At 33.5% G+C, this 72,089-nt stretch overlaps 5 protein-coding genes and 2 pseudogenes across 5 annotated transcripts in view; all 7 read right to left on the bottom strand.

Moving 5' to 3' along the window:
• Positions 1 to 2,064, bottom strand: part of LOC120136907 (putative disease resistance protein At3g14460) — a 2,178-nt gene extending 114 nt beyond the window's left edge. Inside the window, exons 1-2 of the mRNA XM_039152837.1 lie at positions 304 to 2,064; positions 1 to 222 (exon numbers count right to left, since the gene is read on the bottom strand). The exon at positions 1 to 222 is cut by the window's left edge and continues 114 nt beyond it. Coding sequence (XP_039008768.1) covers positions 1 to 222; positions 304 to 1,897 — 1,816 coding nt within the window. The 5' untranslated portion in view covers positions 1,898 to 2,064. The remainder of the gene's footprint in view (positions 223 to 303) is intronic.
• Positions 2,046 to 3,500, bottom strand: LOC120136908 (putative disease resistance RPP13-like protein 1). Its single transcript, XM_039152838.1, has one exon. The coding sequence runs from the start codon at positions 3,277 to 3,279 to the stop codon at positions 2,062 to 2,064; it is 1,218 nt and encodes a 405-aa protein (XP_039008769.1). The 5' UTR covers positions 3,280 to 3,500; the 3' UTR covers positions 2,046 to 2,061.
• Positions 3,501 to 23,081: 19,581 nt separating this feature from the next.
• On the bottom strand, positions 23,082 to 24,397 carry LOC120136784 (annotated as a pseudogene).
• Positions 24,398 to 38,624: 14,227 nt separating this feature from the next.
• On the bottom strand, positions 38,625 to 43,716 carry LOC120136785 (cycloartenol-C-24-methyltransferase-like). The gene is made up of 13 exons (XM_039152744.1): positions 43,602 to 43,716; positions 41,496 to 41,562; positions 41,088 to 41,161; positions 40,910 to 40,994; positions 40,769 to 40,824; positions 40,281 to 40,335; positions 39,945 to 39,992; positions 39,696 to 39,779; positions 39,480 to 39,596; positions 39,313 to 39,396; positions 39,110 to 39,232; positions 38,909 to 39,006; positions 38,625 to 38,808 (listed from the first exon to the last, which is right to left on the bottom strand). Exons 1-13 carry the CDS (start codon positions 43,682 to 43,684, stop codon positions 38,745 to 38,747), a joined length of 1,038 nt encoding a protein of 345 aa, XP_039008675.1. The 5' UTR covers positions 43,685 to 43,716; the 3' UTR covers positions 38,625 to 38,744.
• A 3,092-nt stretch (positions 43,717 to 46,808) lies between these two features.
• Positions 46,809 to 48,545, bottom strand: LOC120136704 (DNA-directed RNA polymerases II, IV and V subunit 11). The gene is made up of 5 exons (XM_039152666.1): positions 48,418 to 48,545; positions 48,237 to 48,326; positions 48,039 to 48,117; positions 47,685 to 47,780; positions 46,809 to 47,136 (listed from the first exon to the last, which is right to left on the bottom strand). The coding sequence occupies exons 1-5, from the start codon at positions 48,468 to 48,470 to the stop codon at positions 47,104 to 47,106; spliced, it is 351 nt and encodes a 116-aa protein (XP_039008597.1). The 5' UTR covers positions 48,471 to 48,545; the 3' UTR covers positions 46,809 to 47,103.
• A 1,447-nt stretch (positions 48,546 to 49,992) lies between these two features.
• LOC120136774 lies at positions 49,993 to 52,898 on the bottom strand (annotated as a pseudogene).
• A 12,305-nt stretch (positions 52,899 to 65,203) lies between these two features.
• LOC120136775 (polygalacturonase-like) lies at positions 65,204 to 68,136 on the bottom strand. Its single transcript, XM_039152737.1, has 8 exons — positions 67,797 to 68,136; positions 67,578 to 67,709; positions 67,328 to 67,495; positions 67,221 to 67,241; positions 66,784 to 67,073; positions 66,591 to 66,699; positions 65,907 to 66,023; positions 65,204 to 65,492 (listed from the first exon to the last, which is right to left on the bottom strand). Exons 1-8 carry the CDS (start codon positions 68,103 to 68,105, stop codon positions 65,265 to 65,267), a joined length of 1,374 nt encoding a protein of 457 aa, XP_039008668.1. The 5' UTR covers positions 68,106 to 68,136; the 3' UTR covers positions 65,204 to 65,264.
• Positions 68,137 to 72,089: the final 3,953 nt, after the last annotated feature.

Genomic DNA, 72,089 nt, shown 5'->3' with positions numbered 1-72,089 from the left:
TGAGTGAAGGGCAATCTTCGATTTCCAAGTCTTCAAGAAAACAGCCAGTAAGTTCATTGTGGCTCATTATCCAACAAGGCAGGTCCTTAAGCAGTGGAAGATCTCTGAGCCAGAGACGTCTAAGCGTCGACCACAAACATGTCTCGGGAAAGGATACAAGTTTCGGGCATGATTCAATGCACAAACGCTCAAGAGACACTAGGCGGTGCAGCTCTTCCTTTCCTGTCAGTGAGAAAAATATATAAGAGAACAAACATTAATTTTTGCATGAACGATAGAACTAACATTCTAAAAATTCGGTACCTTTCCGCCACAATGATGTCAACCCGGTGCATTGGGAAAGGATAAGATGCTGAAGTGCTCCCGGAAACTGTTCGAACCCATCGGCCAGAGATGTAAGGTCCGACAAACTCTTGATTTTCAGTGTAGTTAGAGATGTAAGGTCGACCATGCTCCTTGGAGTCATCTTATTGCAATGTTCAATACTAAGGTCAAGAAGAGATGGGAGGCTCATTACTGAATAAGCCACATGGGGGCATCTTCTGATTGCAAGTTTCACCAGAGCAGGCAAGTATGCGGGTAATTTCCGATGCAACTTTGGACAGTTATCAATCATAAGCTCACGGAGACTCGGGAATTCCCCGTCTTCTTTATCAGTTTTGTCAGGATAGTCCCAATCCTCCCAGTTCAACATGTTTTTGAACTGAAGAACTTCCAAAACCTTGAAAGGTTTTAAAGAATTTAAGCCATATCCAAAAAACTCAATATCCAATCTCTTAACTCCATTCATGCCTTCGATCGAACACTTCTTGAGTGAGGGTAGTCTCCCAAGTTCAGGAAGGGACGTAACGTTTCTACAGTTGGAGAGGTTTATATCCACAATTTTAGTCGACGAGGAACCTCCTAACCAAGATGGAAACTTTGTGCCAGGATAAAATGCTACTCGAACTCTTTCAAGGTTTTGATGAGGTTGTAGCATGTTGAAAACATGTATTCCATCGTCACCGTTTCCATGATCAATCGATTCATGACTCCATTGCAAATCCAACCCCTTAAGGCCCTGCTTATCCTTCAGAACATAAGCACTAGCATCTCGAGTATCAACCGCATTTTCTAGTCCAAGAATGGAAAGGTCCTTTTGCAAATGCGACAAGCCCTTCAATTCTGTGATGACAGACCGGCTACCCCTTTGCACAATGAATTTGGACAAAATCTGTAGCTTTTTCAGGTTGCCAATCTGCATTGGCATCTCTGTTAGACTATCAGTATCGGTAAGATCAATAACATGAAGATGAATCAGATTCTCAATTGATTGAGGCAACTTGGTAAGGTTGTTGCACCCATGCAGTATCAATGTCTGTAGGTTGAGAAGAGATCCCACAGAATCAGGCAATGATTTGATGCTGGTGTGAGATAAATTCAGGTACCGTAAGTGTATCAAACCGCCTATATGATGCGGTAGCTCATCGATGCAGTAACCACTCAGACACAACACTCTCAAGCAGACTAACCTCGGCAACAACTTTTGTAAGACATTATTGCTTAAATAGGATTCTGTTGCCCATGGCAAGTTATGAACTGGTAATGCCACCAGTGTTCTTAATCTTTTCATTTGATACAACATTTCAAATCTCTTTGAAGTGTCGTATTGGTTACGAACGAACGAAAAATGCCGAACTTTATCATTTAATTTGTCTTCGTGAAATTCAAAACTGAAGCATATATCTCTGGCAACAAATTGAGCAAGGTCGTTTATGAGGTCATGCATCACGTACAACGTTTTGTTACCAGTTGACTGCTGGAAAAAGGACCTTGACGATAAATCACGAAAATATTCAACTCCTATGTCCTCCATCTGCTTGTTTCCTTTCGAGGGGTGCAAGAAACCTTCTGCCATCCACAACAGAATCAACTCTTCCTTGCCAAATTCATAATCCTTTGGGAATATAGCACAATAAGAAAAACAACGCTTGAGGTGGAAAGGAAGGTAATGGTAGCTCAATCTCAGAGCAGGAAGGATGCCGCTTTTTGCTTCAGGTAAATCCCAAATCTTGCTCTTAATTATGTCTTCCCACTCATCAGGTTTCCTTTAGTACGAAGCAGTCTTCCGAGGATCTTAGCTGCCAATGGCAAGCCTTTGCACTTCTTCACTATTTCCTCACCGATTGTTTTAAGGTGAGGGTGACCTTCGAAACCCGAAGCCCCAAGAGCATGCCAAGTGAACAGGGAGAGACAATCATCGTTTTTGAGTTCCCTTAGATGATAAGTCCCACAAGTAGCCATCATCGATACAACAGATTCGTTTCGAGCTGTCACGAGAATTTTACTTCCGGCTGCCCCTTCAATGAAAGGCCTACATAGAAGCTCCCATTGTTCATAGTTCTCATTCCACACATCATCTAAAACTATAAAGAATTTCTTCCCACACAGCTTCTCCTTTAGTCTTACTTGGAGTAAATCCAGATCCTTTACACTGAAACTCTCTTCAGTAACAGCCTGAAGCATGGTCGTCGTCAACCGGACAACATCGAATTCCTCGGAGACACAAACCCAGACTTTCAAATCGAAAAAGCTCTTGACTTCGGTATCATTGTACACCAACTGAGCAAGAGTGGTTTTACCCACACCTGCCATACCCCAAATGCAGGCCACACCAATATCACCGATATCACAGCCATCGTTCATCAGCATATCGATAACGGCATCTTTATCCGATTCCCGACCGTAGACACGAGACTCATCTACCAGAGAACTACTGATTCTTAGCGTATTTTTCACTCTATCATACCTTCCTCTACCATTCTCAACTAAACACAAATCATTCTTAATTGAAACAGCATCATCCAGTCTAGCAGTTAAGTTCAGTATCTTGGACTCAATTCTGGAGCTAAACTTAATATGTGATGGATTACAACTAAGAAAGCAAGTCGGGATATATTTCCTCACCAAGCGAGAGGAGAAAGAGGGATCGGATTCTTCCTTCATTTGGCGGCGCTGCGCCTCGTAGGCGAGCTCGTCGACGATATCCTCTGCATCGTAAGCAATGTCCCGTAAGTCCCGGAGCCAAAACTCGACGGATCTGCTCGTGGTTTGCTTTTCTTCGGCGTCTTCGAGGGAAGCATTGATTTTGAGCAGCAACTTTTCCCACTTCTTGAGCTCCGATAAAATCTTGTCTCTGCGATCGAATCTGTTGAAGTGGGTGGAGGAGATGAGGTCCGACAGCGAACGGAACAAGCCGGACATGACTGCTTCGGCCAGAGAAATAGCTATGGCTTCCATATCGACAAGGACACGACAAAGGCCGGTGAGCCCCGGCTTCCCGTTTTGTTTTTTCTCCTAAAGTTTGATGTTAGAATTGTTTAATTGATGATGTTTCGTAGCCCACACCTTGAGATACCAAACCATTGTTGGTTTAACGCAGAATCTCCTTTTGCCATTATTCCTCTCTGCTCTGTGAAGGAAGATGAAAAAGGAAAGGGAAATCATATCCACAGTGACTGTTAAAAATTAAAATATTCCAACAAGAGTCAAGACTATATTATGCCTTATCTGTATTAAAGAATCTTTTGTTGTCTTCTGCTATTTAATAAGTATTTGTTAGAAATTTAATTTAAGGGTAAATTTTACCATTTACCACTCAATTATTTTATTTTTGTCATCAATGTTTTAATTTTGTCAATCAGTTCACTTAATTATTTAATTGTTGTTAGTTAAACCACTTGTCGTTAATAGTAGACGGAAGTTCTGACATGACAATTAAAGAAATTGACATAATTATACATTTAGTCATCAATATTTATATATTATGTCAATTTGATAATAATTTTAATTTAATTTAGTAAATTTAATCATCTAATCAGATTATAACATATGTCAAAACATGAATGGAAGATATTTTTTAATTTAATTATTTTATTTTTTACCTAATCATATGGTGACACATAGATTAGATGGAAAATTGATTGTAGAAGAAGAAATCATAAAGAGGAGGAGTAATGGGAATCAAACCTACGCAAGGTTGGTTCTAAAACCTACACCCAAATCACCAAACGAGGAGCAATGCTTCGTATCAGAGTGCAACATATAACATATAAAGTTAACAAATATATATATAATTTTAATTTTCTTACTAATAATTATATATATAAATTAATTTATTTTTATTAAAATATTTATGAAATTATTAAAAATAAATAAATTATTTTATAGAGTTAACAATAATTTATATATAAAATCATCAAACTAATTTTTTTAAGCTTAAGTAACAATTTTAAAAAGTTCATGAATAATTTCATATATACATATATATAATTATTAAATTATTTTTTAACTTAAGTTACAATTCTTTTTAACTTATTTTCTTTCATTCATTACAATATCCCATATTAACTATGTTGCATTTTAATAACTAGCAATACTTTTAGCCTGGTGGTTTGGGCATTGGTTTCAGAACTAGCCTGACATAGGTTTGATTCCCATTACTCCCTCTCTTTGATATTTCTTTTTCTACAATTAATTTTCTATCCAATTCGATGATGACATGTGTCACCATATGATTGAGTGGAAATAAGCTAATTAAATTAAAAAATACACTCCATTCATGTCGTGACACATGTCATAATATGATTAGAGAATTAAATTTATTAAATTAAAATTATGATCAAATTGACATAATGTATAAGTATTGAGGACTAAATGTATAATTATATCAATTTCTTTAATTGTCACGTCAGTACTTCCGTCAACTGTTTACGACAAGTGGCTTGATTAATAACAATTAAATAGTAAGTGGTTTAATTGACAAAATTAAAAGTAAAAGGGTTCAATAGTTGTGGTCAATGGTATAGTTTGCCCTTTATTTAATTACATAAAGTTTGATTTTCAAATGAAGTCTAAGTACTACAAATATGGGTAAAATACATAAATAGTCATTGACTATATGATAATGCTTTGTTGAGTTTTCATATTATTAAAAGTTATAAAATGGTCCCCAAACTATAAGGCGTTATTTTGTTGAGTCTCTCGATTTTTAAAATTTATAAAATGGTCACTCGACTATTCATATGTTTCGAATTCCTCCCTTTTCATTAAAAAACAACGACAATATGAGTTTGACGTTAACCTGCTGAATAAGATATGATGAAATTTGATCTCATAATCTCAAAAGACTATCATATCTCAATCATTAGGTTAACGTCCAACTCAGGTGATTGTTAATTTTTTAACAGAAAAAATGAGTTTGGAACTTCATGAATAGTCGAGTAACTATTTTGTAACTTTTAGAAGTTGAGAGACTCAATAAATAAACATTCTTTAGTTGGAGACCATTTTGTAACTTTTAATAGTTTGAGGACTCAACAAAGTAGTATCTTATAGTAGAGGAACATTTATGTACTTTACCCTAAAACATTATATTGATTATATTAAGATATACGAATCAGAAAAACATGTTAAATTTATTTTTTATTTAAGATATATTGTTGATATTTTAATATTTAAATTTTATGAAATTAAAATTTAAATCATCGATGTTTAATGATAATGTGATGATTTTTTTAAAGCTAATGTGATTATAAAGTAGTATCTGTTCTAAATATTCTCAACCATTTTGGACAATGAATGCTCAATCACCGTGCTAAAACTGGTGCTCGAACTCGTGACCTCTAAGAACAACAACGATTCCTTTAACCATTGAGATAAGTTGGTTCATACAATTAGAGGTGGGTATATGGGTTAAGGCCCGCGGGCTACCCGTTTAACCCGCGGCCCGTGCGGGTTTCGGGCCTTAAAAACTAAAGCTCGTTTAAATTGCGGGTTTTTTTATTTCGGACCGTTAAACCCGCGGTTTAATGGGTATAACCGCGGGTAACCCGTGAAGCCCGTAATAGCCGCTTAATTTGAAATTTATAAAATTTTAGAGAAAATAAACTTTAAAAATTTTATAGAAAAAGAAAATAAATTACCTATAAATATAATGTTACTTATAATCGTTGTAGTTCTTAAATTTATTTGGGCGTTTGTCATAATTCTACCGTTGCTTTATATTTTTTTTTCATTTACAATGTATCAAATTATTCTTCATTTTAAAAAATTAAAATTAAAATATTTATATAGTATTTTAGTCTTATAAAATTTACATCATTAACACTTTGGTATTTAAAGATTTTTTTAATTTAATTTTGACCTTTATTTTTTTCATGAAGTATGTTATCTATTTCGTTTTTTAATTATAAAAAGTCACGTGATATTCTAATAATATATCACATGATATGTAATATTTGGATTAAAAATAAGAAAGAAAAGTAAAAGAAAAAATTGAAAACATATTTTCAACTTTTAAAAGGCTTTTACAAAATAAATATATTTTAACAAATTAATGACTTATATTTTATCAATTTTAATATAATTGTATCTTTCAAATTTACTCTGTAAGTATTTTATTTTATATTTTCATATTATGTTTTAGTCTTTTTCTAAAGTATCCATAAAATACAATTATTAGGACCACTTGACAACTTTCTTGTTAGATTGTATAATGTTTGACTTTGTTGAATTTTTATGTTTGAATTTATGTTTGCAACACTTCTGTGTCTTCATATATAGTATTGAATAATCGTGTTTTATAAAAGTATAATGTGGTTATTGTTTTATTTGTTTTTCAATTTGGTGATATAAGTGAATATTGTTTTTTTTTTAAATTTGAGTTTAAGTAATTATATCATTATATATATATATATATATATATATTAATTATTAAAAAATTAAAAAGAATTATTTTATAATCATTTCCGACTATTTAAAATAAAATTTAAATATGATTTATTATTTTGATGGTGTTACCTTCCTTTTCAAGTTGATGGATCATTTTTAAAGGTGTAGCAAGTTAGAACATTATTTTTATTTCATTTAAAGCATTTAAAATTGTTGTTATTTAACGGGCCGCGGGTAAGCCCGTTTAGCCCGCGGGTTAAATGGACGGGCCGCGGGCCTTAAAATTTAAAACCGTTTATGAATGCGAGTTTTTTAAACCGTTCCGTTTAAACCGACACCGTCAAAACCCGCGGGCTAAACGGGCGGGTAGCCCGTATACCCACCTCTACATACAATGTGATAAATTTTAAATATTATCTTTGGGATAAAATTTTTTATATAGGAAGCATTTTTAGTTTATAATATTTTATTAAAATATAAATTTTAGTTATTTAAAATATTTTTCTATTAATAAATTTAAACATAAAAGAATTTTATTAATTTATATTCATTTTTAAATAAGCATGTACGTACACCTGCAATACACATATCAATACACATAAAATATTTTAAATAAATAATAAACATGTACGTACACCCACAATACAAATATCAATACAACTAACCAAGTATGAATTTTTTTGACGCTGACTAATGATGAATATCGATAAATTAATTTATAAAATGTTAAAATTTTAAAGGACTCAAAATATAATTATAAATTAGTTGAAACTTTAAAAGTAATTATTTAAAATAAATGTAAACTATATCAGTGACCACCTAATTATTCTTTTTTTTAACAATATTTTTTAAAATTTTGTCAATCATATTACTCAAGTACTATTTAATTGCATTCAATAAACCACTTGCTATTAATATTTAATGGAAAGTTGATATGATAGTTAAAATATTTGATAGAATTACACATTTAATTACTGTTACTTATATATTCTATCGATCTGATCCTAATTTTAATAAATTAAATTAAACTTAACCCTCAAATATGCCAAAGTAGTTAACTAGATAGAAATCCAATTTAATGTCAGCCATACAATTTTTCTTTTCTCTTTATCGACTTTTATTATTTCAAATAATAAAGTAAAATAAACATGTCAATGTTTTGTGATGATGCGTGTCAGCATTTCTACATGTTCTCGGTTTTTTTAGCTTAAAATATTATATTTACAGTGATACACTCAAGACAATTAGTATGATAAATTCATGTGTTTAAATTATCTCTTTCAATGATTTTAGGAGTTTAAATTAAATGTTATATTTTATTTAGTAATTACTTTTAGATTGTTTGTTTAAAAATATTTATTTTTTATTACTCGGCTATCCAAATATTATAACTTTACGTTTACCTAATTCGTCGCAATATAAGTAAAATCTAATTGTTTTGGATTAATTTTTGAAGAGTTTAAATTTTGATTTTACTTAATATAGATGTATTTTTGAAATCAAAGCGTTTGATATGTTTTTTTAATTTCTCATAAATGAAATCAATTTTTTGTAAGTTTTATTTTATTTTCTTTCTTGTTTTTTTCCTACAAATTGAAAAAATAAAATGAATAAAGACTACTTTGGCACCATTTGATTTTAGAGTTAAGTTTATTTTAATTTATTAAAATTAGGAGTAAATTGATAGAATATACAAGTAACATGGACAAAATGTGTAATAATATCAAATATTTTAACTGTCACATTATCTTTTCTGTTAAATATTAACGACAAGTGGCTTAATTGAATGCATTTAAATAGTTGAGTGACCTGGTTGACAAAATTTTAAAAATAGTGATCAAAATAAAAGGGATAATAGTTAGTAGTCATTGGTATAATTTACCTTTTATTTCAACTAATTTATAATTATACATAAATTCCTTTAAAATTTTAATATTTTATAAATTAAATTAATAATACTCATCATTAGTGATGATCACCGATACTCATCTAACATCGTAAAAAATTTTATTATATAATCACACCATTACAATTTGTTTTCTCTTGCAAGTGCGATCACGTGATGGAGAATATATATTAATTTAAGATATTGGATTCAAATTAAAAAAAAATTTGTTTTAGAAAGCTTTATCTATTGATTAAACTTAATTTAATACATAATTAGAGTCAGATCTGAATCACTCGCTACCATGAAAAATAGGGTAAACGATAAAACTAGGTAAATATGAGATTCTTTTCATAAAAGTCTTAATAATTAGGGTAAATTACTTTTTTACTACTCAACTTTCTTCTCACTCCTATTTTAATCACTTAAGTTTACAAAATTTTAATTTGATCACTCAGATTTTGAATTGTCCATGTTTTGGTCATTTTACCGTTAAATAATTAACAATATTATGACATGACAATCTACACCAAAACATGTTATTTTGGATCTTTAGTGAAACCAAATATAGACCAAAATGATATTGTTTTAGATCCCTAGAGAAAATCAAATATAGACCAAAACAATATTATTTAGATCTCTATAACAAGTATTTTTTTCTTTCCCTTCATTTCGAATTATCTTATTTCTTGCTTCTTCTTCTTCCTCCACTCTTTTTTCTCCATCAGATTGAATCAAACCCATATTTTGGTCATCGTGTTGACCATCATTCTAATCACCGTCGAATAATGTTATTGGAAGTCAATGAATCCTAAAATTTTCTTCCAAATTCGTCTCCCCCTTCTGAATATGAATTTAGCATCAATTTAATTAAAACACCCCAAACTCTATGAATCTGTCATTTGAAAATTTTATTCATCGAATTACCACCGTCTGACATCATTTTTTACCAACAATAATGTCGATCATCTTTTTGGTTTAGTTTCTAGTAGAAACTCCACAAAGCCTAAAAAATTATCCTAAAATTTTGGCCTTTCCTTCACTTGTCTAACCATTTGATTGTCGGGTCACCATATTTTTAGATACATTTTTATCTTCACCGACATCCATCTTTTTAACGTTGGGATTCTCCATCTTACCACTATAACGTTGAGGGTAAAAATGAGATTTACGATCAAATAGGTTATGAGGTTTATGGTTTAATAATGCTTTAAGGTTTTTTTAGCGAGATTTAGGGTTTAAGATTTAAGTGAGGTTTTATGGATTTAGGGGGGAATGTAGGTCAAATTTGGATTTGAGGGATCAAAATACACTAATCTAAAAATTTTGACTCTAATAACCATCAACAACAACGATTGGCGCGATGAACGATCTAAAAAATTAATAAGAAGAAATACTAATTCGACACACTCCTAAATAGATAACGACTAAGTGACTAAAACAGGAGCAACTCGAAAGTTAAACTATCAAATTGAATATTTTAAATTTTAGTGACCAAAATAAGATTAAGAGGAAATTTGAAAGATGATTTGTATAGTTTACTCTAAAATCATGATGATGGAGTTTGAAAGAATGCAAGTAGGTTCCAAGCATCTTCCTTAAGATGCTACCAATCTTTCATTTTTGCCTTTACCGGGCGTGCGGAGCAAGGGAAGAACCTCCGAAAGGAAAACGTAAAGAAAACCAAAGATAAAAGGTCGGGTGTTTATAATTCGGTTAATAAATTTTGTTAATTTAATTCGATTAGTTAATTGAATTAACCGACTGAACATCTTTAGATAAAGGTATTTACAGGTGTGTCCTGAACCTATTACTTTATTTTTGTTTATTATTTTTCACAAAATCATACTTAATGTTGTTACCCACTACTAAGAAGTTAACGGCGATGCTGATGTGTTATTTTTAATTTTTTTACTTTCCACTTAATTATTTTATTATTTTTCTTACGATTTAATTTTTCAATACTTATATTATAGGTCTAAGTTTTATATTCTCCCCAAACCATTAAAATATCGAAAACGACTGAATATTTATGGTAGGCAAAATATGTGGAATAATGCAACGGGAAAAAACATTCATGGAATAATGCAGTCGAAGGATTATTTGCCCATCTGTGGCGAATGCTACAGTTTTCCATAGGTCGTCATGTCTTCCAAACGACCTACGTTGGTCGTCATGTGCTCCGAACGACGATTGCCTAAATTTCTCTAAGTAACAATGATTACCTACATCGGTAATTAGGCTTTTACCCAAAGACGCACTGCAACCTATAAAGGTCGTTCGAAGCACATGACGACCTATGTTGGTCGTTCGGAGCAGCCGACGACCTTGTGGATCACTGTATCAATCACTCCAAATAAAAAAATAATTCATGGACTGCATTATTCTATGAATTTTTTTCCCGTTGCATTATTCCACCGATTTTGCCTTTATGGTGCTTGACTTCTAAGCGCATTATGATGCGCCTTTATTCCGTTTACTTTTCCTTTTCTTCTTTGATTTCTTTTCATAAACAAGTTTGAGTGGCTCTTTCCATTATCAACTTAAGCTACACGTTCAATATGATCTTAAAGCTTAAAGTTTGTTTTCTCAGTCTCACCATCGAATGTTATTCTTAAAACGAATCATTATGGGATTAGGTTCTAAATAAAAGGGAAAACTAAAAGTTTAGTACCTAAATTATTGCTTTTGGTACGTTTTGGTACCAAAATTTTAGTTTATTTCAAAACTCATAGCCATCTTTAGGTTTCAATTTGGTACATCGTCGTTAAAAAATTAACATAACGACTGATGTGTCATTTTTTTAAATTTTTTTCTAGGATGATGCGGTATTGCCTTAGGATGACACATCAACATCACCGTTAAGTTTTTAACAGTGGGATATCAAAATGAAACCTAAATTAAATGTTAGGTATAGTTTTAAAACCAAAATAATAGTTTATGTACTAAACACATAATTTACCCTAAATAAGATGAGCTTAAAACAGATTAATTTTATTTGTATTTGGCTGTTTGTTATTTAAGTTCATTTTGTATAGTTTGTGTTAGTTACAAATTTTAAATTTATTTTTATGTATGTTGTTTAAATGAATTTATTCATGAATATTACATGAATACATTTATAAACAATTAAAATTCTATTTATGAATAATAAAGAAAATATGAATAAACATATATCTTATTTTAAGATATATAATATCAAATATAAATATTAATAATTATGCCATACATAAATAAAATAAGCACATGCACAATACTAATATTACTTTTTGACATAATAATTGAGTCATTTTAAAAATATAAATAAATTTATCCATAAACATAAACTAATTAATATAAACTTCAAAAACTTATTCAACCTAACTATTCCTGAATTCGTTTCATTGTTTTACCTTGGCCTTCGTGTATAAGAAAGTTTATATTTAATTAACTCTAGACAGGTTTTTAGCGGCTATTTTAGTCATATAGCGACGTTTTTTAACGCCGCTAAAAATAATTGTGGCGAAAAAACGCTGCCAAATTCGCCGCTGAAACCAATACTGCAAAAGGTGACGGCATTTTTTAGTCTAAAACGCCGCTAATGATTATGATTTTTCGCGGCGTTTCTTCCATAAACACTGCTAAATACTATGACTTTTAGCGGCGTTGTTAAGAATCACTATATATATTTTTCTTTTGTGGCGTTTGTAAAAAACCGCCTCTAAATGTTGTTACATATAGTTGCATTTTTCCAAAAAAACCCCGGTAAAGGTCACGACATATAGTTGCGTTTTTATAGTAAAACGCCACTATTAACAATTCTATAGTGGCGTTTTTAGTCATAAACGTCGCAAATTATCTAACACTTTAGTGGCATTTTTATAGTAAAATGTCGCTATTGACAATTTTATAGTGGTCTTTTTTGTATAAACGCTACAAATAATCTAAAACTTTAGTGGCATTTTTTTGTAAAACGTCGGTATTGATCATGTATTTAGCGGCGTTTTTTGTACAAACGCCGCTAATTAACACAGATTTTGCAACCATTGATTTCCGCTCTTCTGTTATCCAACATTACATTTTCAACCTGTACCATGATCTAATAAACATGACATCTATAACAACAAACTTTAATTCCGTAACAACCAACTTCAAATCCATTATAGCAAATCAAAGTTTACATTAACGTAATATGTAATGCAGTTCAACATTGTTATGTAGAATGAACAAAGCATATAACTGGAATAAGACCTAAGATGGTAGACTCTGAGGTTGACTTTTTCGTATCATCTGCATCATAGCTTCTAGTCGATTTTCAAATTCTTGACATTTATGTTGATATGTTGCTTCTCTCTCTGCTTCCCTCGTTTATTTTCGGTTTTCATGTTAGTCATTTTTTGATCCATTTCAGCTAACTGTTGTTTTAAATGACTATCTTCTAATTGGGAAGGCTGAGTATGTGATAAAATGTACTGAGATGAACTGGATCCAAAATATTTGGTGGGAGTAACGAATGATCCTTGACAGCGAATCCAACCATATCTTTCAGGACCCAAAACGTCATTAATAACTTGATTTTCGATGTCATCTGCATTAACAATACCATGACTTGAAGCTGTAGCCTCATGCTCCGCCCTTTTTCCCTCAATTTTCCTAATAATAAAGTAAATAATTATTTCAAACAAGAATGTCATACTATAGATATAAATAAAACATAATTCAAATCCTCTATCCAATAAATATACCATAATTTCTGTAGCTTCAGCAGTCATAGGAGTGACATCCTTTTTTGTATGTATCATGTCAAAGAGTTTGATTCATCCAACTTTAGAACCAAATGTATTTTCCTACAATTTAGAATAATATAATTAATTTTTTAGTATGTACATGGGACTGTAAATAAATATGTGAATAATCTATAATACCTCATCATTAGCTATACAAGCAAAGCTCTTCGATCCAGTCGTGTGAGTAAACTTTTGTTGTTGCTTGTTGCCAACACCAACATGCTCTCGATCCTAAATTTCAAACAACCACTTATAAAGTCAATATTATAATTCGTTAATATTATTATTGAAAAATAAATCATACTTGTCCTTTCTGTGAACTCTAAAATCGGATTGTATCTCCCCATTGATACCTGAGCATTCCAGGTGGAACAGTTTGTAGCTTCTCTTCAAGGCTGAGATCATTCTTGAAGTATTTATTTTTTATTGAACTCTTGTGGTCTTTCCATCTCTTCCCTAATGCTTGCTTCAAATAATCGTCAGAGACCTCTAAAGAAAATTTCTCCTACACATAACATAAGTGTTCAAAGTAAGTAAAAATTACTATTGAATTGTTATAGATCTATTATAATGACATAAATCCAAAGCCTAATTTTTATTACTATTTGGCATTTCACGCCATGACTCATAATTGATCGGTAAAAGATTAACATTACGTCCAACCATGCCTAAGTAACCGGATAGAAGACGTGCTTCTGGGTCAATAGGTTGACCGACATTGTTTCTTGAAACTTTCACACGGTGCCCAGGAGGAAGTTGATATAATTCCTTCAACGTTGTGTGTCCTCTAGTTTTGTGTGTTCCATAATTTTCAACTATATAAGAAATAATTAAATGTAAGTTTTTGAAATGAACAAACAATTAAATAAAGTTTTCAAAATGAACAAACAATTAAATAAAGTGTCGAACATTACCTTGAATTTCTACAGCGTGACAATACAAAACTTATTTCACTTGAGAAGAAAATACATATGGCTTATCCATGAATCATTGGCCAGTGTGAATTAATCAAGAGAAATTCACCATTGTAAAACCAAATTTATCTGTTTTTTATGCCTTTAGTGGTGTTTACATCAACCCAGTCACACTGAAACAACACAACCTTTCATTTTCCATAATAATTTAACTCAATAATGACATTATTACTTTAACAAAATCCAAAGCCTAATTTTTATTACTATTTGGCATTTCACGCCATGACTCATAATTGATCGGTAAAAGATTAACATTACGTCCAACCATGCCTAAGTAACTGGATAGAAGATGTGCTTCTGGGTCAATAGGTTGACCGACATTGTTTCTTGAAACTTTCACACGGTGCCCAGGAGGAAGTTGATAAAATTCCTTCAACGTTGTGTGTCCTATAGTTTTTGCGTGTTCCAGCATTTTCAACTATATAAGAAATAATTAAATGTAAGTTTTCGAAATGAACAAACAATTAAATAAAGTGTCAAACATTACCTTGAATTTCTACAACGTGACAGTACAAAACTTATTTCACTTGAGAAGAAAATACATATGGCTTATCCATGAATCATTGGACAATGTGAATTAATCGAGAGAAATTCACCATTGTAAAACCGAATTTATCTTTTTATGCCTCTAGTGGGTTTACATCAACCTAGTCACACTGAAACAATAAAACCTTTCATTTTCCATAATAATTTAACTCAATAATGTCCGTTACAATTTCATAATAATCTACATCTCCCTCCAAAAGACGATTGTCCCTTGCACTAGCATAACTTGTAGTTAAAGAAGTAACTACTGCTCCACAATTTTGTGTCCTCCTTAATCTTTCATGAGATTTCATGTGGAACCTGAATTCATTAATGAGGAAGGCATTATATCTTTTAACAATTCTATTCGGACCTTGAGAAAGCCATTTAACATATTCACTAACTTCTCTCCAACTCCAAACCTATTACAAATTAATGGTGAATTAATTTGCATTGATGTTGATATAAAAAAGCAAGACTTATATATTATTTATAACTATGTGGAATGATTTAGTTGCTTACCGTCTGGCCTAACTATTCATGGAAAGTTTCTGTGAATAACTTATGTATCTCTCATTGATGTAATCTTTGGGAGTGTGCACAAGATCTCAAGACTTCTTTAAACTCACTTTAAAGTATATTATGTCGTTAAAGAATGAAAAATATAAAAGATTAAGAAATTTCATTAGTATTGAGTCCGAAAACTTACGTGCAAAAGGGATCTATTGAATCGTGATGGAAAAGAACATATCAGTGTGCTTATACCCAAGACGTATCATCTAAGTGTGCAATTTTAACTTTCTCGAGTGGTTCACCATAACTTCCAAACAAATAAGTATGAGGTAAGTCATTAGTACTGAACATATCATTTCTATTTGGTCTATTCAATCTTGTTTCAACATCTTCCAAATATCTAAAGCAAAATGTCATACATTCCTATGCCAAATACCCTTTAGCAATTTATCCTTCCGGATGGCGCTTATTACGACGGTAAGACTTCAACTTGCACAAGAATCTATACACAAAACAACATAGTATGTAAATATGTTTTATGAAAATGTATAATCACAAGTTATTTAAAACATATAATTCAATTAACACGTCTCTATATGGTACATCCATCGATAGAAAATTGGTCCATAATCTCTTGCTTCGTGAGGAAGATGAAATAGTAGGTGCACCATAATTGTGAAGAATGAAGGCGGAAATATCTTCTCCAAGTTGCATAAAGTCAAGGCGGTTTGATCTTGTAGTTTATCAAGTTCTTCAACCATCAGAACTTTCCCACATATAGCCTTTTATTATATTAGAAAGTTCAATAATACAAGACGTCACCTTACTCGATATGCAACCGTGTACATATACTGATAGTAAATCTTGCATTAATATGTGATAATCATGTGACTTTAAAGAATAAAGACTTCGATATTTAACATTGACACATCGAGATATATTTGATGCATACCCATATGGAACCTTTATATCCTTCAACACCGTGTAAAACACTTATTTTTCTTTCTTTGAAAGAGAAAAAATAGAAGGTTGCAAGAAATATTTTCCATTAGGATTTAATTACAGTTGAAGATCATGCAAAATTCTTATGTTGACTCTTTAGATTATTTTTAGATTTTCTATCGACATTGAGAATGGTCCCGATAATATTCTCACAAACATTCTTCTCAATATGCATTACATCAAGATTATGTCTTAAAATGTGAGCCCTCCAATAAGGCAACTCGAAGAATATACTCATCTTTTTCCACAAGTTTACCTCATTTGGATCATCCTCTTCATCAGATTCATCATCACTCTGTTGGTCAAAATCCACTTCTTCATTCACCTGCTTTTCCTTTTTCTTTGATCGTGTATTCGGTGGTTGATTAATCTTTCCATAAGTAAAATTGATATGTTTCAACATGGAGAATATATCAGACTCGGTTGTTTGGTCATGAGTTTTTCGAAACTTTTTAGTACCATCAAACATATTCTTTTGACTTATAAATCTATGATTATCAACTAACCATCAACGATATTCCATATAAGAGAACTTATTTCCATTAAACAATCACTTCGAACATGTTTGCGCGGCACAACAAGGACAAGCATAACGATCTTTGGTACTCCAACCAGATAAATTTACATACGCAGAAAATCATTAATTGTCCATAATAAAGTCACGCGTAAATTAAAGTTCTCCTTTTTAACACATCGTATGTTTCGACCCTTTCCTATAACTTTTTTAAATCTTCAATAAGCGGCTTCATATAAATATCAATATCATTTTCGGGACCTTTCTCTCCAGGGATTATCATGGATAAGATAAAAGATATTGTTTCATGCAAATCCATGGAGGCAAATTGTATGGAACAAATATAACATGCCAAGTACTATACGAAGTACTCATGATTTTGAAAGGATTAAACCCATCAGTTGCAAGATCAAGTCTAACATTTCGAGGATCTCTCACAAAACTTGGAAACTTGTTGTCAAATGACTTTCAAGCCAAAGATTTCGCAAGATGTTGTAATAATCTGTCATCGATTCTTCCATCATGATGCCACCTCATAGACTCAGCAGTCTTGGAGGACATAAATAATCTTTGTAGCCTAGGTATGAGAGGAAAATATCACAGAATCTTTACCGATTTCTTTCTTGATCGTGCTTGAACTTCATTCTCACTCCCATTTTCTACGTCCCAAGTCATCCATCGAGATTTTCCGCATACATGACAAGACTCCTGATTTTTCGATCACCCCAATACAACATACAATCATTCGTAAAACTATGAATTTTCTCATATTCAAGACTCAAATCTTTTATCATTTCTTCATATCTTTTCATGATTGAGGGATTTTTGCAAAAGGAAACATCTCCTAGAAACTCCAACAATTGCGTAAAAGAGTTACCAATCCACTCTCCCAAGCATTTAAGTGGAAAAGATGAATGCATAAGATAGCTTTGAATATTTGATCCCTCATAAAGTTGTTCATTCATTTCATTAAGTAACTTGTAAAACTTTGCCGCTTTTCCTTTGGCTCTTCAGCACCACTTCTTCCTATCTCAGTGAAATCATTAACATCATTGTCACATCATTTTTTGTAACAAATTGATGATGATTGTGCATATTAAATGCATCTAGCAACATACCTTCCATGTCATCTTCTTTAAAAGATCGATGATGAGAAGTAGCATGATAAATCGAATAACTCGTGGAAGAAGATCTATCAAATATAAACTCTCCATGAATATCCATTTTCTATACCCCGAACAATCCCAAAAACAACTAGATGCTCATACACAACTTCACGAATGTGCCAATTACTGTTCGCACTTCTTACAAGGGAAAAGAGTCATATTCTCTTGGCTTGCATTCACAAAAGGTAAATTTAAAAAAGTTTTTGCCTCCATTTCGATATTCGTCGCTTACCCTTGAGAAATCCATCCAACTCTTACCAATTTCATATTTCTAGAATTTTAATTTCAAATGTTAATTGCTAATATTATAGAGAAAGTTAGAACCTAACATAAGCATTACATTTAATTTCAAATTTATTATAATCCTTCTAGAATAAAATGTGTCTATGAAAGGGGGCGCTGCAAAGGCCGAGAGTCCATACATTTATGTGTACCTTTTAAAACTAAGCTCTAAGTGAGACAAAAGATAGGAGATATCTGAGTGGCCAAAAATCAAGTGTGATTTAATTAAATTATCATTGCACTGTAAAGTGGTCAGTTTGGTTCAACATGTAGTTTGTGGTTATGGCCAAGAACAACGGGACGTTTTGTTGTGTTAATTAGGGCAAATAAAAGGGTCTTCAATCCAGTTCTTGATATTCAGCAAAAATGGAGATCATGTTGTTAGAGAAAAATGTCATATTTCATTAAATATTATACGGAATGATATAAATAATAATTTTAGTCCGAAATACTTATACATCATTTAATCCAATTATTTTATTAATTAATAGCACTACACGACGGGAACACCCTTAAACCAGTACAAACTAGTCACCAGTCAATCTTGCCTAAGTAGAAAACCAGCATCCACCCTTTCGACTCATGAAGGATCCAACAAGGGTTGTAAATGAGACGAGACAGATCGCGAGGTATTCGAGATCAACTCGATCAAGGCTCGATAAATACCCGGATCGAATGGACTCAACTCGAGCTTGACTCGAGTTCTTAACGAGTCGAAACGAGCTACTTGATATTCGACTCGAAAAGCTCGTGAGCAACTCGAAACATAATATATTAAGATTTTATTTTTTAAAAATAAATTATTAATAATATTAACATTTATGTATTGATTTTTTTAAAATGCAGTAAGTTTCATGTATTTATATTCAAGTTCGAGTTTGAGGCTTCAATCGAATTAAGTTTAAGAATTTTTTTTTCATTTCGTGCCTTTTGGAGTTGATCACAAGCTTCAGTTTAAGATTTCGAGTTCGGGTCGAGCTTGAAAATTTTAAGCTAGTGAGTTTTCGAGTCGAATCAAGTTTCATTTCAGAGTTTTCGAGTCAAGTCGAGCTCAGCACTATTCGAGCTCGACTCGGCTCGTTTACACCCTAGAACCAACTATGATACCCCATGAAACAAAAAAAATCCAAAAAACTATTGTCCTCGATATCCACAAGGAAAAAACCCCACGTAAACACTTTAATAAGCCATTGTCAACGCGTCAAGGAGATAGCCCTACAACAAACTGCTATTAACCATAAGAATCTCCATAATTACGAATACATAATAATCATTCACCTTGATAACTAGAGAGACAAAGGCCGCCAATTTGAGAAAGCCCAGAGATAACGAAAGATATGAGAGAAACTGAATGAAGCGATATTCCACCAAAAAAAACGACACTACACAAGTAGAAGCGACGAAAAGCGCATCACATAGGAACGCAATAAATTGACAAAGAAAGAAATCAAAAGCTCATCCAAATAAACGAGGGAGTGTAGACCATAAAAACACCCACGAACGCACAAAGCTTATTTCGGTTTCATATTTTGTACATGGAATGAAAAATCAACACGACAAAATCGACGACATACCTGATGGTCGGCAGTTGGTGACTGGACTGGCGACGACGGCGTAAAGCATAGTCAGATTTTTTATAAGAGTTGAAAGGAAGAGAACGTTCGAATAAAATTAGGGATTTGGATCCCGGTATGTTAAGTACTGCTCAGTAGCGGCATTTTTTATGTAAACGTCACTAAACTGCAGGGCTAGTGGCGCTAACCGACGAATGCCACCTTATACTATTAAAACGTCGCTAAGGTAGCTACCTATTGCGACACTACTCCGTAAATGCCGCTACTGATTTTATTTGGGATACGTTTCCTAAAATAAGTCTTTTGCGGCGTTTCATAAAAAACGCCACGAATGTCTATCAAAACAATTTTTAACTATTTGGCGGCTTTTGTCTACAAATGTCACTAAAGTACGAATCTTTAGAGGCGTTTATATAAAACGCCACTAAAATAAGAGTATTTATTGGTGTTGTTAAAAAATCGCCACTAAAGTACGAGTCTTTCGCGGCATTTATAAAAACGCCACTAAATACGAGTCTTTAGCGGTGTTTGTAAAAAACCCACTAAAGTAAAATATTAGCGGTGTTTATATAAAAATGCCACTAAATGACGAGTATTTACGGCGTTTGTTCAAAAAATGCCACTAAAGTACAATATTTAGCGGTGTGAATCGGTTCCCTAAGTGTAAAATTCAAATATTTCGACCGTTATACAGGGGGGAACGGTACCCTGGAGGGAACGGTTCCCTCCGAGCATACTGGAATTCTCGGAGCCAAACCATTCAGGGGGGAATGGTACCCCTTGGGGGGATCGGTTCCCTCTGAGCAATCTGGAATTTTGGCTTTGAAATGATTTGAAATTTGTAAAATTATTTTGAAATTGTTTTAAGATTAAACTTAATTTACACTTGAGTAAGGATTAGAATTGATCTTTAAAAGATTTGGAGTAATGTTTGATATTTGAATAGTTATATCGAATATACTTAGAAAATCATTTGGAAAATCTTAAAATTCATTTAACTTAATTTGTTATATCGAAATCAAAATATTTCAACAGTATTGATACTACTTAGAAAGTATCGATACTTCTCTTACCTTTGGTATCGGTATTGTTCATGTAGTTGATATCGTAAGAACAATATCGTTAGTACGTACCCAGGAAACTGTTTTGTGCTCAAATTCTAGTTTAATGGATTTTGAATTATTTTGAAATCTTTGAATAAATTCAATCAAGTCCAAAAATATTTTGCTTAATTTGTTATATAAAAATATTATAAAACATAGTTAAACATTGTACTTACAAAACCCAACCTCCTCCGTGCGGCTCCCCACTCCCTCTTGTTTTTTCACGCCACCGCTGCCCATCTCCCACTTCTCCCCGCCGTCCCCGTTGGTCCAAGGTCATCAACATGCCGGTCGTCACTCACAAGCCTTGCGAGGCAACCGCAACACACACAATTTGAGAACAAGCAAGAGATGGAAAATTGTAACAGAAATCCAAGGACTGATATGTCGAATTTGTAAAGAAGATTAAAAGAAATAAAATCATGTCTCTGTCATTGTTACTTCTGTCAACATGTACATTTTAATTTGTTAAAGACAGGAGGAAGAAAAGAAGAAAAGTTGATGCTTACTCGGACAGGTTCGTGAAAGTTTTGAGCTCCTCGATCCTTTGAAACTTAAGAACTGACAACTCAGGTGAACAATTCTAGATATCCCGTAATGTTCCATATATTCCATTTTCATATACCAGTTTTTGAAGGGTTTATTACACACAACGTTTTCACCTTGTTCACTCATTCACTCTATGATTTTCTTTTGACTATCATGTGTTCTATTTTCCAGACTGAATTTCAGAATGTTAGATTCGGTTTCTGTATTAGGGAAGGCTTCAAGCTTAACATCTTGTATTTCTTGGAATCCACAACAGGCCAAGAATCGAGCTTTGTTTTAGGTTTCAATTCTAATACGCCACAGCTCAATTCCCGTATTACTAAATTCATTTTCGGCACAGTTAACTTCGGCAAGGGTTGCGTTTGCGTCGCAAGGCTTGTGAGTGACGACCGGTGACGTTGATGACTTGAACCAGAGGGGACGGCGGGGAGAAATGAGAGGCAGCGGTGGCGAGAAAAAACAAAGAGGGAGATGGGGGCGTCGCAAGGAGGGAGGTGGGTTTTGTATTTAAAATAAAATGGGTTAACTACAGCTTTAGTCTCTAAAGTCTCTAGGGTTTTCAAAATTAAAATCTTTTATAGCGACCAAAACAAAAGAGAAGAGAATAGTTGAGTAATGAATGTTCTAATTTACTCAATTTATAATAGTAGAATTAACAGAACCGTTGGCAATAACCAAAAAATATGGTCAAATGATCATATTATATTTTTGTTTCCAAGTTGGAGGGCCAAATTAATCCAAAAAGGATAAAAGCCACATTGGTTTGTTTTTGGAAAATTCAGGGACCTTGAGTGCCTTTTAGCCAAAATTTAAAATAACTTATTAATATAAGATTAAAAAGTGACATAATTCAAATGAATTGAAAATTTCATCAAGAATATAATTTTTAAGTTTCACAAATTGTAACAAAAAAAAAATATTACATTTTGAGTCATAAACCTGACAATATAACTTCTTAATTGCAATAAAAATATTACTTCCTCTGTCTTATAAAAATATGTTCTTTATTGATTTTTTTGTCAATATTTTTAAGCTGACTAGTTATCATTTAAAATTTATAATTGTTAAATATATATAAAAATATATCTTAATACTTTTAAGTAAGTGGTTTTCAAATATATATTTAATTATTTAAAATATTTAAAAACAATCATGATTAAAGTTTAACAAACCTAACTTCTAAAAAGTCAATAAAGAACATTTTTTATGGGACGGAAGGACCATAAATCTATATAATATTTAAATTGAATAACATTTTAGGTTGAAAATGTCTTAAATACCTTGAATTAAATTAGATTGTCACAGTGTGCAACAACCTCCCAAATAAACTTATTTCATCCATGGATAACCATTAACCAATGAGATACTAGTAGATAAATGTGCTTATAATGAAAGACAAATATGTTACTTGACAGCAGTGAAGGGGATGTGGTCTTGCTTTCATTTCTGTTGCCTGAAATAAGCCCATCTCAATATTGAATACAATCTTCAGTAAATAGTAAACTCGAGGAAACTGCTGCTGGAGAAAGATGAAGCTTTTTTAATTCAAGAAAACAGAATGCAAGAATAAGTGCACAACGAATATCGAAACGGATTTTACAACAAAAACGACCTACGAATGGATCGTGTACTAGTCGTTCAAAACGATGCATCATCAATCCATCACTATTATGTTTCTATTCTTTTGCATCAGCGGATGATTGTGGGGGTAGCTTGACTATACTTAACTGCCCTCCGTCCTTGTTAGCAACCGTGGCTGCTTTTATCTCGTTGCAGTGATTTATGAACTTGGTCAGCTCCTGCTCTCACACATCATTTGTCAAAACGTAGAATATTTTCAAGGCGCAATTGTATTCAATGGAAAATGACTCCCACCAATCTGATTTTCAACTTCAAAATAAATCCTCTATACACACATGAATGAACCCTTATATCAATTAAGTGTGGCTAATCTCTAATTCGGGTATCCTAGTGCCGGTAAGACGCTCACTTGCGCAGGCAAGAGCTCACTCACTCTAATCGTATGTGCTGTAGATGAATTTGACCACAGAACTTATTATATATAAATCCATGAATACAAAGACTCCCTAACCTCCCAACAGGGAGGGGAATCAAACTTTGGGAAGGACCGAATTGTGTAACTTTAGAAAAGGACCTATTAAGTATTTAAAACCAAAATTACGGGCCTAAAAAGTTATTAGACCAAGGTCTCTGCAGTTCCATCCCTACCAACGGGTAGGTTCAAAATCAAAACCAATTCTCCAAATCAACACCGACTCTCATATATGAATTCAGTTCCACTTAAGTTAAACCGCCACTAAAACAAGCATTCAATTGCAAACAAACATAAGCAATTAAATCCAAGGTTTATTAACAACTAATGCATGAGAATGAATTCACCTAATTTGAACAACAAAATCAAGCCATAACTACAATAAAACAGAAGCCGATTATGAGAAAGATCGAGACACCAAAATTCATCAAAATTTTCAGAGAATAAATAGTGTAAAAAGAAGCAGTAAGGGGGGGGAGAGAGAGAGAGAGAGAGAGAATAGAAAGTTTACTCGATCAGCGTCCATCTCTTTCGATTGCTTGGATGGCTTGACGACTCTCTTACCTGCAAAGCAATCAAATTTAAAATCTATAAATACACATTAGGACCAAAACACTTACAAATTAAGCTTATTTATAAGCAACCTTTGCGAACGTGAGGAAGTTTTCCATGGCGATTGGGGGGATTGTTTTCTGCTTCTTTTTCCCTTTGAATAAATCTCCTTTCTGCGTCATCTTATTATCCCCTTCAACTGCAACTCGATTGTTAGGGTTTTTGCCTGCCCTTGCTTTTTTAAGCGGTGCTATAGGGCTTTATTAACGGCTTTAAGGGCCCATTAATAGCTTTTTTGGCCCAATACCCCAAGCAGGTAAATTATTTAGGGTATTGGGCTACCCAAAGAGTTTACTTTGGAGAATACGATTTTTCTATAGTGTACCCGAAACTCGTCACCTCGAGGTGACAAGTTTCATATATAATTTTTTAAATGGTCCTCGAGTAGTGGACCTGTGTCATTATTTTATTGTCATTAATATGACTCGTCATGCCGAGGTGATGAGTCTATTAAAATATTTTTTATAAAAAATTTAAAATGAAAATAAAATTTATAAATTAAAAAAATAGGAACTCATCATCTCGACGTGACGAGTTTCTTCAAATTCAAAAATATTAGTTGTTGGTCAACGGGCAGATGAGACAATGCGACCGAATGATGAATGGCAATTTGAGAATATATTATGCCTGGATAACGTCTATGTTTCGTTGAACCAATGCGACCCGGATGATGAATGGAATATTCGTAAGTGGGGGATGACAACCAAAGAGTCGTATAAGCGGATGATGACATATCTTCATTAATCCGATAAATTTCAGCTATATTTTTACGTGACTTCAAGTTGTATCCGACATTGATTGAGGCTCTGATCGAACGTTGGCAGCCCGAGACACGCACATTTCATTTCCCAAGTGGTGAAGCGATGATTACTTTGGAAGACATCGTTTACCAACTCGGTATTCCTGTGAATGGAGCCCCCGTGGTGAGTCAGAATATTTACGACCCCGCGACTTTGGTCCACAAAGTTTTGGGAAAATGGCCACCATCTGACGTCATGAGGGGTTATCAGGTAATGATAACGTGGTTGGAGTCCAAATTCGAAGTGAATACCGAGTCTACTGAGGCTGAGGTTTTTTCCGCGTCCCGAGCATTTATTGTCCAACTAATCGGAGGGATATTATTACCAGATAAATCTGATAATTTGGCACACACTCAGTATATGCGATATTTGGAATACTTCGTTGTGTGTCGTAATACCAGTTGGGGCTCGGCGATTCTAGCCTTTCTATACCGGGAGCTCTGCAAGACTGCAATTGTCTAGTCGGGTCGAAAAGTCGATGTAGTAGGCTGTCTGATATTGCTATAATCGTGGACTTGGTATCGATTCCCATTTTTGACGCTGATTGCATCTGCTTCGGTCGAGTTTCCGTTGGCTGCAAGGTAATTGTTTAACTTTTTTTTAATTTCATAAACTTATATTTTTATTTGTTTATAAAATTTTTTATTTTTAAATATTTTAGATGACATCAAAATATCATAGACGAAGTTGGTGAGTGTCACTGCAGGAGACATACGGATGAGTATCGACATCGCATGTCGATATGCAATATGACATATAAAATTATTATATTTGAATCTTTTAACTTTTATATTAACTTTGATATTTAATATTTACAGTTCTCTTGGCTTCCGTATGTTGACAATGAGATCAACCAGTTATTATCGGTGCACTCTTTTTAGGGGTCACACTTATAGTGTGCCATGTCGTTGTTGCACCAAGCGATTATTGAGTGGCACGCCGCTGATAGAGTGATAAGATAGTTTGCGTCGCACCAGCCGATTCCTACGCCGCAAATGGTTGATATGGACGTGCTTCATGCAATCGATACGCGTGGGAAACATAACAAAATTGCCAGTGAGGCACGCTTACTACATCGGCCTATGGAATCAACGTGAACTATCGTTCACCCCGCGTGAAGAGATTACACCGTTGGACCTAGATTTCGACCATTCCCTATCTCCGAACTTACTAATCAAATGAGAAAATATATCTGATTACACTGAAGAGAGGAAGAATGACAACATCATCAGGCCATATTCGCCTAGTCGAAGTCCAAGTCCAAGAAAAAAATATCGTCGTCGTCTTCCACTTTAGTATCTGCAACTGAAGAGTAGTATTATCCACCTTAGGCTAGTTTCGATTTCTATCCTCCATTTCACACTTCAGCTGAGACTCGATCGAATTGGGTTGGAGGTTCATGGGATGTTGGTTCATGGGATGCACTGCAATACACTCAAGCATCTTCGACAAAACATGCGGTTGCGGAGTGGGACCATATCTATATGGTCAACAAAGCAGCCAAGTCGAAGCATTTACGACAATAATGGATTCAAATATCATAATCCATCACTTATTTTAAAGGTGGGTTGTAGAGTGTGTTGAGTACATCTCCTCAGCAAGACGAAGACAACGGGTGGCGGGGGTGACAATCAAGACGTACCCCGACAAACTCGACGAACTCCGCGCTATTATCATTCGACAACTCCTCTGCATTGTCAAGAACTTAGGAAATATATAAATTTTATTTTGTAATTTTTCTATAAATAATTTATTTTTTACAATTATTTATTTACTTTGTATTTTTTTAAAATATAAATAAAGTTATTTTTATCTTCATTTTAATTTTTAAAAATTTTATCAGGCCGAATTCGTCAGCTCGAGGTGACGAGTTCTAAGTGATCGTTGTTGATCATTTGACCACGACTATAAAACACTAGTATTTTGAATTTGAATGAACTCGCACGTCGAGGTGATGAGTTTCACCTTTTTTAATTTATAAATTTTATTTTTAAAAAAATTTTTTATGGACTCGTCACCTCAGCGTGACGATTCATATAATGACAATAAATAATGGCTTAGATGGGCCCACTACTCAGACCATTTAAAAAATTATTTCGATTGAACTCGTCACCCGAGGTAACATTCAGGGTGCATGTATTTCTCCAAAATAAACTCTCGATAGGCCCAATACCCTAAATAATTTACCCGCATGGGTATTGGCCAAACCCCTATATTACAAATAAATAGTAAACAAACCATTTATTTGTTATATATAATCAAATAGGGTGAGCAAAACTCGACTCGACTCGAAAAAAATGATTTTTTCGAATCAACTCGACTGAAAAAAACTCTATTAGAATTGACTTCGAGCCATAATTCCATAAACACACTCAACTCCAAAAAATTTCAAGTTTAAATCGAGTTGTAAAATACACGTTGAATAACTCAAAATTTTTAGTAATTAGTATTTATTTTCAAGTTTGAGTCGAAGTTTAAGTCGAGTCCATTGACTTTGTATGGTATATGCAAATCACATATGAAAAAAATACGAAAAAATATATGTATTATATATAGTTATAAAAAATAATTTAAATCGGATTCAAATAATGTCACGATATTGTAAATATTTACAATTAAATTTAAATAGAACTCAAAATTTGACTCGACTCGAATTTTATAAACTCAACTCAACTTGAGAAATTCAAGACAACTCCGAGCTATACAATAGGACTCGTCACTCGAATAACTTGAAATTTTTTAACTCTACTCGATCAAACTCTCAACCTATCATGTAGTAAACAAGGATGAATTATATGTCTATTTGTTAAAAAAAGCGAAGATTAATTTAATTAATTTTATTTTCTATAAAAAAATGAGTTTATTTTTAGAATAAAATCAACTATATCGAATTAATTTAACCAAAAATTTCATGGGAAAATATATTTATTTTACTTAAAAAAATTAACGTCATTATAGTTACTACTAGCTCATTACATAGATCAAACCAAATTAGCTTGTTACATAAAATGTTTAGCTTTTAGGGGTTTTCATTTATTTAAATTTGTTCAAAATTTTATTTTATCTTAATTTTATTTTATATTTAAATTTTAATGTGTATGATAATCTAGTCTCTAATCAACGTTTTTGCGTTGCACTTTCAAAAGTGATAGAACGAAAACAAAATTGATTTATAAAACTCAAGTTTTTAACATTAAATCAAAAAAAATTAAATATAAAATATTGATTCCTCAGTATTTGATTTTGATCTTTAGAAATGACGATTCTTCTTTATGGAGATTAGATATTAAAATGATTAACTTGTGTGTAATTTGACTCATAATCTGAATAATTAAAGCCAATACATATGCATTCTTCTAAGAAATTATAATCCCGAAATATGATATTTTATATTGTTTTTTTTAATATTATGAGGTAACTATAAAATAAGATAAAATAACTTCAGTGACCGAAAATATCTTGATTAAGTTCGTAGCACTGCTATTGATTATAGCGCATTTGTGCTATAGTTCTTCTTCACCTTTTAAGCTTGGTCAGTGCTGGAAATATGGAGTGTTTACGGATTTCCATTAATTGTGTTATTCTCCACTCTGTTATTTGTACTCATCTCTTTCAAGTTGCACTCTTTTTCCTCCGAATAGCATTAGAGAGTTTTTTAACGAGGTCTTGGAGTGGTTACTTTGTAATTTCATCAATACAAGTATCATTTTTCAAAAAAAAAATATACGATTTTAACTACTTTTTTTTGGATTTACAAAAATAACCAATGAATTCGTAACTCGAATTCGGATTCGCAACTCGAAATCCAATTTCGCAACACAGTTTCTGAATTCGCAACTCGAATTTGGAATTCGCAACACAGAAGTAGAATTCGCAACTCAACATGGAAATTTTTGCAACGGGGATTTCGTTTTCGCAACTCGAAATTCGCCAATTTCGCAACTCAATTACTGATATAGGTAAACACGGTAAAAAATCCGATAAAAAATTCAAATTCGCCAATTTGAAAACTGAGTTGCGAATTTGACAAATTTCGCAACTCAATTACCGGTATAGGTAAACACGGTAGAAAAATCTGAATTCGCCAATTTGAAAACTGAGTTTCGAATTTGGAAAATTCGTGTTGCGAAATGTAAAATCTCATTGCTTAAAGAAAAAATCGTTTTGACGGTTCGTTTGTTTGGTTAAAGTTAAACGAACGAACGAACATGAACATACCCTCATTCGTGTTTGTTCAATTCATTTAAGGCGTAGGTTTAGCTAAGTGATATACGTGGACTTAGCAACTGAAATTTTCTTTAAGAGGTGAGATTTTACATTTCGCAACACGAATTTGCCAAATTCGCAACTCAGTTTTCAAATGGCGAATTCGGATTTTTTATTGAATTTTTTTATCGTGTTTACCTATATCGGTAATTGAGTTGCGAAATTGGCGAATTCTTATTGCGAAATTGGCGAATTCGAGTTGCGAAAACGAAATTCGCGTTGCAAAAATTTCCATGTTCGAGTTGCGAATTCTACTTCTGTGTTGCGAATTCCAAATTCGAGTTGCGGATTCGAAAACTGTGTTTGCGAAATTAGATTTCGAGTTGCGAATCCGAATTCGAGTTGCGAATTCATTGGTTATTTTTGCAAATCTAAAAAAAAGTTGGTTAAAATCGTATATTATAAGGTATTTTCGGTCACTGAAGTTATTTTCTCATAAAATAATATATGTTTATAGTCTTTCTCAATTGATAATACACACCCTACACACTGCTCAAACCCAAGAACTCAAGAGAGAACAATTCTCCTTTTAACCACCAAGATTACTTGATTGATTTTGATACGTGGGTTTTGATATTATACATTGTTTTTTTCTATGAATTTTAAATCTAATTCTAATCATACTCAAAGGAGAGGAAAAGAAGTGATTCAAGGAAAATAGAGGAGAGTGCTTCTAGCAGATCTAGAAGTCATAACCTAAGGGAATATGAGAGAACATAATGAATAACTTGGTCAACTGGCAAATCTACTTACTCTAATATTTTACATTGTTAAATTCAAACTTGTCGTAGGTCTGTATTACCAAGTTTGTGACGATTTCAGTGTTGTTAACATTGTAGAGCATGTTTAACAAGGCAATGCAAGACCATAATAGCATACTATTTTATTTTTAGAGACTCGTTATTTTTTTTAACGGAAACAACTAATTTTTTTCAAAATCTCAAATTACAATAAAAATTTACAATCAGAATCGTAAATTAAACACATAATTATGACATTTCCTATATCATTCAAACAAAACTAACACTTAAGATCATAAGGACCATACGATAAAAGATTAAATCTAACAAAGAAACTCGAACAAAGATAAATATAAAAGTCTGATTGCATCCACCAATGAACCACGAAAGGGGATCAAACTATTGAATACCACCGACAAAATCGCAAATCAGACTCCAGCGACGTAAAAAGCTATCAATGAACACAAACCGGGTATCCAAATCCACTCCAAGGGTCTAAAGCAGAATATTAACAAAGATCATATAAGTGCTATCTTGATCAGTTCGTGACGATGTCAAATCAACCATCAGAAAAGATAAATGAAAAAAGGGCCAAATAACCAAAAAAAATATGCTAAAAGACATATGAAAACGTACCATAAAGACAGATAAAACGTGTCATAAAGAAGACTTAATGAAGAAAAAAGTAAAGATACGATATAAAAAAAAGAAAAATAATATAATATCAGTGATTGACAACCACATTAAAATTGATGTTGCCGTCAATTAATAAAGACGAAAAAAGAGATGAACAATACTAATACTAAGAGAGAAACTATTTTTTTTAACTCATTATTAGATAATAGGAATAATATAACTTTTCAATATTTACAGAGTAAACCATCCAACTTGGTAACCATAAAGTTTTGAAATGGTTGAAACATGCACCATGTTATCTCCACACTAAATATTTCTAACAAATTCATTAATTTGTTCTTTTTCTAGATTCAGAGAAATCTTTTACAACTCCTAGTTTTCAATAGTTAAACTATAACCAAAACCCCTTTTAAAAATATAAAAGATTGTACACAAGAAACCCTCGTTAGGTTGGTATTTACATAATAAACTCGTTAAAACACACTATGCAAAAGGAAAAGGAAAAAATAAGATTGAAAGATTTTTCTCTTGATGTGGATTGCTTGGATATGCGTTGTAACCTTCTTCAGTGTCCTCAACTTATTTTTATATGTTGAATAAGTTTGTAGCTGTTAGGGATTAATTTTCTGCAAATAAAATTGTCTAGACCAGGAGTATCGATACTTGGGCTAGGAGTATCGGTACTTCCCTAATAACTTCAAATAAAGTAGTCATTAACTGGTTTGGGTTGGGAGAGTATAGATACTAGGGTTATTATATCAATACTATTACGTAACAATATCGATACTCCTTTAAGTATCGATATTATTTTACTTACTGGAATTTAAACACATTTGAAGACAAAGGTAGTATCAATACTGCCATGAGAGTACCGATACATCTTTTACCTTTGATATCGGTACTAAAAGAACAATATGTACACTATCGATATCGTTTACCTATAAAAATTGTTTTGTATTTAAATTCAAGTTTTATGGACTTTAAATATTTTTAAAAACTTTGAATAAATTCAATTAAGTCCAAAACATTTTACCCTTAAATATGTTATATCAAAAGGTTCAACAATATATATTTATAATATTTTAAAAATATTTTTATAATTTTAAAAAATAATTTCTTTATTAAAAGAGACCAATTTCTTCAATACCAAACTTCCTTTCCTTGTCATTTTAATTTTCTTCTTCATAACTAATTTTCGTTTTTCCTATTCACTTTAAAACCACTCTTCCTTTCACTGAGCATATGCTCACTCAACAAAATTTAATCTATTTTTAGAATAACAAAATCTTGTTGGAAACTTCTGGTTATTATTGCTTGCCAAATTATACCTCTTCATCTTGTATTTTTTAACCTTCAGCTATTATTATTAATTAAATGATAGGAAAATGAAAAAATGAAAATGAATTTTTTAGAGAGAACGAACCTCATTAAAAATCTTTCTAAGACCTATAAGGAAAAAGAGTGCCCTAGGACCTTGTATTGCTAGAAGAAAATCATTAGATACAACAGACGTAATAATCTCGGGACAAACCGAGTCAAAATACAATGCATTTCCAAAACGGAGAGCCCACTTAGCCAAAGTATGTGCCACAATTACAAGTTCTATTAACAAAACACTTTTGTAATTTAAATTAGCGTCCAAAATCCTACAAGCTTCTTGAATATGATACCCAACGTAGACAGTCCTCCTCCAGGTCAAGACATCATGTTGACTACAAGCGTTGAATCTGATTCAAAGATTACATGCGTCCACCGACATTCACTTGCAAATAAAGAGCTACATTTAGAGCATGAATCTCCGAAAGCCCAACTTCGACACAACCTAGTGAGGATGTAGCTACACCCGCCAAGAACCTGGCCAACGACGTCTCGGGAAATAACCCCCACAGCCGTTATACGACCAATAGACTCAAAAGCACCATCCAAATTGATCTTCACATACCCTGGAGGGGGAGGTAGCCACTTCGCCTGATCAATACACAAAGCTGCTCCTGGAGAAGATTGCACAACTCTCACTCTCCCCGATGCCTGCTCCCTGGCCAATAGGTTAAAGCTTGTTATCATGAACTTTGGAATTCGTCCCATTCCATAGATTCCAAAGCAATACAAGGAAACAAGAAAGGCCAGCTAGATCCAAATTAGTAATCACCAAACAATCCAATAGAGAAACAAGCTGGCTAGACAAGAACGCACCCTACATACATGCACAAATAAAGGTTTCTTGGGTATAAGAGCAATCCCGTAAAATATGAACTACTGTCTCTTCTACCAAACCACATATTGAATCTTGTAATCACTTAAGCCAACGTCATGTAATCGTTTATCAATCGATAACCCACCGTGAGCTACTCTCCAAGCAAAGATCTTAATCATTGGCAAGATATGTAATTTAGCAACTATTTTCCAAACTTTGGAAGCAAACTTCTGAGAATGAGTATGATGTTGAAGCCACTAGTAACCCAAACGAATAGAGTATATACCAGAATTATGATTACCCATATGATCACATCCCTTTGTATTAGAGCAATGGATGTCAAAAAATCAAGTCAAAGTCAATAACGTTAAAAACGTGGTGTACCTTTGACTCGTTCCAGTGAGACGTTCTAGCATGCATGAAATGCCATGCATGTAACTGCTGCGCGAGGATAAATGAGTAATATTCGATAAGGGAAATTAAATTCGATCCACCTCATTTATTCTTGGTCATATGGACGTAGTTATCTCGTTTAATCCTCCAATACAATGCACCTGAAAAGCTTGAATGGCTTTATGAATACCTTTCCACGCATAGGAGCTATTGTTACCAACAGAAGCACTAAGTATATCATTATGTGGGTAGCATTTTTCTTTCTATACCCCTGCCAACAAGCAATTTGGGTGTTGAATTAATCGCCATACTTGTTTATCAAGCATTGCCAGGTTAAATGATCGTACATCACGAATCCCTCTTGACTTTTTGGTGTACAGATTGTAGACCATGCCACTAAAGGCCAACCACAGTCGAAAATCTTCCTAGTCCACCAAAAGCGTCGCATGATGCTAGAGATCTCATTGAGCAATTGTTCATGGAGCATAACAAGACATCATATATTATGGTAAAGCCTAGCAACAGATTCAAGAACAACTTCTTTGCCCCCGTAAGATAACAATCGCTTTGTCCATCCAGTAACTCGTGCATGAACCTTATCCTTCAGATATCCAAATGTACGAGTTTTATTTTTACCTATTTGAAGCGGAAGTCCCAAATAATGACCCATGCAGTCAACTGCATGGATACCTAAAATAGTCACTATTTGAATACGATTCGCTCTAATCGTATTGGACTAAAATATAAGACAAATTTATCCAAATTCACACGTTGGCTAGAGGCAGCCGCATATATATTTAGAATCTCTTTAATTTGATTAGCCTCGATCATTGAAATCTTAAGGAAGACCATATAGTCATCAGGAAACAAGAAATGTGATACTCGGGTACCTCGTAGAGAAGCTCTAATCCCTTTGAACAAACCAACCGTTTGTGCTTTATAAAACAGAGCAGACAAACCTTGAGTGACAAACCAAAAGAGAAAAGGTGATAATGAGTCCCCTTGTCTTAAACCCCTTGAAAGGGTGAATTCATGGGTGAGAAATCCATTAACCTGAGCCAAGAATGTGACCTTTGTGACACACCTTATTGTCAAGAATCGAAACCTAGTCATCACCCTTTGTAAAAAAACTCCATTCCACCCTATCATATGCCTTTTCAATATCAAGTTTCATTGCAACTCCTTTATTTATCCCATTATTCCCATAATTCATGTAATGTAATAGCTCATGGGCTACTAGAATATTATCATAGATCTGTCGTCCTGGTAGACAAGCTGTCTGATTATTACTTATGCATAATAGCATAGATTCCTTTAAGTGATTAACCAGTACCTTGGATACAATCTTATAAATCATATTGCATAGGTTGATGGGTTATATTTATTTCATATGCTTGGGTTCCTTGACCTTAGGAATTAGAACCAACATCGTTTGATTCACCAAGGACAGCCATCTCACCTCGAAGAAGTTGTAGACAAGATCAACCTTATCCTTTCCAATAAGGTTCCAATGCAACTGAATAAAGCTAGCAGAAAGACCGTCAGGTCCCGGTCCCTTTCGAGGTTTAATGTTTTAAAACCCAACTATAACCTTTTCGGGGTAAAAGGTTTACATAAACAAACATTTATGTCTGGTGTTATAACTTCCTCAATTGCATCCATAATACTGTCATTGGATACAGGATTAGATAAAGTGAAAAGTTGTTGGAAATACTCAACAACAGTCGTCTTCATATCGTGTATTCTAGTCATCCATATACCAGCATCATTAAATAGGCAATTGATACGGTTTTTTTTTTGGTCGTTAGGTAGAAATCACATGGAAAACACTTATATTACGATCACCATGGGCAAGCCATTAAACTCACAAGCATTGAGCCCAATATTTCTCCTTTTATCCAATAGGTGCTTAAGCTCGGTCTTAGCAGCACGTAGCTTACACATTTGACGATCACTTGAACGTGCATTCAAGCCTATCTTAATCTGTTTCCGCAAAACTTTGATGCGAGCTTTATTGTTCTTGCCACTCTTGTAAGGACTCACCTACACAGTAATTTTGTGCAAAGTCATGCCATTCTTTGTCACCCATGCATCTTGTGCTTCAGATATACAAGATTTTTGGAAGCCTAACTATTTCGAAACGAAAATAGTCACACGAACCATAGGAATCGTGATTCTATTGGTTTCAGTTTGTATCCAACGATAGAAAACAATGATCAGACCGATCCGCAAATTCCGAAACCACTGACTTGTGGGTACCTCCGTAACCAGCTTTTAGTGGCTACAAACTTGTCTAAACGTTCAGCAATGTGAGTGCCATCACGAGCCTCATACAACCATGTGAACCACCCTTTCGACGGCCTTATATCGACAAGACCGTTACGATTTAACGCATCTCTAAAGTTATCAATGTGAGTGTGTTGTTTGCGTATGCCTCCAATATTTTCATTATCACTTAGCACCTCGTTAAAATTCCCTCCAACTACCCATGGCAGAGTAGAAGCATTTCGTAAGTTATTAAACAGGTCCAAGTTCCGTGTTTCCGATTTGAATTGGAAGTCGTAAATACCTGTGAACCTAAAATGGTGATGTTCAATATGTACTATAATATCAATATGATTCGACGAATAAGATGAAAGATCGACTTTTATTTCATTGTTCCAAAGCAGCATGAGCCCGGTACACTGACTAACTCGATCTACTGTAAAACAATTCTGCATACCTAAACGACTACAAATAATATCACTTTTATTCTGCTTTAACATAGTCTCACATAAGAAAATGATAGACATAGACCGATTGGCGAGAAGCGCCGAAGAGACTCAACTGTCGCAGTATTTAAGATACCACGACAGTTCCAACATAACAGATTCATGGCGTCCGACAGGTCTGTCTCGTAGCCTCTGCCGATATCTTTTTAGTTTTCCCAAATGCCCAATAACACTATCAGAAATAGAGGACACCTTGGATCGATTCGAATTGATATAGTCTGTACGCAAAGAATTAGAGTGAAACACAATCAGTATTAGAAAATCACGTAATTCGAACCCCCCGTGGGAGCTTAACTGCCGGTGCATTAAACTGGAAGCATGAAAGAGGGCGGTGACCATTCTATTTCCTTTGTATATAAGATAGACCGGACTCTTGGCCCCCAGTTTTAACTTCACCATACAAAAACATATAGAAAACTACCAAATAACGACCACGTAACTTAAATTTAACAAACCATCTCAGTTGCAATCTATTCACATATGTACTCAAGGCATGATCCATTGTCACCCAACACTTCCATTGTATTCATAATTATTTTGAGAGTTCAATTGCATAGTCCCTATACAACCACGTACATGATCATGAGTCTCACAACTATACTCATTGTGTTCGCCTAATGGTCATTGTTAGACTAGTACCATTAATTCATCATTTGTCACCTCCGTTTGTAACCGGTGAAAGTTCAAATGTTAGGGTTTCGTTGAAATCCCATCTCTATCGATCTTTTCAGAAAAACGACGCTTATAATTGACTCCCTGCGTTTTAAAATATTTTAAAGATTTTTCCATGATTTTCCTGGTGGTTCAAATAGTGAACTGTTCCAGCTAAATTGGCCTGAATAGGTCTAACCCTTGAACCATTCTAACTGAACTAGTTTTGATCTGAATCAAACCCCAGACCAAACCATTACCCATTGACTGTTGACTTTTTTGTTGACCTCTACCTCTAAATTTTCCTATATCTTGAGCCTGTTTTATCAAATTCTGACCCGAAAGTCCTATTTTATGTCTTTTATCGCGTAAAGTCATAGTTAAGTAAATTTTGAGATTTTAGACTTGGTTTTTGTTTTTATGTTTTGAAGGTGAACACGAGTCTCCGCATTGCTCTCCAGTAAGACCTGACCACCCTTGCTCAACTCAGTTCAATGCAGCACGTTCATCTCGAGATACACATAGGTATTATTTAGTGACTTAGTTGTCTGTTTCTGTTCAATTATACGGTTTTCGTACTTATATAGTAGTGTTATTTTTAGGTTAGCAGGACCTTATAATACCAACTATGGAAAGCATAAGAATTAGTTGGTCTTGATTAGTTGCTATATATGTGTTACCTTGACATGTTCGACACATTTAATATTTTATGTATTATTGCATGTTGTTGTCTATACGAATATTCATAATCTAATTATATTATCTATGAAATGCCTGATTTCTGATTAATGTTGTATCACTTATTTATATGTTGATGCATTTATAACATCTGCATGGGTTCCTATTTAGAGGGTAATATCCACGTCTTGTTTCTGTTAGGGATCCTTTACGAAGGAAAAAATCCCCCCATCATTTTTTGTTAGGGATTTTTACGGAGGCTACATCCTCATTCTAATTTCTGTTTCTGACATGGATCCTCTTTGGAGAGTAAAATCCCCACCTTGATTTATGTACACTGATTTGGGTACATCTTTTAAGGGTAATGTTCTTATCCTGTTATCCATGGCGAATGGTAAAATTGTGTGAATTTTCTGTTATAACATTCAGGTATTGGTTAATTGGTTTACTGCTGCCTAATTTCTAAATTGCATCTTTATGACATGTCTAATTTATTTATGGCATGTTGTCTATATATGTTTTATTGTAGAAGACACTCTAAGGTTCAATCGTAACGTCCATGTCGGATCTAGGAGGTTATAAGAAACATTTTTGTATTTCCATTGTTTCAAAATCATTCTTAGTGAACTGATCAAAATTAAATTTGTTTCTTTTAACAATAAGAGTATCATTTGTTTTACGCCTATTGAACTTATAGTATATACAATCATTAACCGAATTCATTTCAAAACCAAACGAGATAAGTCACTTAGTGAAATTTGTTAAATAATTAACAAGTCATATTTAAACTCATAAATAAATTTCCTTAATTTTGTATCATCGGACACAATTTTCTAATTGTACAGTATAAAACATCTCATCATTGTTCCTATTGAGAAACACAATTCTAAACTCCAACTTATGCAACTCAATCAAATATGAAAAACATTTACGAGCCATAACCAAATTCAAAGCCACAACTTTATTATCCAAAAACAGACCTCTTGTTTTAAAGATGACTAGATACCAATGAACGTGACAAGAGGAGCAAGCCAAGAAAAGAACTACCTTAGGTAGACGTTTAGGGACTAGAATGGAAAATTGAGGAATTTAAGGGACAAAATTAGACCAAAGATGTATTTGGTCAATTTTATTTCTACCATTAACAAGTTAAAGTATATTTTGAATTTCTATTTTTTTTAATTATTCAAATGAGTATTAGTCATCCAGCAAATATTCAACAAAATAGAACATCTAAAAAGGATTAAAAATACAACAATTCATGTTTCAACTACTTCAAACGCAGAAATCAAAGTAAACACGAAATCTCTAAAACTATTACGGATAATGAAGCAAATAGCCAAAATTAAGTTCAATTTGGATAGATTCATACCCTACATTGTCGGATCACCGACTGTCCGAAAGCGGTTTACGGGCCAAAAAGAAATACATAGGCGTAAATATCTCTTTCCTGAAATCGAAACGCATAACCATCAGCAAACTAGAAACACATTCTCGAAACTTACCATGAAAAAGTAATCATGGGGAAATAGAATCATAATGTAACTCACCTGCCACCTTCAACCAGCCCTTCTGCAGCTTTTTCTAGAAAATCTTGAACCCTTTGACTTCCCTTCGGAGCAAGTCCTACAAATTCCAGAGCCTTGACCTACAGATAGACCAATACGATAACCGGTAGGGTCTTATTATTCTTAGTTATGAGTTCCTAGTTCATATAGTGTATGAAAGGTATGGTACTGGGAAGCTTTTACCATATTTCTGGTGAAAAAGCGTCCGAGAGCTGTTAGACGGAAGCTACTCAATGAGAAATGGTTTTTGTCCAACGGCAAGTACCATGGGACAGGGAGTCGTAGCAAGATCTTTCTCCCAATTACCTAGAATTCGACAAAAAAAAACGATTAACATAAAAGGATTAAAACGGATGGATAGAGGGTGGAGACAGGTAAGAATTCACCTCAAAACCAGCCTGTTTTAGAGCCTCCAGGCACTTTTTAGTCAACCTGATGTCTGGTAGACCATCACCAATCTCGATTTCGGCCTATATAAATAAAACTTTCATTTAAGCTAAACCCATGGATGCACAACAAACAGGTAGCATTTTCAGCCCTTTAAGACTCCCACCTTAATTTTCTGATGTTCTGCGTTATTTGGATCGAAAGCATCTGTCATGCACCACTCGTATGCAGCAAAACACTGGCCCGGCTTAAGTACTCTGTAAATCTCCTTGTAGCATCCATACTATGTCACAAACAGTCAAATTGATGAAGTGGTGTAACATGAAAACAATCAAATCAAAACAAGGATCTTTATTGTGATGGGAAATTTAAATTGACATACTGCATCCGGAGCATGGCAGGTAGCTTCAATTGCATAAACTGCATCAAACGTGTTGTCAGGAAAAGGCATCTTCATAAAGTCAGCCTGCATTAGACAATAACCATAAAAAAATCAGTCATACCAATATTCTGCATCATAAAAAACTTTATTCCAAGCTAGTGTGAAATAGAAATATAAAGGGAATAATAACAACAAAATGTAAACTCGAATGAAAATCGATAAAACAACTTGACACAGAAAATTATGAACCTTCACAAAGTCACAAGTCTTCTCCACTCCAGCAATGCGGTTTAATTCCTGTAAAAGATCACATTTTTAATTTAAAAAATGAAGAAAACTTTATGGTAGTTGAGCCAAAAACTATATAACCATGATCCATCACTTTGTAAGAGGAGAACTTGAGAAATTCTTAAAATATTGCCCATTTTAATCAACCCAAAATGGCTAATAATAGATCCAAAGATAAATAAACTTACAATCAGAAACAAGAGTGTTTAACAAGAAAAGAAAAAAACAGCAAGAGAAAAAAATACCATCTGCTGCATATGAATTAACATATCTATTTGAGAATGAAGAGATATTCACCTTCCCTCTTGTTATTTGATATTCATTATTGTTTAACCCAGTGACAGATGTAGAACTGCAGCAATCACCCAAAAAAAATTAGAGTTCTTCAAGATATTTTTTAAATAAGGCTATAACTTCTCGTAATTTATTCACAATATATATTGCCACAAGTACGGTACTATCCAATGGTACAGAGCAATAGTTCAACAACAGCTATGAGTCAGCTTACCTTACAAGATAATTGCAACATTTCATTCTAATTTGAACTTATTTAATCAACCAAAAGAAATTAAATATGTCTCTCTATAGAAAAGCACAGGCTCAATGAACAAAAACTGAGATCAGATGACCAAAGTCTCTATGCTCATCCATACACATACACAAATATACCAAAGAAAACTAACCTAATCAACAATAAAGGTGCACAATAGATACAATAAACGAGGGAAAAACAGAAAAAGAAGAAGAAATAAAGCAAATAAGCATTGAAAAAAACTGCTATGAACCTGAATCGAGCAATTTCTCTAAGTGGTCCACCAATTCCACATCCAACATCCAACACCTAAAAGAAAAGTAAAAGCTTAATTTAAAAAAAAAACAGAAAACTCATAATGCAATTGCTTCATGTTCTAATGAATGGGAAAAACCTTTTGTCCAGGCTTCAAGCCAAGTTGTAAAGCAAGAAAATGTTCATGCCTCTTTATACTTTCTTTGAGAGACTCCCCATTCCATCTGCAGAAACAATGATAATGATCAGCAGTGACATGAAAAAGCAACTGCACTATCTTCCCTGCAGACACAATATTGAAGTGAATGAATGGATACCTGGCAGCAAAATGGAAAGATTCACCCCATCCAAACTCATAAAAGCTGGTAACCAGATCATAGTATTTGTTAACCTGAATTCAAAACATCATATGAGTTTTTGCACATGCAACCAAGTTATCAAGTCCTAATTTAACCATATCATTCCAGTAAAGACGTGAAGGATAATAAGCTATTCATTAGTTTAAGACAAAATGACAGGTATCTTCTCGTCATCTAGCTTGATGAAATTAACAACTAGATCTGCCAGTGTAAGTAACACAGTCAAGTCAACCAAAACAATAAAGCAAATATCCAAACACCTCATTCATAATTATTTGCAGAAGCTGAAAATGTGCTAAACTAAGGAATCAGACAGCAGGTTGGAAGTTTCATTGATTGCAAGATTGGAAAAGAAGCTATTCTAACCATGTCAGTGTAGTTGGCCTTTCTCTCTTCCTCTTCACCACCATAAAAGACATGATATTTCTCGTACCTGAATCATTAACATGATATTATATGTCCTTTCAGAAACACTAACAAAAGTCTAAAGAGTAAAAGAAAGTATTTCAAACACTTACAAAAGTATAAAGAGTAAAAGAAGGATTTCAAGTGATCATGCATAAATGCAAGGATACACAGTACGAATTTTAAGCAACTACTTACTACCCTAGGGTATCGGTCACCGTGCTGCAGAAGATCCATGTATTGTATGCACTATGAAGTATCATGTGCACATATGTTTTATTTTTGTTTAATGAATGACAAGTATTTTGATACATACAATCAATGAATTTCAATAAATTTCTCTACACAGCCCTTCAGTTGGAGTTGGGGATCTTTACATGATTACTATTATGCTTTTAGAGTAAAGTTCAGGGTTCACTACCCTTTGAATATTAAGAAAACTGGGTTCAGAGAAACCTATATGAAATCTTGACATTATGATGAAAATAAATTCTAACTTCTTTAGTAAATAACAAGCAGCAACCATAATCAACAGCCTTGCCAGACTATTTTTCTCCATATATATGACAATCACCATTTAAACCCAAGGAATGCATGCTAACAACAAATCCCAAGTCTGCAGCTTTTTTTTCTATCCCAATATTCTGATACCACTACAAAGTTCAACTGATGACGCAGCTTATTAATTTTTAGTAATTTATCTTTTTACTGTGAGATCTCACCCATATGTTTAGCAATTCCAAGCTTTACAAAATTCAACCAAATAACTGCATAACCAACATTAGCATTTAACAAATCCCCACAACTTTTATGTTAGCCAATTTGAAGCACCCACCCCTTTTTAAAATGAGAGGATATAATCGATAAACATCCACCATTAACTTAAGAAATGGAAGAAAATAATTCATGCAGAGGCAATCCACATCAAGATCAATGTTTAGGTTAATTTCAGAGTTGGTGTGCAAAATAACAAACAACTTTTTATTCAATCGATTAGAGGGAATAAGGGAGTATAATTCCCGAAGAATACAATAAAGATGAATAGTAAATCAGCTAGCAGTCAAGTCCAGTTGAAGTTAGAAATAGTTAATGCTTCATGATAAAAGAAACAAATAGTAAATCAGCTAGCAGTCAAGTCCAGTTGAAGTTGGACACAGTTAATGCTCCATGATAAAAGAAACATTTAATGAATCAGCTAGCAGTCATATCCAGTTGAAGTTGGACACATTTATATTTAATTCACATATTATATAACACAATAATTTTAAGCCACGTCTTGCTTCTTTCAACCAAATCCGTCACTTTCAAAAATTTTCAGCGTTACCCAAATACTGAAGAACAAATTAGAAAAACAGTTAGAATTCATGACCCAGTCCATGTTATAGAGTTATATAAAGTTACAAATATGGTTGTTTAGCCACTTGTGAGTAAAACAGAGTCAATAACTGGATGTGACTGCAAACTAGCGGAATATTTCATGGGACCAAATATTAAAGAATCTTCTACTAGAGAGATGGGAGATGAAACCCATTATAGATATAAAATATGAGCTTGATCTGTGCAAACTATCATCATCTAAGAGAGAGCGTGAGGATATGCTAATAAATCTAGACTAAACTTATAGACAATAGGAAAAAACTATGCTTGACGAGTAATCCATAAAGTAAGAATTAAGCATTTTACTTCAGCACATAAATCCAGTTTAAGTGAATATCTCTTTTATTCTAATTACGAACATTAAACATCAGACTACACATCTGTGGGCTCAATTCTAGATCAATCTTGAATTTCAAAACATTTAATCGAGATTCAATCTATCAATATCATTCAGCCACCTTCTAATATCTAACGGAAAAAATTAAAGAAATGGTCAACATAATGAAGATAATGATAATTTGAGATTCCATCAAATACATTGAAGACCTTTACTGCAATTAAAATTATTCTTTTAAGGCAAAAAAAAACTAAAAGGGAAGGGATCTAGGAAAGATGAAGCATAAACGTAAATGAAAACAAATTAAAGCAAACACTCCAAAGACAAAATTAAAAAAAAAACGAGAAGAATACTTTTCAACGGCGGAAAGGACTTCGGTTTTATCGATCTTGCCACCAACACCGGAAGCCAGATCAAATGCACCAGCCTTCGACATTCTTCTCCGTCTTCTCACTCTTCGCTACAAATCTAATTAAAAAAAAACAAATCATTAACAAAGTTTAGTCAAGATTCCATTGAGAATCGATCACATACACCTTCTGAACTTGGAAAGCAAAAATCAATTTTGTGTAGCGCCAGCAAATGAAAATGCAGTGTCAGCTCTAACAAGTGTACAGGGATGCCCAAGTGCACACAGCCTTTTATTTAATGTATGAAAAAACGTAGGGCAGGGTTTAGGGCAGGGGGCAGGTCCTAGGGCACTGACAGCATGCACTTTCTTAAAGGTAATATAGATTTAGAATTAGCGCCGCGTTCCTTCGAAATGATCGGATTAAAATTATAAATATTAGAATTATTATTGTTATTATTTTTATATGTTTTTGTTATTATTAAACGTTTTATAAGTTTTGTTAATAAAATCAATAAAACGCTATTGGTTTTGTTATTTTTTCTATTGATTTTGTTATTGTTTGACACTTTATCGGAAATATTAAAAATATTAATGTTTTAGGTAAAAATAATAATATTTTATGTAATTTTTTTTATCGTTTTTGTTATTTAAATAATAAAACCGATAACGCATTTTTTAATTGTATATTAAGGGTGTCGTACTATAGAACTTATCGTTCCTTTCGCCAACTTCTAATGACCCTGAATCCATCCGAAAAATTACAATAATATATTCGGTAAATTACACATTTAGTATATAAAATTATCAGTTTAATATGTTTTAATACCTAAACTTTCATTTTTTTTGTTTCAAATTTATACATAACATTTAGTGTTTGTTTTATTTTAGTATCTTATAATTAAAATTTTAACGCGTTTATTATTTAAACTATCAGTTTTGATATGTTTTAATACCTAAAACCTTTAATTATTTTAAAAAATTAACGTTAAATTTAGAATGGGTACTAAAATGAAGTAAAAACTAAATTTTAGGTATGATTTTAAAAAATTGAGAGTTTAGATACTAATACGGATCAAAACTGATAATTTCAGCATTAAACACATAATTTACCCTAATATATTTCAAATCTTCTGCATATCCTCATCTAATTAAGTTGTTTATTCTCTTTCCTGCCGATCAAACCATAATCTTCTGAATTTTAGTGGGAAAAAATTATTTTTATTTATATTTTCATTTTAGAATTTATGCTTGTATTAGTGATTCGTGATTATTTTTTTTAATAATTATTTTTTAAATAGTCTGAAATAATTATAAGATAGATAACGTAATTACAAAAATAATATCTACTTAAATTTTTCTTAATTTACTGATAAAATATACGTCATATAAACGCAATGACTTAAACTCAATACCTTTAAATATAACGATATTTTTAGCTCAAAGACCATTTGATGAGTGCTTTGATAATATTTATTTTTACCTAGTTTATGTTGTTTATTCTCTAATGTATCCTAACCAACTAGAACCTTCTAAATTTTAGTAATTTTATAGAAATAATACTTATTTAAAAAATATTTAAAATAATAATATTAAAAAATATTTAAAATAATAATATTAAAAAATATTTAAATAAATTATATTTTTCTAAGATGTATTTAAATGGAAGCGTCTTATTGAAACTGTTCTCAGTTGTAGGTACCTTTATCTTATGTAACATTACACGTAATGTATTAGGAAACTCAATTTTTATTAGATGAACGGCTAAAAAAATAAGTTTAAATTTTATCTCGAAAAATATTTTGGTGTCTAAAAAATTTTTCGTTAAAAATAAATGTCTAACGTTTTCTCTATTACCATTTTAAATTTTCGGACGATAATTGTCGTTAAAAATCTTTGTTAAGTGGCACATGTCACATTAATGTATATTTTATTTTCTAAAGAATATTTTATATTAAAAAAAGGAACAATGTGCATCCCCTCTGCCTTCTCTACCTTCTCCCCCTCTCCTACTATGGTCGACTGTCACGGCCAAAGGCCAACAACCACGGCTATCCAAACGGCAAACGGAAAACAACCGACCACTACATCCAATCATATGGTTAATTTCCACGATCGATCTAAAGAATTTTTATGGATTCAAAATCTTATAACGAAAATTTTCATTTACACCATTTTTAGATGTTTGATTGGTTGCAAAAATATGGGGCTTTTGGTCGTAGGTGGTTGACCGATTACACGTCGTTGGGTGCCCAATTGATTGACGGCGTTGGTGGCGTCCGGCGGTGGCAAAGAGATTAAAATTAAAATTTTAAATGTTTGGGGTTTTTTCTTAAGATTTGATAAAAAAAATTAGGTTTTTTAAAATAAAAAGTATATTTTTTATTTTAAATAAAATTATCATAACGTGACACGTGTCACTTAACAACCAAATTTAACGACAGTTAACGTTCAGGCACCTAAAAGTATAACGGAGAAAGCGTTAGACATCTATTTTTAACGAAAAAAATTTTTGGCAGACAAAGTTTATACACTTATTTTTATATTAAGCCTAAATGAAATGAAAATTTATAAATTTAAGGCGGATTTTTGGTTATGTGCATTTCAATAAAAAAAAACTTAAAAGGGTTAACGAGTGTTGGCACAAGTGGTTATGATTCATGAATTTGAGCTTGTAAGGCCAAATTAAAATCCTATCACTATCACTCTCGGTAGAAATCTATAAATTTCTATAAAAATTTCAATTAGGTCTTATGTATACCCTGCCCTAGACTAGGGAGCCACCCTAACCTAAACTTTTTTGTACTAAAAAAATGGAAATTTTGGAAAGAAGCCTTTAGATGTATAATTATTTAATTTTTTTTATACAATTGGCCAAGTGTGTGGAACACTCGTCTTCGGGTTAACGTTAAGTTACCATAGGCCGTAGTTGGTAGCATTCGGATTACTCTTGACGGCAAAGGGTCATTTCGATTTATACATGGCCGTTGATGCACTCAAGGATCGAAGTCACGACACGAGTGTCGATGGTGATCATGATAAGAGATTTAATAGTGGTCTCCTATTGCAATAGTGTTGTTATATAGAGGTAGTGGTGCCGTCCAAAATCATTATTGTCTGACTGTGACACCTACAGTCACCGCAATAGCATTCATTATATCCGCAATCACGATAAACACAATGCAACAAAAAAACACGACGGTAACCATAGTTTAAATCCCTAATCATGATATTCTTATTCTTGATACCTTTACTTGCCTTATTTCCCAGGCAATCATCTTGGTTACAAAAACATTAAAAACAGAAAGGATAAGGTTTGTTTCTTGAACAGTTTTGAGACAGACTTCATAATAGTGTCATTACAAAGCTTCCTAACATGCATTGCAGCTTTTAATTGCATCACAACTGCAAATGAGAAAAATGTCTCAAAGGTATTCGTTCATTTCCTTTTCAAGTCAAAACACAAAAGCACGGTTAACGGAGCTCCTCCAAGTCCCCAACATGCATTAGAAGTCCCTTGCATGCTTTGCTACCTCATTCTACAAATTGAAACATTGTGTAAGGATAAAGCTCAATATATGCACAGCACTCACCAAAACTATCAAAATAGAGAATGATTTTTAACATTAACAACATTAGTTAAATATTTTGACTCTTTAAGTAAAATGTTAGAAATATGAAAGCTTCTGAGCATGAGCGTGCATATGTACGAGATAGAGAAAGAGAATTTTAATCCTAATTTGTCACAGGTTCCTTCAAATGCACCGCACCTTAAGCAGATCAGTCTAACGAAGAAGTGAAGCAACCAATTTTATGTGCAAAACTACATAAAAGCACAAATGACTGGTCTACGACAAGTAAAGGTACTTCTTTTATGGGAAATAAGGCAATTATCATAAATTTGGAGATGCAGCAGTATAAGCACTTGAATTTCTTAATGGAATCCTAAGTTAGATACTATCAACTACATTGCAGTCGGATACAACAGCTTTGTGAAAAGCTACAATTTCCCCAATGTAAACAGGATTTAAACTAATAGTACATCTAGTAAGTTATGAAAGGGAGAAAAAATAAATAAATGTAACACCTCAAATGCATTCTTCAAATGATCAAGTTCCTTATCCAAGTCATTGATAGCCTGATTATACGCTTGCATCGGAGAAGACTGACTGGTCGTGTGAATCTACGAAATTGCATCAAATTGGTTAAACCCCAAGAAAAGGCACTCAAATGCATACAATAAATCCTTTAGCCCCAGGAATTAAATAGCAATCTGCCACTGTAATAGCGCCCATTATATAGCGGTAGCAGTACAATCCGAAACCGTTATTGCATGACAGAGATACACACGATCACCACAATAAGGCCGCTATGTCCACAATCACGATAAAACGCGATTAAAATCCCTGTTTAGCCCTATCCAAGAAAGAAAAAGACTGACCCTAACAAGGATTTTATACTGAAGAGGGTGAGGAAGCTTGTAACCAGCAAACAAAACGTTCTCATCTCTATGCAATTGCCTGATTGTTCATCATCATCAATAACAAGAGGGAAAAGACGAATACTCAGCCTCTTAATCAAGCGCAATAAGCAAAAAGAAACGAAATTTTAAAGGGTTAGGAGATAGAATGAAGCGTACATTCGGAGAATGTTGCCGATGGTGTGGTCTTCTCTCTCGATAGTGAAAGTCGCTGCATTTATTATCTTGGTGTCTCTCTCGTAAGAAACCCTAAAATTTTAACCAACAAATACATGTGTGTGTGATAAGTTATGAATAGATGATTCAGGGAAAGAGAGATAGGATAAAAAAAAGAGTGTACTTTTTGGTTCCCTCAGGGACGACGAATCTCTCGTAACGGTCGGGGGCGTTCATGGCTTCCTCTCTCTTTCTTCTTCTTTTCCTCTGTAAACTCTGCTCTTACTGCACCGGGAAACAAAACGAAATGGTTTTGCCTGTGACTCGGTATGATTCAATACATAATTGTATGGGTAAAGTACATAATGGTCCCCGACTATATGGGCGGCTATCTTTTTTAGTCCATGACTATTAAAAGTTATAAAATAATCATATAAATATTGAATGTTATAAAATGATCCTATAACTATTGAATGTTACAAAATAATCCTCAACTATAGGTAATTCCATGTCATTATTGAAAAAATATTACGTCAACAATTCTGTTAGTTTAAAGTAAGTATAAAATATCATTTATTAAAAGATAACTTTCAACTTATTTAACGTTGAATGTTTATACCTTAACATTCATAATACTCGAACATAAGACAACTCATATATCACCTCAACACTGCTCCAAGCTCTACACTTTGTTAAGAATCATAACATATTTTATATATCTTATAAAGTATGCTACAAAACTAACCATTCAACTTCTAAGCTTTGGTTAGCTCTGCCTTATTTTACTTATCGTATTTTTAATTTTTCTATTTTGTTAAATAATTTACAGATTAAATCATCTTGCTCACTCTACCGTTAATTTTTTAACGGTGTTATAACATGACGCAAGCATCAAAACGACGTCGTTTGAAAATCTCATTACACTCAAACATGGAAATGTGACCTCCTTCCATTGACAGTACGACAGATTTAAGAGATTTCCAATGTTTCCTCGCCAAAGTGCAAACACAAGAAATAATCTCTCTAACCACTTGTTGATTAAAGTAAAATCTTATACAAAGTATCGTAAGAAAAATGGCGATACCAACACCATCCCAATTCGGCCTATGGTTTTATCGTTCCTTTTACCCATATCATATTAGAACAACAATTTGAGAATATTTCTAGATCCGTCACTGGACGAATGCCTCCGAAGTTAAACTGACTCTCTACATTTCGTACAACCGAAAAATACAGTGAATTTAATAATATTGCTCTTCTTTCAACTAATAAAACAACACTCAAAATAGGAATGATTGAGGTGACGTCGATGCTATTGTTTTTATATTTTCCGGCCATTGATTTCAACGATGAGAATTAGAAATGATTTTTTTATGAACATTAGGTTTTTAGCAGTTATTTTGGAAAAGTAGTTAAATTTAGCTTAATGTGTTAAGGAATTTTTTTTTTTGCAAATTTTGCATACTCATTATTTTTAAGAAAAGAAAATTAAAATTTTGGATTCATTTTTAAATTTTTGGATCCGCTACAGGTTTTTAGCTTCTTCTTCTTAGATAGAAAAGATTCAAACCATTAAAACAAACTTCAATAAAAATTGCTTTCAAATAAAAGGTTCTTTGTTACTACATTTCGGTTGATATATTTTTGATAAGGTAGAAAGGTATTATATTTAGAAAAATGTCGGAAATCGAATCCACACAAGGTTGGACGATATGAGTATCCCTATCACTCGGTCAATTAATGGGTCTCAATTTCGGTTGATATATTAACATTATACATAAATATATTTCATATTTTATAGTTTAACAGATAAGCTTGTCTTATTTCTGTGACGAGCAAGGCGGGGAAACATCTCCTGTATAAGATAACCTAACATTAGAACACGAAGCTTGTGTATTTTCTTCTTCTTCAGCCCTTAAAGCCACGTTCTGCAAGTAGATTCCCCGGCAAGGAACGCTTTGGCTGCAATCGAATTTCATGGCACGCCGGAGGCACTCGTTCCTCTTATGTTCTGGTAAAGCACGTCGCTCACTTGCACAGCTGAACCCTGCGTGCATGCATGCATATATGTTTCATCAACCTAAATAATTGATATATTTAACACCTAGAGTAAACTATGTATTTAATCATTGAACTATTCTCGCAGTTTCGTTTCAGTCACCCAACTAATTGTTTTTTCCAAAATCATACATAAAGTTATGTTTTGGTTACCAACCGTTAAAAAGTTAACAGAATTGTTGACACACAATTTTTTATTTTTTATCTTTCAAAATGATGTGGCATTATCTTATGGTGACATGTTAACATCACCTTAATTTTTTAACGGTGGGTGACCAAAATGTAATGTTAGAAATTATTTTGAAAAAAAAATAGTCGGGTGACTAAAATAAAAACACGGGAATATTTACGTGACTAAATACGTAATTTACCCTAAAATTTACTGATAGAAGAAAATAAATTTTACCTGTTTGCGACATGGTTTTTGTTGATCACAATAATTCTGATCAATAATGATAGGGTTAGTGACGTTGTTCATCACAATATTTTGGAACTTGATATTTCTAGCATATCCCGATCCACCCTGTAATAAAAATTTGACCATATTAAAAGATTATAATATATAATTGAAGAAGAGATAATCAGAAGAGATAATCATAAATCCCGAACATATACCGTAAAATAAATATGGAAGATACTAGAAATAATATAGTTTTTTATTAATCTAGGGTAAGTACAAGAGAATATTGTTTCAAAGATAACTCTTAATCTCTTGACATTGAACGTTCACACTCGAACCCGAGTCCTCAAGGAATGATATAGTTTAATATAGGCAATGAATTTTTATTTGTAAGCCTTTACAATTTCGTAGGAATTAGGCAATGGATGAATGAATTTCTTGGTGGATGGTTGAAACTTTAGGTAAACAAATTGTGAATAGCAAGTCAAGAAGCAAGTGGAAAACTAATGAAAAGTGGTTGTTTGAAGTCGTTTCCATGTTGTAATCATTTTTCAGTTTTTAATTAAATTATAGAGGTTTTGATTCTTGTTATTCACAATTTTTTTTACGGATATTTTTTAAACTCGACTCCATATCAATGCATCAAAAATGAATTTTATAACGAATTAATTACCTGCCAAGTCTTTATTCTCACTCCATTGGAGGTTCCTGAAATTGTCGCTTTATCAACTATTACATTGGACACAAAACCGGCAGAATTTCCGGCTCCTAAGCTCCCAATGCTGCAAATAGAACAATTCCCATTAGAAAATTTTACTTTAAAATGTGACTTAATTCGAAAACTGTACGTTTGTCAAACTCGAGACCTGATGCCATGGCCCGGACCACAAGTTATACCGGTCGCATGTACATTTTTCGAGCCGCTAACGATCGAGATGCAGTCATCTCCGGTCCCGATGACACAGTTGTTAATGTTAATATTCTGGGTTCCGGTCACGTGGATCCCATCGGTGTTCGGACTATTCCCCGGTGCTTTCACCTGAAGATTAAACGCGTCGACGTTCACACATTGTTGAAACGTAAGGTGCATTTGTTGTGCGTTTGTTATCTGCAGACTTGATACTCTCACGTTAGTGCATTCATTGAAGGTCACAGCCTGCATTTGCAAAGAGGAAACATTAACATACACGTAGTCACGGACCGACACAAAGTTTTATGTCAATGGAGGCGAATTTAAGGAACGGAAATAGATTGTCAATAGAAAATACAAAGAAAATTAATCTGAAGGCGAGTAGTAGCTTACAGTTGGGGCTTCCTTGCAAGGCTGCAAAACAGAAGAATCAAAATTAGTTGTTAATATTGAATATCAATTGATTGGTACAAATGATTTTGATGGCAAAAATCACTCACGAGGGCTTCGTTGATTTTGCAGGACTTTTCCCACCATGTCCTACCGCTGCCGTCGATTGTGCCTCCGCCTTCAACTCGTAAATTTTGAACGTTATCGAAGAATAGCCACCGTCTTCCGCCATCTTCGTAATCCGAGTGATCCTCGGAAGCTTTGATTGTTCCATAGATCTATCATGTTTGCAATCATAGGAAAAACGTTAACTGTCGATAACGATGATGCACGACTTCACCGAGAGCCCGGAAATCTCACCTGCAATATGAGAGGAGATTTGCAAGGCCCTGAGAAGTTAATTGGCTTAAGACGATAAGTCTTCTGCTTAGGTACCACCATAGTAGCTCCTTGAGAAGATGAACATGCATACTTCCAAGCTTGCTCGAACGCCTACGTCGAAAAACATATAGCACGGTGATCATCATTGAGAGAACAAAACATCCGAAATGAAGAAGTGAAACTGTGAGTACCTGAGAATCGTCTGCTCCATTAGCTTTAGCTCCAAAATCATCGACATTGACTATCTTCGAGTCGTCGGACACGCACTTTGGCATCGTAGTCAAACCGGTCCGGCGAGTAGGGATTACGGTCGTTTCGTCCGACATGAACATGGTCGAAGGTGCGAAAGTACGGATGATACGTCGGGCGGTGATAAGCACGGCCATGATGAAAACCGACGCGAAATGGGTCCTCTATGTAACTGCCGGTGCTAAAGCAGCAGGACAGAGAGATTAATGTGAACAGGAGTGGGAGACAATGAGTGTTTAGGGACATTGTGTACTTCAGTTTCGGACTAAATCGAAGACAAAAGACAATATTGATTGAATACCTGAAAGGATGGGATGTGGTTAATTTGTATTTATAGGCAAGATTGATGGTGGTGTTCCATTTCGACACAATTAATGATACCTATGTCCAATTGCAACTAATTTAATTTTAGAGACATGCTGATGAGGTCAGACGTCATTTAGGTATACATAAGTTGAATAAATATTTTATGGTCGAATTCTTTAATGGTCGAATTCTTTTATTAGTTTTTATACTATGTATAAGTTGTAGAATAAATATTTTTTTTAATCTGTCTTTTAGGTGTTTGTAATTTAATTATATTGTACCTGATTTATTTGAATCATAACCAAAATTTTAAAATCTAAAAAGTTTATAAATAAAAATTTCGAAATAAGAGTAAAAGGATTAAATCATAGAGTACAAGGATTAATAGAAGAATTTGACCAATTCAAGAATGTGTGTGAGAAAGTTACAATAGAAGTTTTGGCTTTTTAGTTTGATGGATATTATTATTCGATTTTGGGGAAATATATATGCACACACGTGTGTATGTGTATATATATATATATGTATGAGAGAAAAATTTTAAAAATTTTAAAAATTTTATGGAAATAATTGAAAATTTTAAATTTGAGGAGTTTAATGATCTTGCGTAATTTTATAACTTCTAAACTCTCTTAACATTTTAAAATTTCATTTTCTAACATAAGATCTTACGTTTCGTGGATAATAAATAAATTTATAAGAACCAACCAAAAGCAATTGTCAGAATTTGTAAATGGTAGTGCATGTGTTGACATGATGCATGTAATGTTTTTCAACGCCAGTTATTCGTTAAAACTAAAACAGCAGGTTGAAGTCAAAGTGGAGGAATTAATTTGCTGCGCTTTAGCCGGAGTTGGTCAGGTGGTTCTCAACAAAAAGTAAAAATACAGTAACAGTACCACCGTTTGTGCATGCATGCATGCGCAAGTAACCATATATATGATCAGATTCATCTGCATATGCAAAGATGACTAGGAGGGGCGGGTGTGGGCGGCTGTCTCTCAAAATTTTAAATTCTCGTATATTTTATATATTATTTTATTAAAAATATTTTTATTTTTTAAAATTTTATAAATTCGTCACTTAACATGAAATCTTTCATCCGTATCTATTATATATACGATGATATGACAGTATTATGCCATAACAGCTCTTAACTGCCATTAAATTATATCATATGTTATAGCTAAATCTATATGGAAAGCCAAACTGACATTCATAAACTAATCTCAAACCTGTATTTGTTGTGTGGAGTGCTTATATTTGACGTAAGGATAATGCGTACACACATTCTTTGACCAATATATTTTTTGTCTAACTGATTATGTGTGATTTATTAATCGATTAATCTTAATTAAATACTATAAAGGTCAAAGCGTGAGATGTACCAAACGTTGACCTTCCCTTAGCTGTTAGACAGAATTAAAAGGCAAATTAGGCAAGTAATAGAATTAGGCAAGTAAAGCATGCAAAAGTGCCGTCCTCTTTTCTAACTCACAATGGATTTACGCCGAAAAGAATGGGAAATGACAATGCCCACAATGGTGCACGAACGAGACAATCGTGGGGGCTCGACCGCCGGAACTTGCCAAAGATGCATGTGCATCATGTGATGCTAATACTCGCAGATAGACCGTGAGATATTGAGACTAGGGTAAAATTATGATGGCTTCCAAAAGTATTTTGAAATATATCTAAATTTTTTAAAATTTATTAAAGATTCATACTCTTAATATAAAATTATATATATGTCCTTGTTAATGCACATATAGTAATCATTGACAGTAAGAGAATTTTACTTTATTTATCGAAGGTTTAATTCCACCCATAAAAATAAATATATTTTATAATTAGTAATTTAAATTTTGTGTAGATGTTCATTTTGTCCGGGGTTCGTTCAAATTTCGTTCGGGTTACATATATATAATTAGTTATTTATATATGTTATTAGGGGTGTACGTAGTTATTATTATATATGTATAAATATATATAATAAGCAATTAAATCAAATATATATATATATATATATAATGCACTAAAATTTTATTTTATTTAATTTTTTTTCTGTTATAAGCCCAAAATCGGAAGCCCGAATCCAGCAGCCCATGTGCTAGCTAGGGTTTGGAGAGAAGACCCCCATCTATGCAGCCGCTTATCAGCTGTTGGATCTGTTGAGATCCAACGACCCAGATGTAGTGAACCTCAGGGTTTTGACCAAAACTTGTCTGCCAACACGCTCTAAGCCCGCCACCCCACAAGCCGATCATTCCTACATGTGCCCGACCAAGATGTTAGTCCGTGACTCATCAATTCCCGAGACCTGCCGCCTTTTCCAGATTCGTCACCGATTGCCTCAAGACAGATGAAAAGGCCTTAGGTAAAAAAATTATTTACCCCGTTCGTGCCCATCTCACAGCCGCCTATCCCAGGCTATGTTCCCTGCCGGTCATTTCCTCGAACAAGCCACAAATACAAAAATAGCAAAAAGAAATAAAAGAGAGATCATCTCCTTTTTTTGAGATATGTGTTGAGATTGCATGATGAGTCTAGAAAGAAGGAAAAAAACCATCAATTATCTAAGCATGAAGTTCTCTGATTGTGAGATTCAATACCTGCCAATCCAGAAGACATGATGTGTTTTTGTATGGGATACATGAATGCTTAGGTAGTACATTACTAGTAGGTCAATCTCTAGACTCGACCCACTAGAGTTATTAATGCAGTCACCAGCGTTGATTAGAAGAATGGCTTAATAACAAGTGTTGTTTTCAGAATCCAACATTACATGCAGCCAGAAAGCGCCAAAAAGAAGTGTCATAGTAGATTCTCTAGCAAGACAGGCATCAGAAGATTATGAGTCCCTGGGTTTTAATTATCCAGATGAGGATTTATTGTACATTTATACTAAAGAAGAAATTAAATCAAGTGACGAATCCTGAAAACTTTAATACGGCATCCAATGCTTTGGGATGAGAATTTGGGGCAATGAAGATTTATTTAGAAAACGTTTGTTATCATTTCACAAATATACCAGAGTCTTTTACCTCAAAAATTGGATAAATTTGAGGCTCGCACTCTGGGGATAAGAGCAGTCATGAAAGAAAATTTAAGTGCTGAGAATATGTGGAAATTCTTTATTAGTAGTCTTTCAATTTCGAGGGTAGAGAGAATTGTCACAAGATATTGTCCTTTACGCATGTACTATGATCTGGTGCAACACATTTTTTGAATAAAAGATAGCCTTATTCATTGTAGTTGAGATTTTTTTACTTCAAGTTTCGACAAAAACATTGATAAGATGAAGCTGGACATACCCAAGCTCAGTGTAATCAGTTGAACTTCGTTGAAGAAAAAAGGTTAAAAGCTATCTCCATGAACAAATGTGTCAGAAGCAAATGATGCGGACTTATGATAGGAAAGTTCATCTAATAGAAGATTGAAAGGACGATCTAGTGATTGAAAAGATCTTGCCAATTCATAAATATTTTTTTGGGAAACAGATGTGATAACTCTGTTAAAAGGTCACATTTTGGGACATTTTTACTTAAGTTATTGAATGTTTAAGAGCTCATTTAGGACCATGTAGATGCATATAGAAGCATTTGTTTGTCGCAGTATTTTAATTTGTCATCAGTGCTACCTTATGGGGAAGATGTTTGTCTAATGATGTGTAGGAATTGAGAGCAAGGAAAAGAGAAAAGGAAATGTCGTGACATAAGGAGACTGCTGAGCAGAATGAAAATACCAAATTGGATTAGAATTTTGAAAGCGAGTCAAGTGCAAGAAGATATTTTTAGCCAGATGTCTCATACTTTTCGTGATCTCTGCCCGAGAAATCTGCCTCGAAGATCCGCCTGGAGGGGTTGGCGCTGCTACAGCCAATCCTGCTGACCACGTTGCCTGCTCTACAGATCCTGTATGTCCTTGGCCGTCTGCAGCGGGATTATGCCGGGTACTCAGTCGAAACCCAGAATGGATCACTGCTATGCTCTGCCCGATACCCACGTGATTTAAGCATGGTTTAGGGTTTCATAGGAATTTCAACACCAAGTCCTAGGGTTAACTTTTCTCTATAAATAGAGGATGAAGCCACATTGAAGAAGACTTTGGTTCCACGTCGATTTGAGCATAAAAGTTAGAGAGAGAATGTCTCACTTTTCTCCGTCAATCCTACTTGTCGTGGCATTTCTCCGTGACAAGCTTGAGGGAGTGGCGTTCTAGGCATCCGAGAGGAGCTAGTTCACTGGGGGCAATTCGTGGTGGCTAAGGGAAGCTCCGGCAGTGCATGTCGAAGGCTTTTCCTCATTCCCTTTGTTCTTTGCTTTAATATTTTATCACGTGGGTTGTAAGGAACAGATAAAACTTGCTTTGTGCTTGTTTATTTTGAACCCCACCATAATTAATCCTATTTGGTGGGAGTTCATTTTGGATGTTTAAGTTTTATTTCAATGAATGATTATTTTTCTATGCTATAATATGTTTTGTTTATGAAGCTTAGTGCCTTAAGGTTGTAGGAGCTACGAGAGTAGCATTCCTTAGGAGATTCTCAGGGTTCGAGAGAATACCTAGGTAACACATCCTTAGTGTTCAAGAGAAACTAGGGACGAACCACATAAGCAAGGGGTTCTAGATACTAACTAGGCCTAATCCACCTTAGAGATAAGGCTAGGATTTCATTCGACTAAAAGGAGTTGTGCATGAACGATAGGTTAGATGTTAATGCTTCTGCAAAAAGGTATTGCCGAGACATATCGTGTTATATGGACCAATAGGATCACTGCAGGGGTTTACACCAACTGGTTTTTCCAGGGCATATTCAATCTGTCGAGTCCCTTACTAGAGATAGCATATGGCACCTTAGTATACTCTGTCGGCATAAGAGGCATAGAGATAAGACTGTTCGGAGAAGTAAACTTAGATTTTCCAGAGTGACTCCTATCACTCATTCCCATAGTAGCTTGTCCTGTGAGAAAGACAAAGTCCTAGAATTAAATCCTACATTTACATTTTATTTTGCCTTGACATTTCCATTTGTTTGCACTCAACACAATTCAATTTGCCACGACATATCCAATTGCACCACCATTCCATTTCCACAACATCCATTTCATTTTGCCACAACATTCTCATTTGTACATACCATCACTAACTTTACTTAGGTGACAGAGTAAAGTGCTTAGACAAACTTATTTGGTTTCATCCAATCCTCGTGGAGACGATACTCACTTATCATTGTATTACTTGTTCGATTGTGTATACTTGCACATATATCCGCACCCATATTTAGTACTCACAAAGAGCATACAAGATGCCTATTAGGAAATGACCATAAGTTGTCAACGAGGTCGTTTCTATAGGAGTGTTAAGTGATCCAATAAATTCATAAGTGAGAAGAATTACACTCGAAAAAGGAAAAAGGAAAAAGGAAAAAGGAAAAAGGAAAAAGGAAAAAGGAAAAAGGAAAAAGGAAAAAGGAAAAAGGAAAAAGAAAAAAGAAAAAAAGAAAAAGAAAAAAGAAAAAAGAAAAAAGAAAAAAGAAAAAAGAAAAATGAAAAATGAAAAAAGAAAAAAGAAAAAAGAAAAAAGAAAAAAGAAAAAAAAGAAGAAAAAATAGAAAAAATAGAAAAAAGTGAAAAAAATGAAAAAAGTGAAAAAATAAAAATGAAAAAAGAAAGAAAAAAGAAAGAAAATTGAAATGAGGGTTCAAAATGAGAATCCGTAAAGATCGTTTTGAAACCAAAGGAAGGATTTGAGTTGAAAACCTAAAAAGGCGACTCAAATGCATTTTGATATTAGGCATCTGGTAAATAAAACCCTCTCAAGAGTTCGGTACTTTGGGATAAGCTTCACAGTTACAAATATTTTGGCAGCAACTGAAGTCTTTTAGACAAAATCTTGTCTCTACACTTCGGGGTTATATCTCGTTGATTAATTTTGAGAGCCTGATACTTTGAAAGGAGCTTCATATCTATAGACGTTTTGGCAACATTTGAGATCTTCTAGATAGAGGCTTACCTCAGTGCTCCAAATTATATCAAGTTAATTGGTTCCTGAACATTCATGCTAGTGATGCTTGAGGCATCTGACTTTTTTTTTTCTTGATTTTTATCCTTTCTATGATTGCCACGACTTTGCAAAAATTCCATTTTTCTCATTTCATGTCTCAATATTGTTCATTTACAATCATATTATAAGTAGATTAACAGAGTTCAAAAGAAAGCAAAAGAATTCTTGGTATTACTTTAAGCTAATCTTTAAATGTAGGAAATCCAAAGTAGCCCTAAACCTTGACACTTATGCTCATTTTTAAAAGAGTGTAGGTCGAGAAAAGATATATGAGCTGAATTCATATGTATATCTATTCAATCCTAAGAAGTTTTGATATGGGGCAAATAAACAAGATGATTTCCCAAAAATGATAAAGATCCTTGAAACTGATGAGGCTTATTGTGCCTCGAATAAAATGCAATGGCAAGGGAGACATTCTTTGATCCTTAGATCCATGAACTCTGACAGATCATAAGACTCAAGAATGAAGTTTTTCACACTTCTTAGTGATATCATCAATAATTGACCAAGAAGCAGACAACTACCTTAATAAGAATGGGCATGTATTGTTTTGATATTCTCTGGTATCTCAAGTCATAACAAAAATTCAAGACACTCTTGTATCAGGCATATTGATCAACATTCTGAATGTCCTTGAAAATAAGAAATATTTTCCACAATTGTAGCTGACATTGAATTCCAAAAGCTTCATAAGAAACCAAGGACAATATTTATCTGGCTGATAGGATGTAATTTTTTATGAATGATGCAAGAATGAGACCATTCAAAGTTAAAGTTTTTGTACTCAAATAAAGATGAGACATGAAAGTACGCATATTGGGGGAATGATCGAAAACCCAGATCATGTTGGGATAACAAGTTTGAAATAAAGAATGTATCGATAAAGAAACCTCGCCGCTCGGAATATCAGGGGTAAAATAGAGAGATAAGAATAGTTTACTTTGAAAAACAAATCATTTATGCCAGTTGGAATGAGAGTTCAAGAAAGAACACTTTTTCTGACATTTTCATGAATAAACAAAAACAAGAGGAGAAAGAATACATGATGACACGAGCTGATCAAATTGCTTTTCCAAAAAGAGAGAAGGCTTTCCAGAACTGAAAAGTTACCACGCCAATATTGGATTAAACTTTAGCCAAGATTAATTAAGTGAAGGCAAAACGAGTTGTCCACTTTGAAGTCAGAAGGAAAACGAAACAACATTTTTGCATCCATGAGAATATCATTTGCATAAGAAAAAGGCATTAAATTTAGACACATTTAATTGCATTCATGTCTTCATAAATAAATGCATAATTCTTTACAAATCTTCCAAGGAAAGGAAAGATTTATGATGACAAGGTCTCGAGAAGAGAAAATCATAATTCAAACCTCAAAAGGAAGAAATCATGTTTGGAGCGGCAGAGTCTCTAGAGCGAAGGAGTCCAATCCACATAAAAATCATTTACTTGGAAGTGGGGCATGTTACCCAACCATTAAGATGTTTACATATGATTTGTGAAAAATGAGGAAGCGATTTTCAATTTTTCTCATTTAATCTTTCCCAAAATTAAAATTTTTGAAAAGTAAGAAAATGATTTTTAAAGTTTTTTACTTAGTAAATTATTTCCAAGAAATCTATAAGAACTTTAGGCATGATATATTCATTTGATATTTTTGAAAATGAGAAATCAATTTTCAAAGTTTCTCATCTGATACGACAAAATTTATATCACTTGAGATTGTTTTTCTTAAAATCAACCTCATCTCGCTTGAGACAGTTTCCCTCGAAACACAAAATTTGGAATTGTTTCACTCGAAACAAAAATTCATCTCACTTAAAATTGTTTTCCTTAAAATCAATTTCGTCTCGCTTGAGACAGTTTCCCTTGAAACACAAAACCTGTAATTGTTTCACTCGAAACAAAAATTTATCTCACCTGATATAACTTCTCTTAAAACAAATTTCTTTTCACTTATTCATTATTTGACATGAATTCCAAAGTTAGCAGAGATCTCACAATTCTATGTTGAAGAAGAAGATTTTAGCAAATAATTAATCCACATCTTCATTTTTGAAAGAAGTGGATCTCAACAAAGATTCGAGAACCTTCGGTTACTTCAAATACAATTGTTAATGACATATGACAATTATTTTTGTAGATTTAAATCCATCACAGAAGGAGGTGGATCATCTTTTCCAATAGAAGAGTTCATAATGAGAAGAACTCGTCCGAGAAGGAAGAAGATGTTCATAATGAGAAGAACTTGTTCAACCTTTTGCACGAATCCATCACATAAGAAGTTGGATCAGCATCACCATTTTGCTCGATTATATCACAGAAAGAGGTAGATCAGCATTAACATTGTCACTCTCGCTCAATTCCATCACAAAAGGAGGTTGACTATAATTTCCAATGGAAGGGTTCATAATGAGAAGAACTCGTCCGAGGAGGAAGAAGAAGTTCATAATGAGAAGAACTTGTTTCCCTTTTGCTCGATTCTATCACAGAAGGAGATATGTCAACATCAACATTTGGTTCGATTCCACCATAGAAGGAGGTGGATCAACATTGCCATTTTTGCTCAAATCCATCACAAAATGAGGTGGATCGTCATTTCCAATGGAAGGGTTCATAATGAGAAGAACTCATCCGAGGAGGAAGAAGAAGTTCATAATAAGAAGAACTTGTTCAAATTTTTACTCAAATTCATCACAGAAGAAGGTGGATCAACATTTCAAAAGAAGGGTTCATAACGAGAATAAATCGTCCGAAGTGAGCGAAAAGTTCATAATAAGAAGAACTTGTAGCTCAGAAGTTTGAACAGTTCAAGCTAAAAATGGTGCTTTATATCTTTGCTCCATTCATGTTCCACAACAATAATCAAAGAGGGGCAGTTGTAATCACCATTTTTACCAAAACCAACCACGTATGCACACCATAACAGCTGCCAGCACCTCAACCCAACCATGGTCTCCCCTGCTCCACGTTCTAGCATCTTCATCAGCAAATCACATACAAACAACAAAGCAAAAAGGATATTTTACATTGGAAAAAAATCTTGTAACATTTTGGGTTATAAAAACCCAAAGGAAAATTGTAACAGCTCCCCCAGATTCTTTCTCTAGAAAAACAAAATCAAAAGTATAGGGAGGACTTTCTCCTCTCCCATCGAAAATCAATACAAAGCAATATCAACAACATTCAAAGGTTTTTTTTACATTTTTTCCAACAGCATTTTTTTAAAAGTAAAGCAATATAAATAAGGGAAGGTTTAGTTACCTTTGGTTTTGAGGCATTGCCGGAGTCTTGGCCCTCGTGGTGGCCGAAATCTTTAGGGGTGCTGGTCGTGAGGAATGAGAGAGTAAAAAGAGGGGCTTTTGGTTGTTTTTACCTTAGGTCGCCTTCTCGGTCGGAATTAGGGGAGGATCGAAAGTGGTGTCGACATCCAAGCTGTTGGCCAGAGTTGGTTTAGGCCTTAGAGTTGGGGGGCTTGGCGCCGCCGGACGTTTGGTAAGGGTGAGAGGAAAATGAAGTTTATTTTTGTTTTAGGTTTAGGTTTAGTTCTTTTTAGGTTAATATTAGGATACATTTAAATTTTGGATTAATTTCCTTTAAGTCCCCCAAGCTTTAGCCGCATATTTGCACCATTGTCATTGATTTTGGACTATTTTGAATTTTATTCTGGATTGTAAGGTTTGATCATGCTAATTTACCTTATTATTTTGTTGAGGTGTTTATTAAGAAGTTTTGGGGTTAATTCTTCTTAGGTCCTTGACATTTAGGCGCCTTTTTACAAAATAATCATCCATTCCTCGTTTTTTAATAATTTTGAATATGATGCTATAGTTTCATTAGTTTTATTTTAATCACTCATTTATATTTTTTATTTCAAAATTAGTTGCTATATTTTATTTTCTTTTATTTTGCCCACTATTTTTATTTATAATCTACTCACTGTTATTTTATTTTATTTTGATCCCTGTTTAATTTCATTTATATTCGAAACATTTTACGACCTCGCGAAAACCCGCTCTGGGGTACGATTCGTGTTATTTATGATCCAGGTAATAGTTAAAAATTAACCCTAACTTCTAATTTTATTCGATTGTTTAATTACTGTATCTTAAATTTTTTCCTTTTAGTTTCAATGTTTATATTTTAGTCATTTCAATTTCAGCTTTTAATTTCCTGCACTATTTTAATTTAAGGTCTATTTTCTGATTTCTTTCATTTTAGTCATTTTACTCTATGTTTTAATTTCAGCTTTGCATTTTAATTTATTTTAATTCAGTCCTTTATGTTTTATAATTACTTTCAATTTTTATTGATAATTTGAATTTTCCTTTAATTTAGTCCTTGATAGATTGTTTGGTTTTTATATTTAATCCTTAAACCTAGAATCTTTTTATTTTAGTCCTTAAATTAGGTGAATTCTTAATTTGGTCCTCATTTTTTTCTTGAGGTTCTGAAATAATTATTTGATGTGCATAATTGATTAAAATTGAGTAGAGAATTGTTTAGAGCCTCCATCTTAGGCCTAATTTCACATTTAGTCCTTAAATTTGGTGAATTTTAATTTAGTCCTCGCTTTTGCTTGAGGTTTCGAATTAATTATTCGATATGTCATAATTGATTAAAATTAATTTAAGTTAATATTAGAGCCTACATTTTTTAGGTTTAATCCTTAGGTTCTTTCAATTTCATAATTTGACACTTTAAGTTAGAGGGAATCCTTAATTAATTCATCTAGTATAATTAGGTTCCATAATTGATTGGTTGATTGCATTTTGATTTTAAATAAGACAATGTTCATATATTAGGGAGTTGTTAGTGTATCTCCCGCTTTTGCTCGGGGTGACGCTATTGATTCTCGAAGTAAATCAGCATCCTTTTCAAAATCCACATCATGATTTTTTTTAAATTATTAAGGCAATGTACATTTACTGTGATTGATAATGAAGCTTCCGCTTTTCCTTAGAGATAGTCGTTATTAGTTTTGGTAAATTGACATCCTTTAAAAAAATATACATACATAGTGGATTTTAAATTAAATAAAATTTCAAACTCAAAACTTTCAATTTTTTTAAAAATATAGGGTAATCAAATAGGTACCAATTTTGGGCGCTGGGGGTGTTAATCATTCCCCACGCGTAACTGACTCCCGAACCTAATTTCTGATTTCACAACCAAAACTTGGTATTTTTGATAAAATAAAATGTTTTATTAAATTTACTTGATTTTAGGAGTCCAATTTCACCTTTAAAAATGATTGGTGACGACTCCCCATTTCGTTTCACAATATTTTCCCAAAAAAGTAGTATCGGTCTTTTCTCACCGAAAATCGGTTACGACAAAGGTAAACAAATAGGCTAATCTACGTGTCAAGAATTAATTGGTGGAAAAATAAAATGGACACCAAGATGTTCTATAATAACCTCTGAATTTCCATAAATGAAAATGAAACATCAATTTCCATAAAGATGTATAATACATTTCTCCCATCATATTTTAAAGCAATATTCAATTTATCAACTCATTACACTCAAACATGGAAATGTGACATCCTTCCATTGACAGTACGACAGGTTTAAGAGATTTCCAATGTTTCCTCACCAAAGTGCAGACACAAAGAAATAATCTCTCTAACCACTAGTTGATTAAAGTAAAATCTTACCGAAAGTATCGTAAGAAAAATGGCGATACCAACACCATCACACTTCAGCATATGGTTTTATCGTTCCTTTTACCCATATCATATTTGAACAACAGTTTAAAAATATTTCTGGATTCGTCGCTGAACGAATGCCCCCCGAAGTTAAACTGACTCTCTACATTTCATACACCAGAAAGACGCTGTGAATTTGGTAATATTGCTCTTCTTTCAACCCAATAAAACAACACTCAAAATAGGAACGATTGAGGCAGCGTCGATGCTATTGTTTTATATTTTCCAGCCATTGATTTCAATGATGAGAATTAGAAATGATTTTTTTTATGAATATTAGGTTTTTAGCTTCTTCTTTTTAGATAGAAAAGATTCAAACCATTTCAATAAAAATCGCTTTCAAATAAAAGGTTCTGTTACTACATTTCGGTTGATATATTTTTGATAAGGTAGAAAGGTATTATATTTAGTCAAATGTCGGAAATCGAATCCACACAAGGTGGGATAATACGAGTATCCCTGACCACTCGGTCGATTAATGGATCTCGATTTCGGTTGATATATTAACATTATACATAAATATATTTCATATTTTATAGTTTAACAGATAGGCTTGTCTTAATTCTGTGACGAGCAAGGCGGGGAAACATCTCCTGTATAAGATAACCTAACATTAGAACACGAAGCTTGTGTATTATCATCTTCTTCAGCCCTTAAAGCCACGTTCTGCAAGTAGATTCCCCGGCAAGGAACGCTCTGGCTGCAATCGAATTTCATGGCCACGCCGGAGGCACTCGTTCCTCTTATGTTCTGGTAAAGCACGTCGCTCACTTGCACAGCTGAACCCTGCATGCATGCATATATGTTTCATCAACCTAAATAATTGATATATTTAAAACCTAGAGTAAACTATGAATTTAATCATCGAACTATTCTCGCAGCTTCGTTTCAGTCACCCAACTAATTGTTTTTTCCAAAATCATACATAAAGTTATGTTTTGGTTACCAACCGTTAAAAAGTTAACAAAATTGTTGACAGGACAAATTTTTATTTTTTATCTTTCAAAATGATATGACATTATCTTATGGTGACATGTTAACATCACCTTAATTTTTTAAAGGTAGGTGACAAAAATGTAATGTTAGGAATGATTTTGAAAAAAAAATAGTTGGGCGACTAAAATAAAACCACATGAATATTTACGTGACTAAATACGTAATTTACCCTAAAATTTACTGGTAGAAGAAAAGAAATTTTACCTGTTTGCGACATGTTTTTTGTTGATCGCAATAATTTTGATCAATAATGATAGGGTTAGTGACGTTGTTCATCACAATATTTTGGAACTTGATATTTCTAGCATATCCCGATCCACCCTGTAATAAAAATTCGACCATATTAAAATATTGTAATATATAATTGAAGAAGATATTATCAGAAGAGATAATCATAAATCCCGAACTTATAACGTAAAATAAATATGGAAGATACTAGAAATAATAGTTTTTTTTATTAATCTAGAGTAAGTACAAGATAATATATGTTCAAAGATAACTCTCAATCTTTTGACATTGAACACTCACACCCCTGACATTCTCGGTGCTCGAACCAGAGTCCTCAAGGAATGATATAGTTTAATATAGGCAATGAATTTTTATTTGAAAGCCTTTACAATTTCGTAGGAATTAGGCAATGGATGAATGAATTTCTTGGTGGATGGTTGAAACTTTAGGTAAACAAATTGTGAATAGCAAGTCAAGAAGCAAGTGGAAAACTAATGAAAAGCGGTTGTTTGAAGTCGTTGCCATGTTGTAATCATTTTTCAGTTTTTAATTAAATTATAGAGGTTTTGATTCTTGTTATTCACAATTATTTTACGAAATTTTTTTAAACTCAACTCGATACCAATGCATCAAAAATGAATTTTATATCGAATTAATTACCTGCCAAGTCTTTATTCTCACTCCATTGGACGTTCCTGAAAGTGTCGCTTTATTAACTATTACATTGGACACAAAAGCCGCAGAATTTCCGGCTCCTAAGCTCCCAATGCTGCAAATAGAACAATTCCCATTAGAAAATTTTACTTTAAAATGTGACTTAATTCGAAAACTGTACGTTTGTCAAACTCGAGACCTGATGCCATGGCCCGGACCACAAGTTATACCGGTCGCATGTACATTTTTCGAGCCGCTAACGATCGAGATGCAGTCATCTCCGGTCCCGATGACACAGTTGTTAATGTTAATATTCTGGGTTCCGGTCACGTGGATCCCATCGGTGTTCGGACTATTCCCCGGTGCTTTCACCTGAAGATTAAACGCGTCGACGTTCACACATTGTTGAAACGTAAGGTGCATTTGTTGTGCGTTTGTTATCTGCAGACTTGATACTCTCACGTTAGTGCATTCATTGAAGGTCACAGCCTGCATTTGCAAAGAGGAAACATTAACATACACGTAGTCACGGACCGACACAAAGTTTTATGTCAATGGAGGCGAATTTAAGGAACGGAAATAGATTGTCAATAGAAAATACAAAGAAAATTAATCTGAAGGCGAGTAGTAGCTTACAGTTGGGGCTTCCTTGCAAGGCTGCAAAACAGAAGAATCAAAATTAGTTGTTAATATTGAATATCAATTGATTGGTACAAATGATTTTGATGGAAAAAATCACTCACGAGGGCTTCGTTGATTTTGCAGGACTTTTCCCACCATGTCCTACCGCTGCCGTCGATTGTGCCTCCGCCTTCAACACGTAAATTTTGAACTTTATCGAAGAATAGCCACCGTCTTCCGCCATCTTCGTAATCCGAGTGATCCTCGGTAGCTTTGATTGTTCCATAGATCTATCATGTTTGCAATCATAGGAAAAACGTTAACTATCGATAACGATGATGCACGACTTCACCGAGAGCCCGGAAAACTCACCTGCAATATGAGAGGAGATTTGCAAGGCCCTGAGAAGTTAATTGGCTTAAGACGATAAATCTTCTGCTTAGGTACCACCATAGTAGCTCCTTGAGAAGATGAACATGCATACTTCCAAGCTTGCTCGAACGCCTACGTCAAAAAAAAAAAAACATATAGCACGGTGATCATCATTGAGAGAACAAAACATCCGAAATGAAGAAGTGAAACTGTGAGTACCTGAGAATCGTCTGCTCCATTAGCTTTAGTTCCAAAATCATCGACATTGACTATCTTTGGAGTCGTCGGACCACGCACTTTGGCATCGTAGTCGAACCGGTTCGCCGAGTAGGGATTACGGTAGTTTCGTTTGTTATGAACATGGTCGAAGGTGCGAAAGTACGAATGATAGGACGTCGGGCGGTGATAAGCACGGCCATGACGAAAACCGACGCGAAATGGGTCCTCTATGTAACTGCCGGTGCTAAAGCAGCAGGACAGAGAGATTAATGTGAACAGGAGTGGGAGACAATGAGTGTTTAGGGACATTGTGTACTTCAGTTTCGGACTAAATCGAAGACAAAAGACAATATTGATTGAATACCTGAAAGGATGGGATGTGGTTAATTTGTATTTATAGGCAAGATTGATGGTGGTGTTCCATTTCGACACAATTAATGATACCTATGTCTAATTGCAACTAATTTAATTTTAGAGACATGCTGATGGGTGATGAAGTCAGACGTCATTTCTCTTGATTTTATTCTCATTTACCGACATATACGTGTCCCCTACTCAATTTTGGTCATACATATATTCATTTGGCTTTTAATGTGTAAGAAAATTTAAATGGTCTAATTTTTTATTAGTTTTTATACTATGTATAAGTTGTAGAATAAATATATATTTTTTAATTTGAGTCTTTTAGGTGTTTGTAATTTAATTATATTAATTCTACATGATTTATTTGAATCATAACCAAAATTTTAAAATCTAAAAAGTTTATAAATAAAAATTTCCAAATAAGAGTAAAAGGATTAAATCATAGAGTACAAGGATTAATAGAAGAATTTGACCAATTTAAGAATTTGTGTGAGAAAGTTACAATAGAAGTTTTGGCTTTTTAGTTTGATGGATATTGTTATTCGATTTTGGGGAAATATATACACACACGTGCGTGTATATGTATTGTGTGTGTGTGAGAGAGAGATTTTAAAAAATTTATGGAAATAATTGAAAATTTTCAAATATTTGAGGAGTTTAATGATCATATAGGGTGAAATGAAAATTTTCGCCTTTGATTGTCTCTAAAGATGTAATAAACTTTAATTCATGAACCCACTATAAATAAATTCAAACACTACCCATAAAACGCATCATCATTATGTTAGTAAATCATTAAAATAAACCTAAATTATCAATATTTCTGACAAACGATACCTTATGATTCATTGATAAATAGGAACGATCAAAAGAGAGATGGGTGGGAGTAATGGCTCCCTAAAAAATTTAAATTATCATATATAATTTTTTTGTATTTTGAATTGATAATATATTTTCATTCTCTCGTAATTTATAACTTCACGACTCTCTTAATATTTTAAAACTTCATCCTCTAACATAAGATTTTACGTCTATTACTGTGATAATATATAAATTTATAATAACCAAACCAAAAGCTATTGTTAGTAATTTGTAAATGGTAGTGCATGTGTTGACAAGATGCATGCAGATGTTTTTCAGCACCAGTTATTCGTTAAAAACAGCAGGTTGAAGTCAAAGTGGAGGAATTAATTTGCTGCGCTTTAGCCGGAGCTATTCAGGTGGTTCACAACAAAAAGTAAAAATAACTATACCTAACGCACATCCAGTAACAGTACCACCGTTTATGCATGCATGCATGCATGCGCAAGTAAATATATATATATGATCAGATTCATATGTATATGTAAAGATGATGAGAAGGGACAGGTGTGGACAGTCGTCCCTCAAAATTTTAGATTCTAGTATATTTATATATTATTTTTATTGAAAAATATATTTTTACTTTTTAAAATTTTATAAATCCGTCCCTTAACATGAAATCTTTGATATGTCTTTACGTATATATACAACGAATATGACAGTTAGTATTATTCCATAACTGCTCTTAACTGCCATGACATTATATTCATATGTTATAGCTAAATCTATAATGGAAAGTCAAAGCGTGAGAAGTACCATACGTTGACCTTCCCTTAGCTGTTAGACAGAATTCAAAGGCAAATTAGACAAGTAATAGAATTAGGCAAGTAAAGCATGCAAAAGTGCCATCCTCTTTTCTAACTCACAATGGATTTACGCCGAAAAGAATGGGAAATGACAATGATCACAATGGTGCACGAATGAGGCAATCGTGGGGGCTCGACGACCGGAACTTGCCAAAGATGCATGTGCAATCATGTGATGCTAATACTCGCAGATAGACCGTGAGATATTGAGACTAGGGTAAAATTATGATGGCTTCCAAAAGTATTTTCAAATATATCTAAATTTTTTAAAATTTATTAAAGATTCGTACTCTTAATATAAAATTATGTATATGTCCTTGTTAATGCACATATAGTAATCCTTGACAGAACGAGAATTTTACTTTATTTATTGAAGGTTTAATTCCACTCATAAAAATAAAATATATTTTATAATTAGTTATTTAAATTTTGTGTAGATGTTCATTTTTTTGGGGGTTCGTTCAAATTTCGTTCGGGATACATATATATAATTAATTATTTATATATGTTATTAGGGGTACGTAGTTATTATTATATATGTATAAATATATAATAATATGCAATTAAATTGAATATATATATATATATAATGCATTAAAATTTAATTTTATTTAATTTTTTCTGTTATAGGCCCAAAACCGGAAGCCTGAATCCAGCAACCCATGTTCTAGCTAGGGTTTGGAGAGAATACCCCCATCTGTGTATCCACTTATCAGTTGTTGGACCTGTTGAGATCCAACGACCCAGATGCAGTGAACCTTAAGGTTTTGATCTAAATTTTTCTGCCACCACGTGCCAAGCCCGCCGCCTCCACGCGCCGATCATTCATACACGTGCCCGACTAAGATGATAGCCCGTGACTCATTGATTCCCAAGACTTGCCACCGTATCCAGATTCGTCGCCGATTGCCTCGAGACAGACGAAAATGCCTCGGGTAAAAATTATTTACCCTGTTCGTGCCCACATCACAGCCGCCTGTCCCAGACCGTGTTCCCCGCCGGTCGTTTCCTCGAACAAGCCACAAATACGAAAATAGGAAAAAGAAACAAAAGAGAGATCAATCTCTTTTTTTGAGATATGTGTTAAGGTTGCATGATGAGTCCAGAAAGAAGAAAAAACTGTCAATTATCTAAGCAAGAAGTTAGCTGATTGAGAGATTCGATACCTGCCAATCTAGGAGACATGATGTGTTTTTGTATGGGATACCCGAATGCTTAGGTAGTACATTACTACTAGGTCAATCTCTAGACTCGACCCACTAGAGTTCTTAATGCAGTCACCAGCATTGATTAGAATAATAGCTTAATAGCAAGTGTTGTTATGAGAATCTGACATTAAATGTGAGCTAGAAAGTGCCAAAAATGAGTGACATACTAGATTATCTAGCAAGATGGGCATCAGAATATTATTAGTCCATGTGTTTTAATTATCCAGATGAGGATTTATTATACATTTCTACTGAAGAAGAAATTAAATCAGGTGAAGAATCTTGAAAACTTTAATGCGGCATCGAACGCTTTGGGATGAGAGTTTGGGGCAATGAAGATTTCTTCAGAAAACTTATGTTATCCTTTCACAAACAGGCCGGAGTCTTTTTCATCAATAATTGGGTAAATTTGAGGCTCGCACTCTGGGGATAAGATAAGTCATGAAAGAAAATTTAAGTGCTAAGAACATGTGGAAATTCCTCGTTAGTCGTCTTTCAACTTCAAGGGTAGTAAGAATTGTCACAAGATATTGTCTTTGGTTATGTACGCATGTACTTTGATCTGGTGCAACATATTTTTGGAATAAAAGATAATCTTATTCATTGTTGTCGAGATTTCGTCACTTCAAGTTTCGACCAAAACATAGATAAGACGAAACTGGACGTACCCAAGCTCAATGTAATCAGTTGAATTTCGTTAAAGAAAAAAGGTTAAAATAAGCTATCAACCATGGACAAATGTGTTAGAAGCAAATGATGTGAGCTTATAAAAGGAAAGTTCGTCTAATAGAATATTGAAAGGGTGATCTAGTGATTGAAAAGATCTTGCCAATTCAAAAATATTTTCGTGGGAAATGAATGCTTGATTAGGAAAGGATCATACGTTGTCAATAAGGTCATTTTCGAAGGAGTGTTAAGTGATCCAATAAATTCAGAATTGAGAAGAATTACACTTGAAAAAGGAAAAAGGAAAAATAGAAAAAATAGGAAAAATGAAAAAGGGAAAAATGAAAAAAAGACAAAAATGAAAAAAAAAAAATTGAAATGAGGGTTCA

The sequence above is a fragment of the Hibiscus syriacus genome, unplaced genomic scaffold, assembly GCF_006381635.1.
Source record: "Hibiscus syriacus cultivar Baekdansim isolate YM2019G1 unplaced genomic scaffold, ASM638163v2 tig00110637_pilon, whole genome shotgun sequence".
Lineage (NCBI taxonomy): Eukaryota > Viridiplantae > Streptophyta > Magnoliopsida > Malvales > Malvaceae > Hibiscus > Hibiscus syriacus.
The sequence above is the reverse complement of the archived record's forward strand: the minus strand, read 5'-3'. Positions and strand labels throughout refer to the sequence as shown.

What these genes read in the sequence shown, in the direction of transcription:
- LOC120136908 (XM_039152838.1), bottom strand. Translation starts at nt 3,279, where the DNA reads ATGGAAGCCATAGCTATTTCTCTGGCCGAAGCAGTCATGTCCGGCTTG.
- LOC120136785 (XM_039152744.1), bottom strand. Translation starts at nt 43,684, where the DNA reads ATGTCGAAGGCTGGTGCATTTGATCTGGCTTCCGGTGTTGGTGGCAAG. An exon ending in AGAGAAATTGCTCGATTCAG is followed by an intron (nt 40,336 to 40,768) that starts GTTCATAGCAGT and finishes TGATTGCTGCAG; the next exon opens with TTCTACATCTGTCACTGGGT. An exon ending in GCTTTTTCACCAGAAATATG is followed by an intron (nt 39,007 to 39,109) that starts GTAAAAGCTTCC and finishes GTCTATCTGTAG; the next exon opens with GTCAAGGCTCTGGAATTTGT.
- LOC120136704 (XM_039152666.1), bottom strand. Translation starts at nt 48,470, where the DNA reads ATGAACGCCCCCGACCGTTACGAGAGATTCGTCGTCCCTGAGGGAACC. An exon ending in AGTATAAAATCCTTGTTAGG is followed by an intron (nt 47,781 to 48,038) that starts GTCAGTCTTTTT and finishes GCAATTTCGTAG; the next exon opens with ATTCACACGACCAGTCAGTC. An exon ending in ATTTGAAGAATGCATTTGAG is followed by an intron (nt 47,137 to 47,684) that starts GTGTTACATTTA and finishes TTCAATTTGTAG; the next exon opens with AATGAGGTAGCAAAGCATGC.
- LOC120136775 (XM_039152737.1), bottom strand. Translation starts at nt 68,105, where the DNA reads ATGTCCCTAAACACTCATTGTCTCCCACTCCTGTTCACATTAATCTCT. An exon ending in ATGGAGCAGACGATTCTCAG is followed by an intron (nt 67,710 to 67,796) that starts GTACTCACAGTT and finishes TTTTTGACGTAG; the next exon opens with GCGTTCGAGCAAGCTTGGAA. An exon ending in GGTCCGGGCCATGGCATCAG is followed by an intron (nt 66,700 to 66,783) that starts GTCTCGAGTTTG and finishes TTCTATTTGCAG; the next exon opens with CATTGGGAGCTTAGGAGCCG.